General features: G+C 37.3%; 2 protein-coding genes, 1 long non-coding RNA gene and 1 pseudogene across 3 annotated transcripts; 3 read left to right on the top strand and 1 right to left on the bottom strand.

Moving 5' to 3' along the window:
• The first annotated feature begins 5,198 nt into the window (after window positions 1-5,198).
• On the top strand, window positions 5,199-6,305 carry LOC147477828 (uncharacterized). The gene has a single exon (XM_086586095.1). It carries the CDS (start codon window positions 5,199-5,201, stop codon window positions 6,303-6,305), a length of 1,107 nt encoding a protein of 368 aa, XP_086442221.1.
• Window positions 6,306-7,583: 1,278 nt separating this feature from the next.
• On the top strand, window positions 7,584-8,468 carry LOC147477827 (uncharacterized). Its single transcript, XM_086586093.1, has one exon. It carries the CDS (start codon window positions 7,584-7,586, stop codon window positions 8,466-8,468), a length of 885 nt encoding a protein of 294 aa, XP_086442219.1.
• Window positions 8,469-25,189: 16,721 nt separating this feature from the next.
• On the top strand, window positions 25,190-31,154 carry LOC147477826 (5'-adenylylsulfate reductase 3, chloroplastic-like; annotated as a pseudogene).
• Window positions 31,155-40,510: 9,356 nt separating this feature from the next.
• LOC147477825 (uncharacterized) lies at window positions 40,511-41,036 on the bottom strand. Its single transcript, XR_015209550.1, has 2 exons — window positions 40,872-41,036; window positions 40,511-40,779 (listed from the first exon to the last, which is right to left on the bottom strand). It is a non-coding gene; the product is annotated as an uncharacterized LOC147477825 (long non-coding RNA).
• Between the last annotated feature and the right edge of the window lie 31,053 nt (window positions 41,037-72,089).

Raw genomic sequence — 72,089 nt, 5'->3', positions numbered from 1 at the left:
ATTGATATAGCCAGAAATTCAAACCTATGAATTATTTTCCGCTAGTCGCCCCTCTGAGCCTTTCTTTAGCCTTTCATAAACCACAAATCCTTTACCCTGTTACAAAACAAAAAAAAATAAAAAAATCAACCTACCCAATTCTTTGAATAAGTCTGAGAATAGAGATGAAGAATAGAAAAGAGAAGAACCTTTGAAATCAAGAATTCGTTAGTCGCTTTAGAAGAGAAAAGTAAGTTTCCATCCAAATAAAAAAATAAAATAAAATAAAAGGAAATAAAGAGTTAGAACTCCAAAAATAGAATCAAGGAGTCAAAAGCAAAAGAAAAAGAAAAAAAAAAAATGGCTAAGGATGGAAACAAAGTGTAGAAGCAAAAGTAAAGAATAAGGTTTTCTCTAGTTACATAATATAAAGACTCTATTATCTCAGACTTGTTCTTTTTGAATATCCATTTCCTTCCTTCTTAAACTATCTCATAATCCCCGTAACATCTAATAAAGACCTCTAGCTCAATTAGGAATAGGTTAGTGTGATAGTAAGTGGCAGATGTGTTTGATCGACTCCGGCTTCCTTATGTATCATTGAGTTTGTAAGGTAAAGTGTGCCCACTGCACACTGGAGTAGCGAAACTTGAGCGGAAAAATCAGAGTGGTTTTTGTCTTGACATTTATGTGAGGACCTACTTAAGGACGTTATTCCGAGTTTTTAGAAACGGACCTGCTAGTTCATCTCATAGTATTACTCATTGTAAATATGTTTATTCGTAGATAATAGATTATTATGCATATATTAGCTTAGGTTTCGACTTGATTATTCTGTATTCATTTGCTAAGTGAGATGTATAGATAATTGAGACATAGATAAGGAAACAATAGTTTTATTTCTGAGTCGTTGTAGTATAGATGAAGTTTGTGAGTACCTTCACTGGAAAACTTTCACGAGGCTATAACTCGTCCACTAGGGAATTCCTAATGGTTTAAGGCCTTGTTGCATATGGTCAATGCAATCGCACTTGGCGAAAAAAGATTAGTTAGAACTCCATTTTTTGTCACTTATGCTAATTTCTCATATTTGCTTGAGGACAAGCAAAATGCTATTTAGGGGTGGTTTGATAAGAGCCCAAAACTGTAGTTTTAACCCCTTAATAATACTACTTTTAGACCAATTATGCAAGTAATAAATAAGAGTTAATGCTAATTACGTGTTTTTATGTATTTCAGGCATGAAACTCAATTATGTGAAGAAATATGCCACTTTGGCGATATAAAGGAGTAAAGGGTTAGTTGCTAAGAAGTTTTGTGATAAAGGCCAAGATTCAAGGAGACAAGGCCTTTATGAAGCCCGGTCAAAAGCTGAAAAGTCAACACGGGCAAAATAGTGCACAAGTCAGCAGAACTTCCAAAGATCATATCTTTGGACTCAGGCCTCGGATTTGGGCCTACCATAAGTCAAAATGACCGGCTCGGTAAGTGCTTTCCAACGGCCCAAGCCTTGACCCAATCAGAGGAGCAGAAGTGGACAAAAAGTCTGCTGAAGTCAAAGCCAGCTGAAACAGGCTCTGTGGACTGAAGAAAGTGGGCTTTGGGCTCAATTTTCTGGCCCAAAACATGACTCCTCAGCCCATGCACGAAATTATGGATCTGGTCTCCTACTTTACATAAAACAAGATTTAGCTCTTAAGAAAATATAGTTAGATAGCTTAGAATAGAAAGTAGCCATTAAAATAGCTTGTAGATATATTTTTGGAATTTCAATTAGTTAATTAATTAGTTTCATACGTTGTTTTAGATTAGTTATTGGAATGATTGTTCTTCATTGATTAGATAAATAAAATAGTAGTTCTTGATCATTTCGATTTTTGTCATTTAAATTTGTAGATCTAATTTCAATTCTTGTTGTTATTCAATTCTTAGTTATTAATTAGATTTGAAGTATTGTTAGTTAAAATTAGTAAAGTTCAAATCTTTATATTATGTCTAGTTTTAATTCAATGGGAATTGATAGTTTGATGAATCAAGGCTAAACCTCTATTAGAGGGGTTTGATGAAGCCTTGATGAAAACTTGATTGTATAGTATAGAATTGTTGTAAGAATCTATTCTACTCTAGAAGGTCGTTGATTCGCCATGAGAATGGGTGGACGATCTCACATGCTAGTTATGAATTGGTAGAAATGCCATGTATAATTAGGGATTAGAACGACCAATTCTTACCGTAAGAACGTAAGAATTGGTTTACAACAATTCTATGCTAGTTTATTAAGTTGGATTCAAGGTGGAATCAAATTCCCCTAATTCTTTATCTAGATTCAACTCTTAGCATTTTTTCATTTCGTTATTCGTAGCTGGTTATTTGAATTCACATCGTAGTATAAATTCCACCATTACTCTCATTAGACTTTGGATAGACTCGTCAAATGTAGAAAACTTGAATGCTAAAGGACTAGGAGTGGAACGAATCTTCTATTCCAACTCTACGTCAATAGATTCTAGAGTAGAAAACAAATATCTTTGATAAATCTAGTAACAGTATAGTTTATAGTTTTACTTGCGTTTAGAGTTTCATCGCTTTATTTGTGAGTAAGACTATCTTTTTATGGTTATCATAGTTAGAAAAGAATATTGCTTTCGCATTAAAGAATCTGCAAATAACAGCAACTATAGCAGAAAAACGTACAATATTTTGTACATCTCTACCATGAACACCAATGAAGAAGTAAGTATACTTAAAGTTAAAGTGATATTTCAATTTTATAAATTTACAAAATATATATATATGTAATTCTATACAAAATGTATATATATATATTTCAATGAAGAAGTAAGAGTTTATACAAAATGTATAATTAAAAATACATATATATGTAATTCTATACATTAAAAATTCAATTCATAATATCAAATTCTAATAATTTTGTTTCTTAATACCAGGAAGCAAGTACAAAGAGATGTGTTACAGCTATATCAACGCCAAGTGATCTAACAGAAAAGGCATATTTCTTACTTCACAATAATAAATACATTAAAACACATTTTTGTAATACTAAGGTACTGCTACTATTCATCTATACAGGAAGATACATCCAAAATCAAAAAGAATCGCAGCAACACCAATATTTCAAATGAAACTCCAAAAGCCAAAAATGCTTGCAAAAGTTTGCATTCCAAGGTAACTTTTCAATTTCCCATCTTTAAAAAAAACCATTATTGGTGATGTACATTGTTTATAGATGATATTAGATACTAATGTTAATTCCTTTTTCAATACAGGACACTGACTCTGAAGCATGATGCATTGGTTACGAAACTGCTGTGGAAATTACCAAGTTCTTAATAAATGGGAAAACTCTACTGTCGTTTTTAATATTAAAATTTTAAAGTCTACTTTCATTGTTTTCAATAGTTGGTTGGTTAACATTTTATCTATATAATTAAAAATTCAATGGTCTTTCATCTTAGCATAAAAATGAAACCACTAGGTATTAGCAGTTGCGTGTATTGATTTTACATTATATTGTCCACGTCATATATTGTCCAAAAGTGTACCCAGTCAGAGGTTCTTGGTTCATAAACAAGCACCAAGGGACCAATCCTATTTTTTAACACCCAGTTGCTTGGGGTTGTTCTTTAATTTTCACTAAAGTCAATTTAATCAACCAAATAAGAATATCAAGGTCCAAGTCAACCCTGGACACGAAAGGAGTTGAAGCTAAGTTAACTCATTCAACTTTAATCACACATATATTACAGAAAGGAAGATACTAAAACTAATCAGACTAAGTTCTGGAGAAAAACAATTAGCTAACAATTTAAAAATGCCTATTCTGTAAGAACAATTACGGCATTCGTATTGTTATTATGAAAAGATTACATCATAAAAAATGCCTTAACAGCTGTAGTGGCCCATTATATGCCAGAGGACCAAGTCAAAGAGGACGAGGCAAGGTAAGGTAAGGTAAGCGGGTAGGTTGGGGAGCAGCGGAACCGTGCCGCGGAACCCTAAGGGCAGACGTGGCCGAGGTACGACAAAGGGAAGGCCATTAGATGGAGGAATGGATGGATGGTCTAGATCAAGGAGGAAGAGGTATATAAAGAAGTGGAGGTGGATAGAATAGGGAGGCCGAAAGAGAGAGAAAAAAGGAGAGAAAAGGGCGGAAAAATTAGTAGAGAGATCTGAGTCTTGACTGTTGTAATAGTCAATTATTGTTATCTTCTTTGTTGTCTTAGTTTAGGTTCTTACATTTGGCGCCGTCTGTGGGGAAAAGAAGCAAGAAAGAGATGGCACCCAAGAAACAGGTAGGGAGACCGAAGAAGGTGGCTACACAGGAACCGATGCCTGAGGTAGTGGTGGGAGAAGAAGGTGACAGAAGAGAGGAACAGGAAGCGGAAGAGACGCGGCTCATGAGAGAAGAGATAGGGAGGTTAAGAAAGGAGAATGAGGAATTAAGAAGGGAAATGGAAAGGGAAGAAGAAGAGATGGAGGAAGAGGCAGGCGAGGATATGGAAGAGGAAGAAAACAACGAATCGAATCTAGTGGAAAATCCGGTAACCGGTTTGACAGTGGAGCAGGTGCAAGAAATGATAAACATTGACAAGGGAGGCTAACAGGCAGCTGACGAAGGGTTGCGGAGGAGCAGCTAGTCATGTGATAGTGGGGCTGAGTCCCAATCCATTGGCGGATAGTATTTGGTCTTCGGAAGTCCCAAAGCGTTTCAACCAACCTAGATTTGAGAGGTACGATGGAAAAGGCGACCCAGCATACCACATCCTCCATTTCCGACAGCAAATGCCACTTTGGCAAGAATCTAGATATGATGGGTTGCGGTGTATGATGTTCCCGGCTAGCTTGAAAGGGGTGCATCGAACTGGTATTATCGGTTACCAATGGGAAGTATAAGGAGCTTTCAAGAACTAGAACAGGAGTTTATAGATCATTTCATTCATAAGAAAAAGCGGGTTGTGGATATCGCGGCATTATTCAATGTTTGACAAAGATCCACCGAGTCTGTGAGGGAATTCCTGTGTCGGTTCAAAGCTAAGACTTTAAAGGTTGAAAACCTAGATGAAAGGAACGCTGTGATTGCATTTGAAAGGGGACTACGGCCAGGGACAGGAGTACACCAGTCGGTGGCGAAGAACGAGATTGCAATATTGCATGAGCTGTATCCGCGGGTAGAGAAATACATCCGATATGAGGATAGTATGCAGAAGGAATCCAAGAGATCCGGTAAGACAGTGTTATCCTTGGAGAAAGATAGGGGACCTAGGAAAGGGGAAGCAACCGAGAAAGGAAGGGAGGGATACCGCGGATACCCCCCAAGGGCCGAAAGAAATCGTGAAGAGATTAGAAGGGAGAACAGAGAGAGGAAACCATACCGTGAGGTAGAAGTTACGCCGCTGAATAGGTCCTTGAGCGAAATACTACCGTTGATAAAGAACATGCAGGGATATGAGGGGCCGCAGAACACACCCGGGGAGTTGCCTGGTAAACCTTTCTGCGCTTATCATCAGATACACAATCATAAGAACGACGACTGTTACGCATTAAAATGGATGGTTCAGCGTTTGGTAGAAAAGGGAAGGATGAGAGAGTTTATAAGGGGAGGACAAAGCGGGGAGGTGGTACCGCGACAAGATCGAATCCTTGGAACCATTAACGTGATCTTCAGTGGAGAAGTGTTAAGCCTGGCCTACAGGGATAGAGTGCGAAGAACTGCGAGCATTCAGCAGATTAATGAAGGGGCTGATAGATCGCGGGCAATGGCGGGGAACGTGGAGGACAGAGATAGGATCGTCTTTAGCAGTGCAGATTTGCGGGCGGTGGACGCCCCCCATGAAGACGTATTGGTCATCACGGTGGCGATGGGCAATTATATGGTGAAACGGGTATTGGTGGATTGCGGCAGTGTCGTGGACTTGTTGTTCAAAGGGGCGTTGGAAGAGATGGGGATTGATCATAGACAGTTGAGGCCGCCGCGGACTAACTTATATGGATTCAATGGGAGCATGACTAAGCCAATGGGAGAGCTCCTATTACCAGTAACGACGGGCCCCGTGACTGTGTTCGTGCGATTCATGGTGGTGGACTCGTCTTCCGAGTATAATGCTATTCTAGGAAGGCGGTGGATTCATGAGATGAAGGCCGTCCCATCAACTTACTATCAAGTGATACGGTTTCCCACTCCCACGGGTATGTGTGAAGTTCAGGGAGACCAAGTGACGGCCAAGAACAGTCATAGGGGAATAGTTAAACGGTTGATCCGAGGGCCGAACAAGGAGGATTCCAATCTAAGGAAGAGGCAGGCATAGCAATTACAGAATGCCACGGTTGAAGAGAAGGGGGAGGCGGCAACAGGTCCGAAGATTTTGGACGAGATTGAAGTGGTAAATATGGGAGGAGAGGAGGAGAGGTTTACCGCGATAGGGGCCAGCTTGACGGGTGAATGGAAGAGGGAATTGATCCAGTTCTTATCAGAAAATCAAGACGTGTTTGCATGGACCATTGAAGAGGTTACGGGGTTGGACCCTGAGTTCGCCTGTCATCGGTTACACATGAGAGAGGAGGCAAAGCCAATAAGGCAAAAAATGCGGAGCATTAAACTGAAGTATGCAGAGGGTATTCACGAGGAAGTGGCGCGGTTGAAGGGAGCCGGAATAATACGAGGTAAAGTTCACGAACTGGTTATCCAATGTGGTGGCGATACCAAAAAACAATGGCAAGGTACGGATGTGTGTGGATTTCACGGATGTGAATGCCAAGTGCCCGAAGGACAGTTATCCCATGTTGCGGGTGGATGAATTGGTGGATAGGACAGCAGGGTTTAAAATATTCCCGTTTATGGATGCGTCGATGGGGTACAATCAGGTTGCAATGTACGGGCCAGATCAGGAGAAAACATCATTTATGGTAGAAGGCGGCACATATTGCTACACAAGGATGCCGTTTAGGTTGAAAAACGCCGGAGCCACGTTTCAGCAGTTAGGGGAGAAAATGTTCGAAAGCAAGATCAGGAGGGGGATGGAAATATACATCGATGACATGGTAGAGAAGAGCATGTCGGAGAAAGAGCATTTAGACGGATTGAGAGAAACGTTCGGGATACTGTAGAAATACAATCTAAAGCTGAATCCAGAGAAATGCACATTTGGGGTGACCACTGGGAAGTTCTTGGGCTACATCGTTACTCATAGGGGAATAGAAGCTAATCCAGAACAGATAAGAGCATTGGTAGAGATGTCGTCACCACAGAACGTCACAGAGGTTCAACGTCTCGCTGGGAGGATCGCGGCATTGAACAGATTCATTTCCAAATCATCGGACAAGTGTAGACCGTTATACCGGTTTTGAGAAGCACGCTGGACTTCGTATGGACACCGGAATGCGAGGAGGCATTTCAAGAGCTGAAGAGGTATATGGGTAAAGCCCCATTACTTTCGCGGCCAAAGCAAGGGGAGAAATTATACCTGTATCTAGGGGCCACCGAGTATGCGGTAAGTTCTGTTCTGGTCAGACTAGTGGATAGAATGGAGAGACCGGTGTATTTCCAAAGAAAGACATTATTGGACGCAGAGACGCGGTATAGCAGAATGGAGAAATATGCCTTGGCCTTGATCTTTTCCACCATGAAGCTAAAACCATACTTTGAGTCCCATTCGATAGTGGTGGTGACCAACCTGCCACTTAAACAAGCGTTAAGGGCGGAGAAGTCGAGCCGAATGTTGAAATGGGCAGTGATGCTTAGTTCTTACGAGATACATTATCAGATTAGGATAGCAGAGAAAGCACAGGCCGTCGCAGAGTTCTTGGCAGAATTCCTAGCAGAGGACCCAATGTGGGGAGAGGAGATGGTCATGGAGTCAGATAAGGACGGGACGCCCGATCAGCTCGATCCTTGGGATAAGCAGAATAGGTGGAGAGTGTTTGCAGATAGGTCAGCTACCGACGCATACAGCGGTATAGGGGTGGTGTTGGTCACGCCGGACAATAACCGGATAGAGTTGACCATGAAATTGGGGTTCACGGCATCCAGCAATGAAGTAGAGTACGAGGCCATTATAGCAGGATTGAGAATGGCGGAAGACCTGGGAGTGAAAGATTTGATAGTATATTCAGATTCAAACCTGGTGGTGTGCCAGGCAAATGGGGGTTTCGTGGCCCGATGTCCAAGAATGGCCAAATACATGCAGGTGGTGCATCAAAGAGCTAGCAAGTTCACAAAGCTTCAGTTTATACACCTAGGGCAGGGGGAAAATAGACACGCAGACGCTCTGGCTTATGTGGCCGCTGCCATGCCGGGGTCTGAGGAAAGGACTATAAAAGTAGGAAGATTGGGGAGGCCAAGCACAGAGGAAATAATGGAGGCGTGCCAGGTTGTAGAGGAAGAGGGTGGATGGATGGAGCCCATCAAACACTTTCTAGAAGGAGGACTGGTGACGGGAGGTTGGAGCAAGTGTCTCGGAGATATGTGCTAATGGAAGGGGAACTGTATAGGAAGAACTTCAATGGACCGTTGCTGAAGTGTTTGGGGCTGCGATTATCATCAGAGGTATTAGCAGAATTGCACAAAGGGAATTGTGGGAGTCACTCCGCGGGGAGGACCACGGCACATCGGTTGTTGACGTAGGGTTACTTCTGGCCTCATATGAAACGGGATGCGGACGAATTTGCCAAAAAGTGTGACAAGTGTCAGAGATTTGCACAGCGGATATTTGCACCTGCAGAACCCTTGCATAACATCTCCAGCCCTTGGCCCTTTGCCATGTGGGCGTTAGACACCGTGGGGCCACTACCCATGGCTAGCGACAAAAGAAGGTATATATTGGCAGCCACGGACTACTTCACAAAATGGATAGAAGCTGTCCCGTTGTAGCAGATAAAGGAGGTTCAGGTGATTAAGTTTTTATGGGAGAATATTATATGTCGGTTCGGGTTGCCATATGCCATCATTGAAGACAATGGGACATAGTTCACAGGGGCAAAGGTGGCAGTGTTCCTTGAAGCCTACAAGGTGAAGCAATCAGCACCCTACAACACAGAAGGTAACGGGCAGGCTGAATCTTTCAACAAGACGATATTAAACAATCTGAAAAAGAAGTTGGAAGATAGGAAGGGCGCGTGGGCCGACGAGCTGAACCATGTTCTGTGGGCTTATAGAACCACCCCGAGGACCACCACCAAAGAGACCCCGTCCACCTTAGCGTACGACATTGAGGCGGTAATTCCCGCAGAACTAGTGGCGATCACCAGGAAAACAAGGGCGGTGGAAGAAGGAACAAACTGGCGCATTTTAGCCGGAGATTTGAATTTGGCAGAGGAGAGAAGAATGTTGAACAATGGAAGGAAAGCTAATAGCGAGGCCTTGGAACAATGGAAGGAAAGCTAATAGCGAGGCCTTGGAACGTAAGAATGCTGAAAAGGTTTTACGAGTCAATGTACTGAAGTTCAGAGCAATGTAAAGAGGGTCCTGAGCGGAGGACTATAGTTGTTTGTAAATATATAAAACTACAACACTTTTGTGAAAAGAAAATATGTTTATTATTCAAAAATTGCGGAAGGGGAACGTGAACATAACAAACACCTGGGGCAATGAGAGGGACCCCATCTGGTCCCTATAGAGAGGGAAGCAGCGAAAGGGATGAGCCCCTTCACTGACATTACTTGTGGAACGGATCCTGGGCAAGATGAGCTACTCCAGCAGGAGGATGGAGTCGGCGGAGTAGGATGAGCCCTCTGCAGGCAGCGGACTTGAAAAGCACATGGGGCAATGAGAGGGACCCTATCTGGCCCCTATAGAGAGGGAAGCAGCGAAGGGAATGAGCCCTTCACTGACATTAGTTGTGGAACATAACTGGAGCAAGATGAGTGACATGCGCTTTTTTTTGTGTGTGAGATAGTATATGGATGATGTAGATAAATGATGGTCGTTGAACAAAACAAAAGCGTATCATAACCTAATTATCCCTCAATGAGTAAAGGATGAGTAGGGTATTGTTCCACTTTTAAGTGTATGTTTATATGAAGGACAGGACTGGAAATGGGGTTTGAGGGATTAAAAACTATGATTATAGATATTGTAGATTCTAATGCTAAACTAAACTATTGAGAATTTATAAGAGAGGAAATTCAAGAGATTAGAATCAACCAATACTTTTGATTTATGACCTTCTGCTTCATGGTTGTTCTCACAAGTAGACTACAATTAGGCAATCGAGCGAGTGTCGCTGCCCTCTTGGACAAAACATCGTTAACGAATAACTCTACTTAAGGTTGTTCCTATGTTCATGTTACTAGTATCTTCTTTCCTTTTATGTGAGCTTGGGTAGCTATTCAATGAATCACCATCTAAGGCAAACACAAGGAATACTTTCCTTACTCTAAAATATTACACAACTAGAAGAAAAGTAGAGAATAATAGTATAAAATTCAATTACAATAAATAGAACCCTATTCTAGCATTATATTCAATTGCAATAAATAAAACCACTAAAATATTCAATTGTAAATAAAACCCTAAACTAGTATGATATTCGATTGCAATTAATAAAAACCTTAATCTATACTTCCATCCCCTGGTATGGGCAATGGAACTAATAACTAAAAACATAAAGAACTAACCTGATTGAAAAACACCATGAACCAGAAGAATCATTAAACCTTAAGCACCGGCTTTATCTTCTCCCTTGAAGGAGAAGATTAGCCTTTCATAAAGAAGGAAGAACACGAAGAACGAGAAGAAGAAGAGTCGAAGAACATAAGACTAGAAAGACTAATTTATTAAGACTCAACTAGTTAAAACCGATCTCTTATTATTAATCTCTCTCTGCCTCAAGTTCTGGAGACAAGAATATAAGTGAATTGTCCAATTACATGAGGCACTTAGGTCCTCTATTTATAGAGGTTACAATGAGCTCTAGAAGCATTCCAAACCATCATTTGTTTCCTGATACAAATAGACTTCTTTTAGAGTCCAACTTCGTCTCCAAAACTGAGAAGAAATTGGCTACAGTGTCGATCCATGTGTTTGGATGCACTATTCATGTGTCTTAGACGCGATCAATGCGTCTGGACGCTCGATCCATGCGTCCCAGATGTGTAAGGCTATTTTGTTTCTTATGCTCTATCCTTCTATCATCTTTTGCGGGCTTTGGTCCAAGCAGCAAATCTTTTGGCCTTGGGCTTCCAAATAGGCTTTAAAATAGGTCCAAGTCGCATCTTTAATAGCTCCAATTCCTTGGCTTTCTCCATGATTGTCCACGGGCTTTCCATGTGATCCTTAATGCTCCGAATTGCTCCGTTTTACCCCTTTTTCTCTAATATTCTACAAAACTCTCTCTTTCACCTGTAGAATCATAAAACATAACTTACAAACACTATTAGTCCACTAAGATAGCTAAACAAGAGGCATAATCGAGGGTGAAATAGCACTTTTTGAGCACTTATCACAACTCCCAACTAGCCTTTTGCTAGTCTCTTAGCAAATAAGATAAAAAAAAATAGATAAGTGATCAAAATCACATCCTAATAACAAAAATAAAATCTTAACTCATTTTCATAGGCATCGTAATTGCATTTACTATATGCAACAAGGCTTTAAACCTTTAAGTTCCCCAAAAAGGGCGAGTTATAGTCTCGTGAGGGTTTCCAGGTGATATACCCACAAAATCAATTAATAACATGTTCAAGAATGATAGTATTTTTCAGAGAGAGAAATTCCTTACCCACTTAGTGCTTAGTCCAACAGACAGTCTCCATTGCTAACTATATTGCTGCAAAGACTCATAAATTATGATGGGAGATAGTAAAAATTGACAAAATTCTTAATCAAGGCTTATGTGTGTACTTAGTCAATCTCCTATACTCTCCTATCCAAGAAACGGAATCCCTAGTGTACCTTTAGATAGATAATCTCGACTTTCAATCCTCACCGGTCATACTCTTAGAAAAGAATCTCTTAGAAGATGGTCTACTATTTTACCTCATGTATGTGGGGAAAAGAATAATGCATACGAACATCCCACATACTATCTTGAAAAACAGACATCTAGATGACAGTAGTCTCATGGAAAAAATGTTAATCACATATGAAGTGTCGGGTCCTTCACTTTAGCATCCTCTCACCTATTCTAGACTTCGTATCATACTATAGTGATAAGTCATAGGTTGTAACTTGGCTTGGGTATTGGTTTATGAAGGAAAGGTAAAAAGGATTCTAAGGTTGTTTCTGAAAAACACTAAGGGTTGCTTCATTCTTTAGAAAATTTCTTCAAATCCTGTATTGCAGAGAAAATTCTTCTTTAGCTTTTCCATCCATTCTGTTTAACTTTTTTTTTTTTTTTTTAATTTTTTTTTTTTTTTTAGCTCAGTGGTATATCCTTGATTAGTACTGGATATGCTTGTTTTCCACTAGCTTCTTTCACTTAGAACAGAATGATGGTCTTCATTGTATCTCTCTAATATTTCCTTGTAATCTTTCTTTTGTGCTCTTTCTTCTTCCTTGTTCCCCTCGTATTCTCAGAAACATGTGGGTATGGCTAATAAAGATTTTGGCTATACTCCTTGCCTGGAGTTGGGTAAAGGGTAGAGGGTTTTATGAAAGAAAATGGTTTATTGTAAGGCTCATCCTACTAGGTGGGATAAAGGCTGAATGGGTTCACTACTTGACTTATCAGTATGATACTCTGTTTCGAATAGACTACAAGACCTAATGGCTACCTCCCCAGTTGATGTCACTTCGTGATTAACCAAATCAACAAATAATGAGACTATATTACAACGACATAAAGAATTGAAAGATGTTGAGTCACTAAGACTCGGATTTTTCGTAAGAACTCTCCAAAGAATGGGTATAAAGCTCAAGTTTCACGAGCTAAGTCTAAAAATTCTACTTCCAGTTTACTAAGGGTTTAAATCTCTCTTCTAGCAAAAGTACACAAAACTGACCAAGTATTATGGTGGTGCCTTGATAAAGAATTCTATCAACAAGAACTATGTTTGAGCATAATAAATAGTCTAAGTGGTAATGAAATCAACAATATCAACTATCTATCAAACTCAACACTAAGCAGTATAGAATCTATATCCCAGACTCATCATTAAAATTCATTTTTTCTCATGCTGCTGATATAGAAACAAAAATATTTTTGTCTTTGAAAACTAATTTTTGAAATTCATTTCTCAAGTACACCCTCCCCCTACTTATGCATGCATTGACCTCAATTTATAAAGAAGTAAATGAAATGGATGAGAAAAAGGTAGGATATTACCATTGATGCCGAATATCAGAATTAGTTCAAGAAACAAATTTTTAGGTCTTTTTATGTCAGATCCCCAAGACGTAATGTGAGTCTTTTAAAGTCAGATTCTCAAGCCTTTTGAGTCTTTTATAGTCAGATCCTCAAGACTAGTATTCCCACCTCAAAACTAATCTCTCAACAACATGCTTACTTCATGTATACATTTTATACTCGGTTTACTAGAGTTATGAGACTTTGACTCCGGTGCTTGCAACTCCTCTCAGTAAAGGATAAAGTTATGAAAATCTGAGGGCCCAGCTATCGGTGGCACTTATACTAATGAGATCCTAAGGAGTCAAGCTTACGATGCTTGGCTTCCCCATGCAAAAAACTTAAACTAGACAGAGTAACAGGTTCAGCAAGACATAGAATGTAATCTTTAAGGTGTGTAGGTAACTTACCCCAATTTTTCATTTCAACAGTGGTCTGATAAACCGGATCTTTGAGAAAAATGGCCTCCACGTCCCCAGTAGGTAACTCCAGAAAAGACTTCAGTTGATGAGCGTTGACTTTGAAACGAGTCCTTCTCTTTATGTCTTCTACTTCAATAGCTCTAAAAGGTGTGACATGTCTTACTATAAACGATCATGTCCATCTAGATCTCAACTTTCCAGGGAAAATTTCTAGACGAGAGTTGTAGACCAGAACCTTCTATCCAGGTTCAAATTCTCTCTTCAGAATTCTTCTGTCATGTAATGCTTTAGTCTTATCCTTGTAAATCCTTGACTTATCATAAGCTTCACTTCTCAATTCCTCTAATTCACTGATCTGACGCTTCCTCCTTTCTCCTGCTTGATATAGGCTGAAATTCATCTCTTTCACTTCCCAGTAGGCTTTATGTTCTAACTGAATAGGTAGATGACACGCCTTTCCATATACTAAGCGATAGGGCGACATCCCTATGGGTGTTTTGAATGTTGTTTTGTATGCCCATAGTGCATCTTGGAGTCTAAGAGACCAGTCTTTCCTAGAAGGATTAACTATCTTCTCCAGAATACTCTTGATTTCCCTATTCGAAATTTCTGCTTGACCATTAGTCTGAGGATGATATAGTAAAGCTAGCTTGTGAATTACTCCATACTTTGCCATAAGATTCCCAAATACACGGTTACAGAAGTGAGAACCGTTATCACTGATGATGGCTCTCGGTGTTCCAAATCTTGGTAGAATGTTCTTCTTCAGAAAGTCCACGACGACTTTATGATAGGCGGTCTTTGTAGGAACTGCTTCAATCCACTTTGAAACATAGTCCACATCCAGTAGAATGTAGGTGTGATCAAAAGAAGGCGGAAATGGTCCCATAAAATCTATACCCCATACATCAAAGATTTCTGAGATAAGGATCGGTTGTTGAGACCACTCGAACCTTTTCGAGGTCTTACCCAAAAATTGGCATCTCGGACATGCTTTGCAATAAACATTTGCATCTTTAAAAAGAGTAGGCCAATAGAATCTAGCTTGTAATACCTTGTCTGCAGTATGTTCGGGCCAAAGTGTCCTCCACAAGGCTGATTGTGACAGAATGATAAAATGGATTCCTGTTCCGATTATGGGATGCATCTTCGAATAATCTGATCCAAACACACTTCTTGAATAAGTATGGATCATCCCAAAAATAATATCTGGCCTTTGAGTAGAATAAATCTTTTTCCTGCTTGCTCTAATGCGATGGTACCTTGTCGGTCACAAGATAATTTGTGATGTGGCCATACCATGGTACTTCTGATATACTGAACAATTGTTCATCAGGCAAAGTCTCACAAATTTGTAAGCTGTCTTCCGCATTCTCCACTAGCAATCTAGAAAGATGATCAGTAACGACATTCTCTGTTCCTTTCTTATCACGTATCTCCAAATCAAATTCTTGTAAAAGTAGTATCCATCGGATCAACCTAGGCTTGACATCCTGCTTAGCGAGTAAATGACACAAGGCAGCATGGTCAGTATAGACAATCACCTTTGAACCTATCAGATATTGTCGAAATTTGTCAAGAGAATAGACGACGGCTAAGAGTTCCTTCTCAGTGGTAGAATAATTAATTTGAGCTCCACTTAGAATCTTGCTAGCATAATAGATTGCGTACGACACTTTCTTGTCTCTTTGTCCTAGAACGGCTCCTATAGCATAATCAGATGCATCACACATGATCTCAAATGGCTGGCTCTAGTCGGGAGCACGAATGATTGGTGCTGAAGTGAGTGCTTCCTTTAACTTCATAAAAGCTTCGACACATGAGGTATCAAAATCAATGACAATATCTTTCCCTAACAGATGTGACAACGGTCTTGCAATTCTGCTGAAGTCCTTGATAAATCGACGGTAGAATCCCGCGTGACCTAGGAAGGCACGGATATCTTTGACAGTTCTCAGTTTGGGTAAATCCTTTATAATATCAATCTTCGCTCAATCTACTAGAATTCCTTCCTTTGAAACTTGGTGACCCAGCACTATCCCTTCCTTTACCATGAAGTGACATTTTTCCCAGTTCAGAACTAAGTTTGTATCGCAATAACGTTTAAAGACTAAGGAGAGATGGTGTAGGCAATCCTCAAAAGATGATCCAAAAACTGAAAAGTCATCCATAAAAACTTCCATGTATTTCTCCACCATGTCGTCAAAAATACTCATTGTGCATCGCTGAAAAATGGCAGATGCATTGCATAGACCAAAAGGCATACGACGGTAGGCAAATGTTCCAAACGGACATGTGAATATGGTCTTCTCTTGGTTTTCAGGGTGAATATGGATTTGAAAATATCTTGAGTAACCATCAAGAAAGCAGTAGTAAGCTTGTCCAGCTAACCTTTCTAAGATCTGATCGATGAATGGCAATGGAAAATGGTCTTTTCTTGATGTGCTATTCAGCTTCCTGTAATCGATGCAAACTCTCCATCCAGTCTGAATCCTAGTTGGAATCAACTCATTGTTCTCGTTCTCGATCACTGTGGTTCCAGACTTTTTCGGCACAACTTGAACTGGACTAACCCATTGACTATCAGAAATAGGGTAGATAATGCCGGCGTCAAGGAGTTTGATGACCTCTTCTCGAACTACTTCCTTCATCTTTGGATTAAGCCTCCTCTGTGGTTGCTTAGAAGTCTTGGAATCCTCTTCCAAATGAATCCTATGTTGAACTATCATAGGGCTGATCCCCTTGATATCATCAATTGTCCAACCTATAGCTGACTTGTGTTCCTTTAAAAGTGCTACTAACCTGGATTCCTGCTCCTCAGTCAAATCTGATGCAATGACTACTGGGTAGGTTCCCAAATCTCCCAAGAAAACATACTTGAGTGTAGACGACAAAGGCTTCAATTCTAGCTTAGGCGGCTCCTTCTTAAGCTCTTTAGATGGTCCATCAGGCATAAGCGATTTAAATTTTTCTCTGAACTTGTTGTCATCCATGATAGGTGATGAATCCAAAATCACATTGATTGCCTCGACACTAAGTTCCTCACAGTCTGAGTCTGTCAGAGCTTTCAACAACTCCTCAGCAGGATATGAATGAGTTAGATAATCATGTGCTAACGCTTCAATCATGCATGCCTTGTTCACAGCACACATCTCTTGTGGTTGCTGTAACATATGGAAAACATTGGTCTCGACTCTCATATTGCCAAAGGATAACTTCATATTACCGTTTCGACAGTTTATGAGTGCATTTGTAGTGGCCAAGAATGGTCTGCCTAGAATGATTGGTATCTGCCTACCAGATGTAGGTTCTGTGTCGAGTACTATGAAATCAATTGGATAATAGAAATCTTCGATTTTTACTATGACGTCTTCAATGATTCCTCTAGGTACCTTCACTGATCTATCTGCCAACTGTAAAGTAACATCAGTCGGTTTAAGATCCTTCAAGCCTAATTTCTCGTAGACAAAATATGGTAGAAGATTCACACTGGCACCCAAATCTAATAAAGCTTGCTCCTCCAAAGAATCTCAATTCTGCATGTAATGGTTGGACTTCGGGATCTTTCGGTTTCCACAACCGCTAGATTCTCAGAGGGTAATGATGAACATCTTTAAGTGATAAAAGCTTCTTTCGGAATGTTGGTCTTCTTCTTCACTAGATCTTTCACGAACTTGGCATATGAGGAAACTTGCTTAATGGCGGTCAGAAATGGGATATTAATATGCAAATTCTGAAATACATCACAAATCTCCTTGTACTGGTCATCCTTCCTGGTATTCACTAGTTTCGAAGGAAACGGTGCTGGCGGATTCTTCAATATCGGTTCTCTTCTTTCGGCTTCAGTTGGCTTGGTAACAGATAGTGGAGTGACAGGTGGAGTTACTCGCGGATGGCTTCTTCTTACTTACGTCTACAGTAGTTCCTTCAACTTCTTTTGCAATAGTTTCTTCAGCAGGTGGCACAACACTAGATATATTTGGAATGTTAGAACTGGGTGGGATGGTGGGGACATAAGTTACCTTAGGCTCCACAGAATCTTTTCCTGGTTCATAGACAATCTTGTTATCAACTTTCTTGCCTAACCTCAGAGTGGTGACAACATTAACTTATTCATGAGTAATCTCCAGGTTATCCACCTGTAGGACACCTTTCCTTTCGGATTTGGCTCCGACTGGCTTGGTAATGCTCCTTTCGATCTTTCCGTCAAGGCAGCAGCGATTTGTCCTATCTGGCCTTGAATGACACTAAAGTTACTCTCCAACTTCTGGGTTCTTTGATTTGTCTGTTTCAGCTCATTGACAATGGTGGTGATAGCTTCTTCTAGATATGGGATAACTTCTTTGCTTGACTGAGGCGTAGGGGCAATATATCCACTCATAAGATCTGGTACTAACTCTCTATTTGTGTTGGCTTGGTATTGCTGGTTCTGGTATGATTGTTGATTTACGATAGTTCTTTGGCGGTTTTTTGAACCGATCTGAGTTATTCTCGCAATGATTTGACTGATTTTGGAATCCTGGAGGAAAATTTCTCTGATTTGTATTTTGTGGCTTCCAATAATTCTGTCCTTGATTGAATTGGTTATTTCTTCCTAAAGAGTTGATACTACATGCCTCTGCATTAGTATCCAGATAGTATGAACACTCTTCAGTGGTGTGGCCTTCATCAGAACATAGCTCACAAATGGCATAACAAGGCTTGGTTGGCTGAGGTTTAGCTTGGAAATTGTTTGCTTTTGGAGGATTCATAGAGAATTGATCAAACTTCTTGTTCAGAGTTTCAAGTCCTGTTGATAGGCTTGCCATAATTGATAACATTGCTTGATTTGGTTCTTCTTGAATTTGGTTGCCAAATTGCTTCGGCACCCCCTCCACTCTAGCTACGTCCTCGTTGCTAGTACTCCATTGTTGAGTGTCTTCAGCTAAATTCTCGAGAAAGTTATAGGCTTCCTCTCCATCCAATGATGTAAACTTACCTTGATGCATTGACTGTATCATCTACTTGTTCATAGTAGAAAGTTCTCGAAAGAAAAAATGAGCCAGTGTGCTCTTATCATAACCATTATGTGGACATGAGACTAGCATATTATTGAATTTCTCCCAGCTTTGATGATATTCTTCAGTCACCTTCCCTTTGAAATTGTTGATGACTTGCTACATGGCATCTGTCTTCTGGGGTGGGTAGAACTTGTTCATAAACTTTGTTTTCAACTTCTCCCAGTTGTTGATTGAATTGATCGGCTGTGCAGTTAACCATTTGAATGTTTTACCTTCGAGTGAGAGTGGAAAAAGAATTAACTTGATACTCTCATCCCCTCGATATTCTGGTTTTTGAAAGTTCTGAGGATTGATAGAAATTTGTTCATGTGAACGTAAAAGGTTTGAACATTATGCGAACCATTGAACTTTGGAAGCATAGAGATTACTGATGCTCTAAGTTCAAACTGGCTAGCTTCTGTCTCTGGAAAAACAATACTGCTTGGTGGGTCTCCAATGATTGGTGAATAGAAATTACTCAGCTTCTTCCTCTGTTGTGCTTGTATGGGTGGGATAGCTTCAGGATTATTGGTGTCCAAAACACCTCTATCATTCGTCTTGACCATTGTATCAATCTCGTCTAGTATTCTTGTGAGTCGGTTGTTAAACCTTGTCCACTGTTGTGTTCTTACTAGACGATGATATGGACGACGGGGCATACAATAGAAAATGTTATGCGAAAATAACGAAAAACTATCCTACTATGCTTAATAGTATGCAATTATTCTAAGTTATACTAAAATGTAAAATTACTTTCCTTCAACTGGGTTGGGCTTTGCAGCTAGTATCTCGCCCGTTGTCTAAAGCTGTCTCTTCTAGGGTTATGGTGAATCACTTGGATTGCTTAAGTACCACTGCCCACAGACGATAGTCCGTTTGTCAAGATTAAGACAAGAAACACAAGAGTTTGATGTTTCGCTGTATTGGCTTACAACTTCAATTGTTGAAAAGGTCCTAAATGCAATTATACTAAAAAGCAATAAAACTAAACTACGATGCAACTATACTAAGAAAGCAATAAAAAGAATGAAGATTCGACTAACCTGGATAGTAGATCTTGTCTTCGAGATGTCCTTCAAGATTCTTTCTTTCTTAAAAGGATGGATGATGTGGCAAAAATTACCTCAAGATCCAAAATTCTAATATTGAAAGAAAACGTTAAACATAAACAACTTAAAACGGCAGCGGCGCCATTTGACCTTGCCTCTTTTTGTGTATGTAGATGGTATATGGATGATGTAGATAGATGATGGTCGTTGAACAAAATAGAAGCGTATCAAAACCTAATTATCCCTCAATAAGTAAAGGATGAGTAGGGTATCGTTCCACTTTTAAGTGTATGTTTATATGAAGGACAGGATTGGAAAGGGGGTTTGAGGGATTAAAAACTATGATTATAGATATTGTAGATTCTAATGCTAAACTAAACTAAACTAACTAAACTATTGAAAATTTATAAGAGAGGAAATTCAAGAGATTAGAATCCACCAATACTTTTGATCTATGACCTTCTGCTTCATGGTTGTTCTCACAAGTAGACTACAATTAGGCAATCGAGCGAGTGTCGCTGCCCTCTTGGACGAAACATCGTTAACGAATAACTCTACTTAAGATTGTTCCTATGTTCATGTTACTAGTATCTTCTTTTCTTTTATGTGAGCTTGGGTAGCTATTCAATGAATCACCATCTAAGGCAAACACAAGGAATACTTCCCTTACTCTAAAACATTACACAACTAGAAGAAAAGTAGTGAATAATAGTATAATATTCAATTACAATAAATAAAACCCTATTCTAGAATTATATTCAATTGCAATAAATAAAAGCATGTCACTAGCAAATATTCAATTGCAATAAATAAAACCCTAACCTAGCATGATATTCGATTGCAATAAATAAAAACCTTAATCTATACTTCCATCCCGTGGTCTGGGCAATGGAACTAATAACTAAAAACATAAAGAACTAACCTGATTGAAGAACACCATGAACCAGAAGAATCATTAAACCTTAAACACCGGCTTCATCTTCTCCCTTGAAGGAGAAGATTAACCTTCCATAAAGAAGGAAGAACACGAAGAACGAGAAGAAGAAGAGTCGAAGAACATAAGACTAGAAAGACTAATTTATTAAGACTCAACTAGTTAAAACCGATCTTTTATTATTAATCTCTCTCTGCCTCAAGTTCTGGAGACAAGAATATAAGTGAATTGGCCAATTACATGAGGCACTTAGGTCCTTTATTTATAAAGGTTACAATGAGCTCTAGAAGCATTCCAAACCGTCATTTGTTTCCTAATACAAATAGACTTCTTTCAGAGTCCAACTTCGTCTCCAAAACTAAGAAGAAATTGGCTACAGTGTCGATCCATGCGTCTGGATGCACTATTCATGCATCTCAGACGCGATCAATGCGTCTGGACGCTCGATCTATGCGTCCCAGACGCATAAGCCTATTTTGTCTCTTCTGCTCTATCTTTCTATCCTCTTTTGCGGGCTTTGGTCCAAGCAATGAATCCTTTGGCCTTGGGCTTCCAAATAGGCTTTAAAATAGGTCCAAGTCGCATCTTTAATAGCTCTAATTCTTTGTCCTTCTCCATGATTGTCCACGGGCTTCCCATGTGATCCTTAATGCTCCGAATTGCTCCGTTTTACCCTTTTTTCTCTAATATTCTACAAAACTCTCTCTTTCACCTGTAGAATCATAAAACATAACTTACAAACACTATTAGTCCACTAAGATGGCTAAACAAGAGGCATAATCGAGGGTTAAATAGTACTTTTTGAGCACTTATCAATGAGCTGTTCTAGTAGGAGGATGAAGTCGGCAGAGCGGGATGAGCCCTCCACAGACAACAGACTTGAAAGGCAGATGGGGCAATGAGAGGGACCCCATCTGGCCCCTATAGTGAGGGAAGCAGCGAAGGGGATGAGCCCTTCGCTGACATTAGTTATGGAACGGATCCTGAGTAAGATGAGCTGCTCCAGCAGGAGGATTGAGTCGGCGGAGCAAGATGAGCCCTCCACGCAACGGACTTGAAAGGTACATGGGATAGTGAGAGGGACCCTATCTGGCCCCTGTAGAGAGGGAAGCAGCGAAGGGGATGAGCCTTTCGCTGACATTAGTTGGGGAACGGATCCTGAGCAAGATGAGCTGCTCCAGCAGGGGGATGGAGTCGGCGGAGCGGGATGAGCCCTCTGTAGACAGCGAACTTGTGAGGCACATGGGGCAACGAGAGTAACCCCGTCTGGCTTCGGGAGAGAGAGAGCTTTGGAAGGGGACCTGAGCAAGATGAGCTATTCCAGCAGGATGAGCGGTCCAGCGGAGCGGGATGAGCCCTCCGCGGACCTCAGACAAAAAGATACATGGGGCAATGAGAGGGACCCTCTTTGGCCCCTAGAAAGAGAGAGAAAGCAGCGGAGGGGGTGAGCCCTTCGCTGATATTAGTTGTGGAACAGATCATGAGCCAGGGGAGCTGTCCCAGCAGGAGGATCAAGCCTGTAGTGTGGGATGAGTCCGTCGCCGGCATCAGGATGAGAGGTAGACATGGATGAGAGGTACATAATCAAATCTAATAAATGAAAGGAGGGGGCAGGAGGGAAGACGGCAGGAATATAGCTCACAATCACATAACAAAATATATTAAATCAAGGCGAGCCATATCGCAAGTTAATAACAGTGTGGTGAAAAACGGAAAAGGCGAGCCAAATTGTAAAGTTAACAACAGTTTTGTATACATAATAAAAACTAGGGCATTCCCTAGGTGGACGATTCAAGGTTGGCTTCTCCAACAGCATCATCAACAACGACCCTATGGGGATCTTCGAGGACGGCTTCTAGAAGGGGGTCCGCCCATCTCAAGGTGTTCTGAGGTTCCGGAGGATCTCTACTACGGCTCTGAGAGGGTTGGCGGCCCTCGGGAACCGCCACCGGGATAGTAGGCTGAAGGGGTAGAAGGCGGCCCTCTTGGGTAAGCCGGTCTAGTTCCTTCTGAACCTTCCGGGCCACCCGCTTATCAACCAAAGCTTTGAAACGATCACGAAGAATTTTGGCGGTTTCATCTTTGTGGGCCTGGGTGAGGGCGTCCACGGCCTACTGGTGTTGTTGGGTGCGGGCATTCGAGTCAAGCAAATGGTGTTGGAGAAGTTCTTCCTTTTGACAGCGCAAGCCTTCGTTGACGGAGTCCATGTACCACTGATGGGAAGATTCGGCCGCAATCAGCTCATCCTTAGCTTGGACTTTGGCCAAATTGGCGGCGGCCAGGTCTGACTCAAGACCGGCATAAGACGCTCACAAGCCCGAGGGGCCGTTGAGTTCTTGCTCCAGAGCGGTCACCTTATTTCTAGCGCGGAGAAGGCTGCGGATAAAAAAAAGTTGTACCCGTTCCCAGTTGGTATACAAGGAAGTGCGATATGAATCAAATGAACCTCCATCCGTATAAGCAATGTCCTTGGGCAAATGGGCATTGTAGAACAAGGAGGAGGCCAAGGCAGCATTGTCCAGAGCGGAGTCTGCGACATTTACCTTCCGATTTCTCACATTGAATATAGGACAGAAGTCCTCAACTGGAGCAAGAGTGGAGGCGGGCTCCTTGCCAAGTCGGCTAGCACTGGGAGGAGAGGCAGCCGGATGAGAGGGTGGAGAAGAAGGGGTGGGGTCTTCAGGAAAGGGGGCCTGAGGGGTTAGGGGGATAGGTTTAGCAGAGGTGGATGGTCGCGACCTCTTTGCTGGTGGTTGATCGGCGGGCGCATGCATGGCGGTGGGGGGAATTTCCATCACCTCGTCATCAGAGTCACTATCAAACAATTTTTGCTTATGGACGTCCATATCTGTGGCAGGTGAAGGGCGAGAGGTGAACTGGTCGTCCCAATGGGAGATAGAGCGGTAGGAGGGGTGGAGATCTTGAGGTTCACGGGAGGCAGAAGAATGGGAGGAAGATCGAGGGAGGGGTCGAAGGGAGTTATGGGAACGAGACTGCTTCTTGGAAGGGGGAGATGCATGGGGCTTGCGTTCCTTGGGAGAGGACGAAAAAAGGGACCTGTTAAGCCGCGGAAGGTGTTATGGGCGGGGATGGGCAGCAGTGGAGTAGTGGTAGTGGGATGAATACCTAAAAGGGCAGCTTGGGCAGGGCCAAGGTCGCAGATTTGAGCAAAGATAGGACAGGAGATACTATCATAAATTCCGAATTTGGAATCTGGGCCAACCTGCAAAGAAGAACAAAGGTGAGTTAGTAGATCGGAGAGAAAACAATTCGAAAAAGGGGAAAGAGCTATTATACTCACCGCGGAGTCTGAAGGCGAGGTGGTTAAGAGTCAGGGTAGGAGCTATGTCCACGGACAGAAAGTTGCCTGATACATAGAGCGGATAGTGGTGCCACACTTTATCTGAGGTGGTAAGCTTAAGGAGAAAAGATTGTTTCTTAGGACGAACGCAGAAGGACTAATAGCCTATACTGACGTCCTTGGTGCTGGTTTTGAGATAGTAGTGGGAGTAGATGTCGCGGCTGATAATCTTGGTGTCATGGGACTTGTTATAAGAATTCGCGGCATACATTATCCGCCAGAAATTCCCAATACCTTGGCACGGGGAAATGTTGAAGTGGTTGCAAACTTCAACATCCAGCAGAGTGAGGGGAAGCCGCAGACCGGCAACCATTTGACCCACGGTGATGACAAGAGAGCCCGGCCGGCGGGGAACCAAATGGGGGTAGTGGGTGACAGAGGGCACGTGTTCTAGTACGACGTTGGCTGGAACACCGTAGGCCGCTCTAAGGGCATCCAAATTAGGTCTACGAGATCTGGGTGGAGGCGGCAATAAAGTGGTGGGGCGACTGGAGGTGGAGGGCACGGCAGTAGAAGCAGGGAGCGGGGAAGAAGACACGCCCGCTGAATGGGAAAAGGAAGAGTCACCAGATTCACGGTCCGTCATCGGAAGGAAGATGAACGAACTCCAGGAATCGAAATATTTTAAAATGAGAAAGGGAAAATAGTTCACTAAAAAAAGAGAGGGATCAAGATAACGTACCGATCACTGACGAAAAGGAGATAGGGAAGTCGTAAAAGACAGCCGGAGAGAAAGGAAAGCACTAGGGAGACCACCACAGGGAGCTACGCGTGCGCCGGTGAAGGTTGGAGGAGAGGAAAAATGGAGAGTTTGAGTAAAGGAAGAGAAGGTGTTTGGGCAAGAAAAAGGAAAGTGAGGGAAGAAGAAGAAGGGAGAGGGGTTTAAATAGGTGGAGGGCAAAACCATAATTTCAGGCGGTGGGGAAACCGAAGCATCAGCGGAGGCTCCAGCCAAAGGATGACACGTGGACGCACGGGAAACCAGGGGCCGCCAGAAAAACACGCGCGTGATGAGTGCCTATCCCGTCGCACGCGTCCCAAAGTGACAGATATGCAATGCTAAAGAGATAGAACGGTGGAGGTTCTCGACCTCGGGCCAATAATATGACTGCGAAGTCGAGAAGGGGCATTTGTAGTGGCCCATTATATGCCAGAGGACCAAGTCAAAGAGGACGAGGCAAGGCAAGGTAAGCAGGTAGGTTGGGGAGCAGCGGAACCGTGTCGCGGAACCCTAAGGGCAAACGTGGCCGAGGTACGACAAAGGGAAGGCCGTCAGATGGAGGAATGGATGGATGGTCTAGATCAAGGAGGAAGGGGTATATAAAGAAGTGGAGGTGGATAGAATAGGGAGGCTAAAAGAGAGAGAAAAAAGGAGAGAAAAGGGAGGAAAAATTAGTAGAGAGATATGAGTTTTGACTGTTGTAATAGTCAATTATTGTTATCTTCTTTGTTGTCTTAGTTCAGGTTCTTACAATAGCTCCTTATCTAACGCATTTCGAATTTGTCCACCTCTAGCCTTTGAAAGCTATCCTAATCCTCTTACCTTCAGTTCTTGGACAATTAGAAGTCTTATACAATTAAAAGTCTAAAACTAACACAAGACTGAGAGACTTAGAAATCTTAGAACTCTATTACTAATTTACTACTATAACTATCTCAATACCTACGAATCTTTATCCAAAAAAAAAACTATAAATCACAAACAAACACCGTACTCCACTAATCTCCAAACCTTCTCTCCTCCAAACAAAGGTATTATTAGAAAACGCAACTACTATACATATAATAAATTCTACAATTTATCAAAATATTTTGACAGTTTCTGAATTCTTATTTTGTATATTGCAGGCTATTCTATAATTCCAATAAAGCAATCGTACAGGTACAACATTTTCCTCTTATTTACAAAGTTTATAAAGTAATAGATCATATTAAATTAAAAAAAGTAGTTGAAATAATTACCTTATTATGTATCTGTTGTATAATTACTTTATTAACTCTATTCTGCAAAATTATATTTTGTCCAATCTGTAACAAGTTTAACTAAAATAAATCTTGATTTTCACAACGAATACATTAATGTAAATTATCATTAGCTAACATTAAAGTCTGTGTCTTATCGTAAGGGTGTAATCATAATTAGTAAAGTGCATAAATTTAAAGAACCATATATTAAATATCATAAATTTACCCTTGATATATATTTTTTTGACATTTATTATTATTAAATATTGCAGGATATGGATTACGAATATAAATACTCTACGTCACAAAAAAAAAATACTTGATTCACTTCACATAGAAGAAGCAACTTACACCTCAAAATTTGAAGACAATCTACATATATCTCAGGTTACCATATTTGATGACTCCAAAATAGAAATCATATCTGGAATTCCATCAACTACAAAAGAAAAGTCTGAAAACTCAACAGCATGAAGTGCAATCAATTACCTAAAAGACAAAAACCTTTTTGAAATTGAAGACTTCAACTACAAGGAGCTGAATGAAAAACGCCAAGAGATTGAAGAACAACAAAATGAAATCTCAGAACTACGTAAACTAATACTATCATTATGGGCGAAAGAAAAACTACAAGAAGAAGAAATGATAAAGCTTCGTCAAGGGATAAAAGAGTCGAGGAAGAGAAAGCAATATGTTATAGATTTATGCATTGACAAAAATAATTGATAATTCATACAACATTTATGATTAATTTATTATTGCAAGCAAAATTTGTTTCTTATTTATAGATTTATTTTTAATTCGTTTGTACTTATTATTAAATTTTGGTTCTATAAATTTTCCCTCACGGGTAAATTATTTAATGTTACTGGACTCCTTTTTAGGCTGAAAAATAATTGCAAAGAAAATGGATTATCAAAGTGACAATGAAATTGATGGATATTCGTATGTTCACTTTCCAACACAATATGTTTGGAACGACAATAATAAGGTTTGTGATATTTAATTTTACATATTACATGTTTATTTGTAAAAAAAATATTCATTAATATCTTCTCAAACATGTTAATATTTTCAATACCTCTTCAATTGTGACTCAAACAATTATTATATTTTCAAATGTTCAGATATGGAAAAAGAAAAAGATAATTCCATCTGGTAGAAACATATACTATACTGAGGAAATTCAAGGTAATAAAATTTATTTTTTAAATTTAAAATATGGATTCAAATTTATACATTCAATTTTTTATGTACAACATGTCAGTACAACAACACAAGGACTATCAAGTATCTATTTGAATACATTAAACAAGGGACAAACAAAGCAACTCTGAAAATCAATGAGCTATTCGAAAACAAAGAAACAAAAGATAAAGGAACATAGTAAGGAAGAAGGAAGAAAAAAAAGGAGCGACAAAAGAGCAGTACTTCAAAATAATGCCATCATTTTTTTTATTTTTATTTTTTTAATTGTGATCAATCACATTTTCTACATAGAATTTTCATTCTCAAAGCTGTTTTGTTTATTTTTCATATTTTATTTTATTGGTTTACACCTACTCTTCTTATTCATTTTATGTGTGAGAAAATTAAATAAAAAATTATTACAGGTCAACTACATGGATAGTCTAAATGACGATGGAAATTGTAACGGAAGCACATTCATCAAGAGTGAATCTCCACTACAACATTATGCAATCACTTGCACAGAAAAAAAAATTGATATATCTATTAAATTAGAACAGAATCGATTGCACTACTACACAATGAAGAAAAATACAATTCTCAAAGAAGACTACATCGGATTATCAAATGTGCAAGAAGATATATTCTCAAAAGAAGAGATGGAATATCTCAAGGCAATTATGAAGAGGGAATGGGAATTAGTTTAGTTATTTTAATATTGTTAGTGAATATTTATTTGATCTTGCTTAAATATCAACAACTTTATTATATTTCCTGATTATTTTTCACAACAGGAAGTCAAAGCAGAGAATAAATAGCCATAAAAAAAAATTACAAAATAAAAGGGTGGAAATGAGTTGATCAGTACACTTACATTTCAATTCGACCAAATTCATTAGTTAAGGTCCACACCAAACATTCACTTTTCTCCATATCTCCATCCAACCAAAGCAAATTGAATATAAATAGCAATATCTAAACCAATGCACAAGGAAATTATATACCAATACAGAAAAACAAAAAATGGAAACTGAGATTGGTTTGCCAAATAAGCAAATCAATACACTTACATTTCAATAGCAGAGAAATTCCATGGCGAATCTCTTACAGAAGTTATGAGGCCTTCCATAGCAAGAATAAAGTACCATTTCACCAGATTGCCATAATACATGATTCTACACATGTGTCGGTTTACAAAGAACAATTTCTGGGTAGGAAAAACCCCTACAATTGGTGAGTATTTACTATTTACCCTTCTTCCATATAATTAAGAAATGGATTGTCCTTAACTCTCGCCTTCCAAATTTGTTTAAGAATGTAGCTCTTTGTAAACTTCAAGATTATATTGCATTTTCTATCAAATTGCTTTCAAAAGTCCTTCAACATAGAGAAGCATGCTACTACAATCCTACACAACGTTTAGCACATTTAAGTATGAATTAGCTATTCATGTTAAGTAAATTTTAATTATAGCCATGTAAATATTCAGGATTTAATTATAGCCATGTTAAGTAAATTTTAATTATAGCTATTCAGGATTTAATCTATGCTTCTCATGTAAATATTGAAATATAATGGCCAGGTGAGATTCGAGTATGAATTGTTTCGCTTTCATATGCTTGGGGGAAACGTGTAATTGGCGTACTACAAGTCAACTAAAACTTAAGGTGACCATGGTAACGGCCGCATCTTAATCTGTTTTACTAAAGCAACTACTCTAATGACCCGATGGATCACCTTGGAGATTGGAAGTTTCCAGGATATAAAGTGGATAATCATTTAGTCCATTGCAATTGGACTGGAGTTTGGTGCAATTCAAATGGTGTAATCGAAAAGCTTGATCTTTCCTACATGAATCTCACTGGCCGCATTACTGATGACATCAAGCTTTGACGACAAGATGTTTGTTCGTAAAAAGGTAATGCAAATTTTCTTTGTTAAGTAGGAGTTTTTTATATATTCATATTCTGTTATACCGAGTCAAGTGTTTAACTAGCTAGACGAGAAATATTATAGTTTGCAGCTTAAAATATTTAGACGAGTTGAAAATATTTTCAGGTGAAGTTGTCCGTTTTGGGAACCGGTGCAAAGATCCTCAGTGGCACAACTTACATCGTTATTTTGAGAAGTAATATGAATGGATACTATCGTACTTCAACTTTTATTGTTTTTCACCAGTAAATGCATTTTAGGGAAATCACGTTTAGGGAGTTTGGGGGGTTGTTGAAGGAAGAGAGTGAAATGAATGAAGGGGTTTTAGTTAGAGATGTTAGAAGCGTGTCAAGTTCGATAAGAGTTTAGATGGCTATGTTGTGTTGGATTCGGTTATAGTGCCTAGAGAAACTAGGATTATGGTTTGGAAGTTATGTGAGTTGGGTTGGTTGTTTAAGAAAGTGAAAGGGCATGTTTCTGAGAATATTGAAGAGTTGGCTAAACAACTTGAAAATGCTTCACCACTCGAAACCATGGATAAAGCTCTTGAGAAATTTGGAAATGATATTGCCATTACTTTCAGGTATTAGTCCAATTTGATTTATTTGAATTATGTGTATTTGCATTTCAATCATGAGTTGGTATTGATGATATGGTGTTGGTTTTTAATTAATGTAGTGGAGCTGAGGATGTTGTGTTGATCGAATATGCGAAATTAATTGGTAGACCATTTAGGGTGTTTAGTTTGGATACTGGAAGATTAAACCCGAAGATGTATCAGTTTTTCGATACAGTTGAGAAGAGATGGGATTCATATTGAGTACATGTTTCCTGAATCTTGATGCAGTTAAGGTGCAAGGGTTAGTAAGAGCAAAGGGGTTGTTTTTATTTTATGAAGATGGGCAACAAGAATGTTGTAGAGTGAGGAAAGTTATACCATTGAGGAGAGCATTGAAAGGTCTTAAAGCTTGGATCACTAGTCAAAGGAAAGACCAATCTTCGGGAACTAGATCTGAAGTTCATGTTGTTCAAGTTGACCCGGTGTTTGAAGGTGTTGGTAGCTTGATTAAATGGAATCCAGTTGCGAATGTAGATGGTTGTGACATATGGAACTTTTTAAGAGCTATGGATGTACCTGTGAACATGTTGCATTCGCAAGGTTATGTTTCGATTGGATGTAAACCATGCACAAGGCCTATATTGCCTGGGCAACATGAGAGGGAAGGAAGGTGGTGGTGGGAGGATGCAAAGGCTTAAGAGTGTGGACTTCATATGGGGAATATTAAATAGAAGTATGTTAAGCAAGCAAATGGTGCTGCTTTAACTAATGGGAATGTTGTTGAGGTAGATATCTTTGATACTAAAAGCATTGTGACTTTGAATAGGATGGGGATTGAAAATTTGGCCAAGATGGGAAGTAGGAAAGAACCATGGATTGTTGTACTTTATGCTCCATGGTGCCAATTTTGCCAGGTAAACATCTTTTCTGTTGATTTCATCATAAAATGTTCATTATAGGTTTGATGTTTTTATGACTTTATGTTTGGTTTGTGTTGGCAATGGAAGGTTCATTTGTTGAATTTGTAGATAAGCTCAAGGAGTCAGGTGTAAAAGTTGGCAAGTTCGGGGTGACGGTGAGCAGAAAGTTTATGCTCAACAAGAGCTGCAGCTAGGGAGCTTCCTAACTATACTCTTCTTCCCTAAACATTCCTCCCAAGCCATCAAGTACCCATCAGAGAAGAGAGATGTAGATTCCCTTTTGGCTTTTGTGAATGCCCTTAGATGAGGGCATTTGCTAGCATTGTCATATAATGCTGATTAGCGACGCAGCTTGGACAGAAAAATTGCAAAGGAAAATGAAGGGGTGCTGTTATGAATCGACCAGGCAAGAGGAGAATGTATCTTAGTTCGTTTATACATTTTTTGTTTCGGTAGATGAGTCACAAGTGTTAATAGTGAAGTAGAGAGAGTTCCTCTGAAAATCTTCAACTGTTTTTTTTAAAATAGATTCAATATCAATGTATGGGTTTAAACAACACATAAGGGCTTAAAATAGTTATTGAGAAAGTCCAAACAATATGGACCCAAAATAATCAGCGTGGAAAAAATAATGTAAAATACAAAGACTTCTAATTACACTCAAATAACTGGTAAAAAAAGGAGTCTTAACCTCAGTTGCAATAAAATCGTATAAGATTCATATAACTATATATTTTAGGATAGTATCATTATCTGATAGTCGTACTTTCCATATGTAATTAAAAAGGCTTCTAATTACAGTCAAATTACAAAACAAAATGGACTCTTCACCCTATGAAATATATATATACCAAACACATACGTGCTCAACACAATTTATTCCACTCCAATATATGTTTTTTTATTAAACTACTATAATTAAAAAATGCAGGTCATGGAGATTCAAACATACAATAAGAAGATCATGGAGTACGAAACAAAACACAATGTTTCACTGAAGAATTCACTTACAGAAATTCTCAAAAAAGAAAAGATTTATGAAGAACCAGTTTACAGTTCAATATTTGAGAACTATCAGTACACAGCGGATGTCGCAATCAATGTGCCTACACTAAGAGAATACCATAAAGATCCAAATTATCCTATCATATGATAAGCACCCAAAACTGTAATATTAAACCCCGAGAGACATAGCATTTTAGTCGATTATGTGTTTAATAATTATGTAATAATTATATTTTCGTACTTTTGCAGGTTTCCGCATTTAAAATAAATATAATGATAAAACGTGCATCGAAGTACGGGAATACTGGAATATTTAAAGTTTCCCACTCAACCCTAGTGAAGCCCAACAGAGCCTGACTAGAGCCGAAGTTTCCAAAAGAACAGAACCAGTGCAGAAGGGTTCCACATATAAAGAAGCAGTAAACTTCCGAAGCTCAAATCGGATAAATCGGGGTGCCGACGTTGGCTAGTGAACTGTCAGAGCGACCAGGGCGACAAACTCTACGCAAAGACAGAAAGTTGTAAAAACGCCAAAATCGGCGTCACCACTGGACATACTAAGTGGACCCACTCTACGGGCCCAGAAGGCATGACGAGTCAGCTTAAGCAGGTGGCAAGTGATGATTTTAATTTGGTGTCACCTCGCAATATAGAAGACACGTACCAATTCAAACCAGGTGGTTTGAATTGAAATTACCTAAAGGACGAAACCTTAATAAGGTAAAAGACAAAATTAAAACGGATAAAACAAAACTTTGATTCTCAAAGTTTTGAATGTTTCAATTAGCATAAAGCCAAAACTCAATTAAATCATTCACGGGTAGCCTTCATATATCAGCCTATATATATGAGGGGGTGGCCTTCATATATTTTCCTTCAGCATTTTATGCTCTAGCTTCCGCTTAGCAGTAGTTGGTTTTAATTCAGCACTTACATTCCGTCATTTACTTTCCAGCAGCTTAAATACTGTAAGTCATTTTACCCTTAATAACAGTCATTTCTTTTTTAGTGTAATTCCTGTCCTACATTTATTTACTTAATGTATATAACAAGTTTTATTATTCCTTCAATGACCATGAGCTAATCCCCCCGCCTCAGGGGGAGGGTTATGCTGCTCGTGTGAGAATCCGGATTGACTCGTTAATATTCTAGAATCACTACTTAGGAATTAGGCATAGATTAGACATCTTGTCCCAAAATGACCGACACTGTACAAATTTGGAGTGCTGATGCTCTAGAACAATCTCGGGCGCGACCCAAAATGTCTCGCGCGCGACTCTATGGTGTCAGACAGCTCTCCAATTTGTCCAGCTAATGTGGAATCAAGCCAGGAGCTGAAAAGATATTCCAGAGATGAAATATTAGTTCAACTCCTTATGCTAGTGTGATACGGCTCAGAGATGTGGCCATGCGCTAGGGATCAATACTCGACGTCGTCTCCGAACACGAGATGAATTAGAGATGTAGTGATGTGGTAATATAAACTTTTAAAAATGATTCTTGTATGAGTATGATTAACTCTCTCCCTATTTCTCTATTTTGGTTTATCTACATATAATCACCGTAGTAATTTACATTATTTGCATTACCGTTAATTTAATTAAAACCAACTAAAAAACCTAAAATCCTACTCACCAAAAGTTGTAATTCCAGTTGTGAACCTTTTCCGAGCCCTAAGGTTTGGACGATCCCTTACTCGACCTATCCTACCAAACCCACGTGAGTAAGGTAACTTGACTAAAACATACGACTATACAGACGTTGGACTTTGGACTTTGGACTTTGGACTTGGGTCTTTGGACTTCGGACTTTGGACTGTGGACCTCGGACTTAAGAAAATAAGTAACTGAAAACAATAAACGTTGCATAAAGAGCATTTTATCATCATACAAACATCATTTGGAACATATCAAACCAAGAAAGTTGACTCAGAAAATGTTGCTGCAGGAAATGCCATATGCTATTTGCAACAGATATACAAGTTTGAAGTACTAGATGTGAACTACAACGAACTTATGACTAGACGTGAAGAGCTCTACGAAGCAAATATTCAAGTAGAAGAACATCATATGCAGATTAAAGCATTGAAAAAAGAGAATGCTTATTTAAAGGGAATAAATGAATACTTGCTTATAGGCGGACCAAATATGGAAATTGACGACCTAAGAATTCCCGAGTAAATATTCACAACCGATTGGAAGATCCAGTGTTAGGAAAACAATGTGATTCTTAATATCCATGTTCTTAGTTTACGCAGTGAATTTTTTTATTAACATCCTAATAATGTTTATTAATAAATTCCATCTCTTTTGATTACTCCTTTGCTTTGTTTGTAGTTTTACATACACAAGTTACACAACCAGGTATATTAGCTGGAATAGATAAATAGACAAGCGTAAGAAATGAAAAAAACCCAAAAGCCAATATAACATAACAAATTGAAAGTAAGCAGAGAATAGCCCATTTAAAATTGAAAGTAAGCAAAGAAGAAGAATATAGTCAACTTTTATATACTAGAGGGTTACAAGGTCGACTTTTATATATTAGAAGGTTACAAAGAGTCATCACAATGAATTATCAATGTAAAAAAGAAGACCGATCTTATATGTAAATTTAATGAGTTTGCTTTAATCAAAAGCTAAGGATATGAATGGCTACGGTCTGTCAAAACACTTCCTTGGAGCTTTGCTTCCAGTTCGAGGTAAGATTATTAATTGAATTTAAAAGCGGGATGTAATCTAGGAAACAAGTTTGTCTTTTGATTGTTATCATTCATTTTTTCATATTGTTCTCATTAGAAAGTAAAAAGTGGTCTGTTGAATGTTGGTTCTCGCCCCTTGCTATTGCTATGTTGAGATTGTAATATGGTTAATTTATTTTAAAATATGGAGGCGGAATTTGTCTAGCAAACAAGGTTTTCTTAGGTGGCTAATTAGAGCTCGAGGCCTATAAAGCTTATGCCTCGAGTTTATATACCCGAAAAATACCATGAGTTACTTGCAATCTTCCATACCCAAGGCCTTTTCTTTTTCAGCCCTTATATTAACAACCCCTTCAATTACACGATGAAAGTTTGAACCCATTTTACAGGACAATAATACTCTGTCAAAGAGACATTTGTTCTCTTTCTATGAAACCTTAAACTTTATTACTTATTAGTCAGATACTCAGATGGACTAAGTTTAGAGATTATAGTTTCTTTGGTTGTTACATGGCTCTTTTCCATTAATTGCTTTGATTATTTAGGTCATTGCAATATATAATCCTTCTTACTGTAATTATTGTGTATATGTTTACTATAATGTCACAGCTATTGCAAATATTTTCATCTGTATACCCGATTGTGCAAAATCAGAATATTACAAGACGACAAGATTGAACAACCCGAGTGACTATTCCACCGAATGGTTCTAAAGATTTCCGCCTCTTCTTATTTTGCACAATCGTTTCTTCGTATTTAGATGAGGTAGAAATCAGATTGGCAGTGTTAGTTATTTAAGATAGGAGACTCTGAAAGCGGCTCGAATTGGTTAGTTCTTTAAGATAGGAGACTCTGAATGTGTCGTTATTTCGACCAGTTCGGAGACATCCTTGAGGCTGTCGTCATTACCGATAGGATCACTGGAAGATCCAAAGACTATGGTTTTGTTAGTATTCCTTCTTTTTTATTTATTCTTCATTTTGCTAAAAAAAATATTTATTTAGGTGACTTTTGGTGATACCGAAGTTGCCAAGAGAGCCTGTCTTGACCCAAGTCCCGCGAGACGAGCAAATTGGAATTTGGCTTCACTTGGACGACCTCACCCTCCACCGCCTTATGGTAATCTTATTTCCTCATTATTTCATGATTACTAAATGGAAGGCTCAAAAATGTCATTTCTGTGTAAAATGTATACGATAGGTGTTTAAGAGTCATCTCAGAACTAATTCTCTTTTTTCTATCATTTAATTGCTACCCTTACAGTAAGTGTAAAATGTATAGGTACAATAGTTTTTTTGCATTCCGTGTGGCAAGTATAATTTTATGTTTCTGCTATTTCCCCTAGGGCATTTGAGGGCAATGACCCCTTACTTTGCAAGTGGGCAAAACTCGAGCCCTTACATTGGAAGCCCCAGTTATCACCAGCCAATCAATTACAACTACCAACAAGGGTTTGCATACACTTAATATGGGTGAGTAATCTTCTCCAGGATCTCACACTATTCACAATTCATCAATTAAGTAGCAAAGTTCGAATTATTCATTCAATTTACTTTGATGTCAAAACTTGAATAAACACAGAATGTCTATATTGCACATATAAACGCATTACACTATATTGTTATCGGTAACATCTATATGAAAGCATTACACTATATTGTATAGTAATAAAGGTCAAAACAATAATGGGAAAGGTTAAAAAAAGGGTGAGAAAGAAGATATACGGAGATAAGCAATAAGTTACAAGAAAATCTCTTCCTCCAAAAACTCAGGACCAGCACATAACCAATACAATAATAACGTTGAAGCTGTAAAAACACTTCTTTGACATTGTGGTGTCTAATTATGATTGTGGCCAAAATAAAACAGACTTATAACCTTGAAGTTTTACTACGTTGAACTACTGGTCTGAAATTGGAAGACTTATAACCAAGTAAAGAGTGTCGGCCGATGTAATTGGAGAAGCTCTCAAAGCATATGCACTCATGAGAATTCCAGGCTTTAGGAAGGGTGTCATCCAAGATTGTGATGTTGCCAAGTGCCGATCGTTAGTGGAGTCCATTATATGGCTGTTACCCATTGAAAAATTCTAGCCCCAGAAGGTGAGACAATGATGTATGATGTTGATGTAGTACAAAGTATAGTGGAAGAGTTTGTATTGAAGAGATGCAAAATCTAAAGATTGATCCTCTTCCGACTGAGGATTTATGTCAAATTAGGATTTATGTCAAATACTTCCAAGCTTACAGTGGCAAAATTAGTTGACGGATATCTTCTTTGAAATTGCAAGGGACCCAAATCTTCCTCTGTCAAAGTTTATTGACCTTGCTGAGATGGTATCGGGCTTCTCAAGGCCAGCTCATGACGGACTTTATCGTGCTATTGATATGTTTCTCAAGGTATGTTTCTTGATGTTTTGGTTTTGTTTAAAATTGTAACATGATTGATGATCTTCTGAACTGTTATGTACATATAGCTCAGAGATTGTTTAATGAAACCATATTAATTGATGACGTTCAGAACTGTTGTGTATAACAGTTATTTACAATGTGTCAGTCCGTTATGTTATACACAATAGCACGATATATTAGTGATTATGGATAACTCACTGATTGCTCCAACTGTTCATGTTTTTATTCAGGAGTACCCAGGTGTGAGCAAGAGTGAGAGGAAAAGGATCTGCAAACTAATGGACTGCAAAAAGTTAACAGCAGTTGCTTGCATGCATGTTGTGCAAAATGAGCGGCTTCCTCTCCGGGTGGTGGTGTAGGTCCTCTTTTTTAGCAGGTTAGGGCAGCCACTTCTCCTGGGAGTTCTACACCAATTGTGGTTCCCATGGGAGCTCACGGACTACAATGACCAACACAGAGGACTACTGGGATGCAGTTGCAACAGCAGAAGAACTCAAGGCACTCAAGGGAGAACTTGCTTCCCTTAGGTTGGGAAATGGACAAAGTGACAAGAATGGGGGTGATAATAGAAGTACTAATAAAGCTGCAGCAACCAAGGTGAAAGGGCTACTCATTAAACTTGAACAACTGTCCTGCAATTCTGGAATTTTGTCAAGAAAAAGAGTTAAGTTCTTGCCAGGCATCAAAGAGACTGATCAACATCAAAGATTATATTCATTTCGGTGTCGTTTCTCGGTCATGGCAATCTGTTTATATTGAAAATATGCGTCAGTATTGTCCACCACCTCAACTTCCATTTCTAATGCTTACTACTAAACTAGACACCGACGAGGACGAAAATCAAACTCCGAGTTTCTATAGTCTTTCTGAGAGAAGAGTTTGCAATATTCGGGCTACACTACCTCACAATATGGTCTGCCGTGGTTCTAGCCATGGATGGCTGGTTATGACGGACCAAAATTATAGAGATGTTCAATTTTTTAACCCGTTTTTGGTTGTCAATAATGAGATTAAGCTCCCTGAATTTAAACTTGATACGACTTGCCTATACAAAGTTGTTTTGTCTGCCAACCCTGCGTCAAATGCCAATTGTGTAGTTATGGTTGTTTATGGTGGTTGTAGTAGATTGGCCTTCTTTATGCCTAGAGACATGACTTGGACTTGCGACATAAGTTTGGATGGTTACCATTTGTCTGACTATGACTGTGTGTTTGAAAATGTTATATGGTATAAAGATCTACTGTATGTTGTCACTTGGGGAGGGACACTGTTCGCCTTTGATGTGTATCGCCCTCAACCACAGTTATCCCGGGTAGCAGCTCCCCCTAAGGTTAGATTCCCTTCGATGAGGATATATCTTGTGGAGTCATCTGGAGATTTGTTGCAAGTCAGGAGGAGATTGGACAGTAAGGGCTCAACTTACTTCACTATTGAGTTTGAAATCTTCAAACTAGACTCGATGGCCTTTAAGTGGGATAAAGTGAAGAGTCTTTGCGGACGAGCATTGTTTTTGGGAGATAATTCTTCAATATGTCTATCTCCATCAGACTTCCCTGGGGTGCAGAGGCAATTGCATATACTTCACAGATGATTATTTTGAAGTGCATGACGTAGCGGGACCAGATGTATTTTATGATACGGGTGTCTTCAGCTTGGAAGATGGTAGCATTGAGAGACACTGTCCAATTCAAACCAATATGAAATTCCCTCCCCCCCCATTTGGATCGAGCCAACTCTGCAGGGGCACTTTGGTTGAATTGTCTCTTTTGCGTTTTGGTGGTGAGGTTTGGACTACTTTTTTTGTTGTATTTTATTGTTTGTATAATTTAAATTACTATTCAAAGGAATGGGCTTCCTGTCATTGGGTTCAGTTCTCTCTTAAATATTGTAGCTTATAACTCACGGCAATGGGAGATCCTTCGTAGCATATATTTAACTTCAGTTTCTTTTAACCAAATGAATATTATATTCTTGGTTCTTTGGAAACTTGCCTTAATCTGCGAAATCTCAAGAGTTCCTTTTAATAGCAGAAACATATTATGTCCTTCTGACATGACCATGGAAGAGAGGTGATGTTGTTTATGATCTGAACTAACTTCTACCTTTTAGAATCTAACATTATGCAGTCTGCAAGACCTGCATCAATATCCCTGAGCATGACACTCCCTTGGTCATCTATGATCATACCTCAAAACCATATCTATCAGCCATAAAAAAAAAACCATGTGCATTCACTTTTACATCCCCAGGTAGTAATCTTAGGTTTGAAATTTGAATGTACCCAGTATCCCCAAATTATCCAAAAAGACGATACTTTAGTAGCAGCTGTGTCTGGTACTTCCTTTAGCATATTTTGCAAGTAGATCTTCATGTCCTTAATTCTGCTACAGACAATCATGTCAGCTAGTTGTGATTTACTGTAGAATAGTAAAAAATTTATTAATACACAATCATAAGCCTTCATTCTTAAACTCCATACACAGTTTTAAGGAAACACATCATTGTTTAGGAACTGCTCAAAGACTAAGAAAGTACATGCTGTTTCCCAAATAAGGTCATCTTGACAAAACCTTCCTATGATTTGGGCTTAGCATTCACCATTAATGATTGCTAGAGGAGCAAACCCACATTACATCTTGCGTTGCCGTGAGTTAGGAAGTTAGGCGAGGGGGTGGATAAGAAGTTGGGAAATATATAAACCATTGAGATCAATCTTAATCACTCACACACTTTCGTTTAGAAAACCATTTCCAGGTTCAATTAAGATTTTGAATTGAAAAGGAACCCCATAAGCTCTTTGTTGTCTGTGTCAATTGTGTTAGAACCAGCTTCTTTTATCACCCCTCTATAATCCATTAAATTCCTAACTCTCTCCACACCATCCCATTCACCCTTTGAGGCATATATATTTGAAAGCAAAACATAGTCCCCACTATGATTCCGTCTCATTGCTAAAAGCTAATCAATTGCACGTTTCCCTAGAACAACGTTGCCTTGGATCCTACAGGCCCCAAGCAATGTTCTCCAAATGATGGGATTGGGTTCGATTTCCATCTCTTCTACAAATGCTGCTCATGAGACCCACAAAGCACATATCCAGCAATCATCACATTCCACGTAACAACATCTCTCTCAGGTACCTCATTAAAAAGTTTCCTAGCACTCTCCATCTCCCCACGCTTAGCATACCCAGTAATCATGACATTCCAAGAAACCAAATCTTTAACCGGCATCTCATCAAAAAGATGGCGAGCCATCACCAACTCACCTCTCCTTGCATACCCAGCCGTCAAAGCTAACCAAGCTACCACATCCCTTTCCACGGAACTCTCAAAGAGCATCCTCGCAACCTTCAACTCCCAACAATTTTTATGAAAATAAACAAGGGTATTCCTAACAAACGTATTCCACTCAAACCCAAACTTCAAAACCTTCCCATGAATCCCATTACCCATATTAACCCAAGTATGAGCAAAAAGATTGCCGATAGAATAGGATTCATACATTGGCTGTCTTTGGAACTAAACATCTCTATACAAGGACTGACAATAAGCCAATTAAGGCATGGTCACTGCGGGTAATGGGAAGTGATTGAGTGTCAATTCAAACTGTTTCAATACCTATGATTCATAGTTTCCACAGAGCACTGATTTATTACTTTAATCTGTGACAACATTCTCAAACAACACCAAAAGACTTACTAACTGGAGCAATTACAGAATAACATAAAATCAACATAAGCTAGAAAATAATTAATCTGATTGAAACACATAAACTTGCAAAGTATCAAGACATATTACAATTCAAAACGAAAAAAAACAACCATCCAAACACCAAAAAACTAACACCAACTTTCTAAAACTAACAAAACATCAGGTCTTTCTTTAAAATATCCACAGCTAGCCCTTCAGCCTTCAACTTTCCTATCCATTTCTGTGTTCGCAACAGCGACACATTTGTCTTCCCTATACATACTCTGACATTTTACTCCTAACGCAGGTTAACTACCAAACCTATCAAATCAAACATAAAATATTCAATTCAACCAAAATAAAAATTAGGAGAAAAACAAAAGACGACAAGTAGATGATATAAAGGGAACAACCTCTTCATCAGATTCATCCAAATCAATATACTTCGTAAGAACTTCAACCAAATATTCCATACAGTTCAAGAAACTTAATCCTTCAAAGTTTTCCCTATAATACGACATAAATTATCCGCTTCATTATTTACCCATAACATCTTTATAGCATACGAACGAACACCAACACTTCACAAAACAAAACAAAATAATAATAATAATAATAAAAACATCAAATTAATAACATTATAAGTAATTAAATTATAAAAAAAATAAAAAAAAAAAAAAAAAAAAAAAAAAAAAAAACTTACTCATCTAATATATTCCTCATCCTTAGAACCGACTGATGAATTTCACTATTCGCATAAACATTAGATTCACCACGGTGTATACAACACCTCTTCTACTTGATTTTTTTGAGATATTCAAAAAAACCAAAAACAGTCATGCACTCATAATTATATCGAGCATGCGATTTTGCTGACCATTTGTCTTTTGGAGAACAAAAAAAATTACAAAATTTACAAGAACAATCTCTACAAAACATATAAAAATAAATAAGAGAAATTAGTAATCATAACAAAAATAAACATTTAAACATAAAACAAAATTAACTCAACTTACACTTCCATTTTGATAAAATGGCAAGATAACCTGAAAAAAAAAGTAGTACATTCAATTTATCATGAATCAACATAAACCCATACATTTAGTTAGTTATTTGAGAAATAACACAAAACAATAAAAAAATGATCTCTACCAAAAAAATAAAAAATAAAAAAATAAAATCCGAACTCCATTCAAGAACAGTACCTGAAATAGGTAAACCTTGGTCAAGGATATATTGACGAGAAAAGAGAGACTCCCAACAATATTTGCATCAGACGTCAACTAAGAAAATAACTCTATCTAATGGGCTTTAATTGGGTTTTTTAAATAAATAAACAATGAGGCCCAAACAATTTTAAAAAACTTCAACAACTTAATGGACTATAGGCCCAATAAATGAAATATGAATTAGAGTCTGAAGACCAGTTAGATGACGCAATCCATCTGGCAGGATTGTCAAACTCTTACAGGAGGAAATCTTACATGATAAAGCTCCACCTTTGAGATGTCCAAATTTGGACAACCAGAAATAACTAAATCCTCTAGAGTTCCTTTATATCTCAGGACATGTAACAATGTCGTGAGGCTTGAACAATCTCTGATGCTCAATTCTACAAGAGAACTCCTTCCCACTTCTGGCAAACACTACAACTCTATTTTAAGAGAACTTTTTAAATCATAGAATCAAATGTCACCCAGACAAAAATTTGAAAACAAGAGGAGTTTTAGAACTCAAGCGCCGACTTTCCATGCGAGCCGTACAAAGTTCAATCTCCTTCGTCTCCAAGATTCAAAAGTTACTTTATTATTTCTATTTTAGTATATATATATATATATATATTAACTTTTAATAAATTAATAAAAGTAGAATCCAATTAGGAAACTTACTAATAAAACTCTATTTAGTTAATGGCTTTCATAAAATACATACATACTTAAAAAAATTATTCAACCATATATTGGACTATCAAGGTAGCAGGCCCGACCACTGGTCGGGCTTAATGGCTAGTATATTATATATATTATAGCTCTACCCTCTTAAATTGAGGAAGCGTTTCTAGAGTGTCCACGTGTTATGGCTAATTAAGAAAAAGTAGGAAATAAAATAGAAAACAAATATTTATCTTTATCCTTAGATATATATTATAGTTATACCCTTATAGAGATTCCAATTTTTTCTAAACTCTATTACTAAATATAAAAAAAGTAGGATATAAATAAGGAAACAATCTCATCTATAGTTTCACAAACTCTCCAATTTTTCCTAAACACTATAGCTAATTACGAAAAAAACTATCCCATCTAGAATTTCACCGAATCTCTAACTTTTCCTAAACAATATAGTTAATTACGAAAAAAAAAATAGGAGACAAAAAACTAAATTGTTAAAAACAATAACTTCCACCGAAAACGATTTTCCTAAAACCCTTTCGATTTGATGCGCCATCCACTATGTGATTTAGACATTTATTCAGTTAAGGATTCAAAAAATCACAATTACGGCCACAATAATTACGACGTATTCCAATTCCTTAGATCTATATTATAGTTATACCCTCACCAGTCTTTAATTTTTTGGAACACTTGCAAGGACTCCAGTTTTTCTAAACTCTATTACTACTTATAAAAAAGTAGGATATAAATAAGAAAACAATCTCATCTAAAGTTTCAAAGAGTCTCTAACTTTTCCTAAATACTATAACTAATTACATAAAAATAATCTCATATAGAGTTTCACAGAGTCTCCAACTTTTCCTAAACAATATAGCTAATTACGAAAAAAAAATATGAGACAAAAAACTAAATTGCTAAAAATAATAGTTTCCACTGAAAACGATTTTCCTAAAACCATTTCGATTTGATGCGTCATCCACAATGGGTTTTAAACATTTATTCATAGTCAAGGATCCAATTAAATTTATAAATTTATAAATTTTCAACACTATATATATATATATATATATATATATATATATATATATATATATATAAGATTCAGTTAAAGTGGACGTTGGGCTTAAATAAATTATATACCAAACCAAAACAAATTACATGTAGAAAATTAAATTATACAAAAAATAACATCACAAAATATATAATAGAAAATGAAAAAAAAATAACGGCAAAGCAATAATGACAAATATTTTAAAACATATATAATACTGAATGAAACTAACGTCAAAGAACAACTAATGGGGAACCGAAAAATGGATGCAAATGCATCGAACTAACATCAAATAATATTGAACGGGAAATCGGAAACTAGATTCAAATGCAAACATTAAACTAATCTTAAAAAGTAATTGATAGAAAATTGGAATATGGATACAACTGCATTAAACTAACCTCAAAGAATAATTAACGGTAAATCAAAACTTGGATGCAAATACATCAAACTAATATCAAAAAATAATTGTTGAGAAATCGAAAACTGGATGCAAATGCATTGAACTAACCCTCAAAGATTAAATTAATGGGAATCGAAAACTGGATGCAATTGCATTGAACTAACCTCAAAGATAAATTAATTATAAATTGGAAACATGATGAAAATGCGTGTAACTAATCTTAAAGAATAATTAATGGAAAATCGGAAATCGGATGCAACTGCACTGAACTAATCTTAAAAAATAAACTAGATACAAATGTATTGAACTAATCTCAAGAAATAATTAACGGGAAATTAGAAACTGGATGCAAATTCATTGAATTAACCTCAAACAATAATTAACGGGAAATCGGAAACTATATGCAAATGCAACCTTATCAAATAATAAACGAGAAATCGGAAACTGTATGCAAATGCATTAAACTAATCTCACAGAATAATTAACGGGAAATCAGAAACTAGATGCAAATGCATTGAGCTGACCTCAAAGAACAATTAATAGGGAATTGGAAATTGGATGCAAATGTATTGAACTAACTGCAAAGAATAATTAATGAGAAATCGGAAACTAGATGCAACCGCATTGAACTAACCTAAAAAAAATAACGGAATCGAAAACTAGATTCAATTGCATTGAACTAACCTCAAAATATAAATAACGGAAAATCAAAAACTGGATGCAAATGCATTGAACTAACCTCAAAACATAGTTGGATTATATGTTGTGAGAATGTCTCGATAAGTATAGTTTTGCATTTAGAATTGTGTTTATCTTATCTCTTTTCGTATGATTGGTAACTCCTTTCTATTCAAGTAGCGTCAATATATATGATCTTCGCCTTATTAGGCAATCTCACAAAATTTCAATCAAACTTCTATTATTAAACAACAAAATGAAGTTGGAGGGTTTTATCAAATGTGAGTTTTTTTTTTAATGGAGAGTGAGGTTTTCACGTTATAAGAAATTTGGATGAGTGATCAATATAATATTAATATATAATAGTTATGCATATTTGCAAATATTTTTTAGAATAATTAATATAACAATATTAATACCTATTCATAGATAATCTTTGCAGATTCCACATAGTGAGTCATAGATAATTTAAATAATAATTAACGGGAAATTGGGAACTGGATAATCTTTGATGATCCAACATAGTAAATCAAATATAATTATTTTTTATGTCATGTTTGCAAGGACACTACAGATGGATTAGTAGAAGTTGGTATTACACACCACATTGGATAATTAAAAGGAAATCGAAAACTGGATTCAAATACATAACTGAGCTCAAAGAGTAATTAACGGGAAATTGAAAACTTTATGCAAATGCAATAAACTAAACTCAAAAAGTAATTAACTAGAAATCGGAAACTGGATGCAATTGCATTAAACTAACGTCATAGAATAACTAACAGAAAATTAGAAATTGGATGTAAATCCTTGAAAAATATTTAATGGGAAATCGTAAACGGTATGCAAATACATCAAACAAACCTCAAATAATAATTAATGGGAAACCAGAAACTGGATGCAAATGCATTGAACTAAACTCAAAAAATAATTAACAGAAAATCAAAAACCGAATGCAACTGCATTGAACTAACCTCATAGAATAATTAGTGGGAAATTAGAAACTAAATGCAAATATGCATTGAAATATCCTCAAAGAATAGTTAACGAGAAATCAGAAATCGGATGTAATTGCATCGAACTAATCTCAAAGCATAAATAATAAATTGGATGCAAATACATTGAACTAACCTCAAGAAATAATTAACGGGAAATCGGAAACTGGATGCAAATTCATTGAAATAAGCTCAAACAATAATTAATTGGGAATCGGGAACTAGATGCAAATGCAATCTTATCAAATAATAAACGAGAAATCGAAAAATGGATGCAAATGCATTAAACCAATCTCACAGAATAATTAAACCGAAATCAGAAACTGGATGCAAATGCATTGAATTGACCTTAAAGAACAATTAACATGAAATTGAAAATTGGATGCAAATGTATTGAAATAACCGCAAATAATAATTAACGAGAAATCAGAAACTAGATGCAACTACATTGAACTAACCTAAAAAAATAAATAATGGGAATCAGAAATGGGATGCAACTGTATTTAACTAGCCTCAAAATATAAATAACGGAAAATTAGAAACTGGATGCAGATATATTGAACTAATCTCAAAGAGTAATTAACGGGAGATTGGAACCTGGATGCAAATGCATTAAACTAATCTCAAAGACTAATTAACGAAAATCGAAAACTGGATGCAACTATACTGAATTAACCTTAATGAATAACTAACGGGAAATTATAAAGTGGATGCAATTTCACTAAACTAACTTCAAATAATAATTAATGGGAAATCGGAAACTTGATGCAACTGCATTGAACTAACATCAAAGAATAATTAATGAGAAATTGGAAACTGAATGTAATGTACTACATTGAACTAACTTTAAAGAATAATTAATGGAAAATCATAAACTTGATGCATATGCATTAAACTAATAACCCTAAAACATGTTTCTATTATATGTAGGGAGAATAAATGTCTCGACAAATATAGTTTTGCATTTTAAGAAGTGTTTATCATAATTTTTTTTATTATGATTAAGAATGTCATGCTATTCAAGTATCTTCAATATTATCTTCGTCACATTGGGCATTCTCACAAAACTTCAATCAAACTTCTATTATTAAACCTAACAACAAAAAGAAGTCGATGAGTTTTATCAAGGTTTGATGCTTCCTTTTTATAGAGAGTGGTGCAAAAAAATTGAATGACTAATTAATATAATTTTCATATCTCATAGCTATGCATAGTTGCTAATATTTTTTACAATAATTTAATATAACGACACCCGTTCGTAGGACGAGGTCGAAAGCTTATAACCCGAAAGGATTAGAGTTTGCATCCAACATACACTTCGGAAGATGTTGTACCTCCAACTGATGGTAAGTCCATCCAGCTAGTAGGTGTGCATCCCCATTTGAGAGCCTACTTATCCAGTTAAATTTATAGAACTCAAACAAACTAACTTGGTTCATTATAGATTTTTGTAAGGCTGCTAAAACCCACGAGCTATCTGTGCCCTTCAAGGCATTGATTACATTGGCGCAGTCCCCCTCGAACAAAACCTTAGTCCTCCTTAATCTTTTTGCCAGCAGTATAGCCACCTCTGCAACCACCATCTCCGCTTCCTCTAGTTCTTGTGCCTTGAACCTACGAACTGCTATGCCCACCAGTTGCCCTTTGTCATCCCATACCAGACATCCAGCTCCAGCTCATCCTGTGTCCCTATGAAACGAAGCATCAAATCTGATTACTAGATAGTCATTTGGCATAATCGGGAACATAATATCTAAAGGATTTAAATTCAGAGGGTTAGGAGTATTTGTCTATTGAGTTGATTCTTTGAATGCCATAAGGCATTTGTCTGATGCCATGTTGTACCTCCTTAGCAAGCTAGCTTCCCCTGTGGGCTGTCTTGTGCTCACATTTGGTAGCATTTCTGGCCTCCCAGATGCCATGTAGTAGGAGACAGCTAAAGGTTCCAGCTCGCCTTATTAGTTCCTCATCCCTTGTGCACCAGTTCAAGAACTGCTGTACCCAGACCCTAAAGCTATCTCCATGAAGATTGTGGACTCTTAAGCTTAACTCAGAGTCGTACCAAGTTGCTCTTAACCAATTACATTCAAAGAACAAATACTGATCAAACTCTGTGGTCCTTCCACAGAATGGGCAAGCAAAGTCTTCCACCATCTGCCTTTGTTCTAGCAAGGATCCCAAAGGTAAAGCTTTCATATATAGTTTCCATAGAAACAGCTTGACATTTGCAGGAAGTTGGGCTCTCCATATGTGATCCACAGTGCTCTGACTGTAATTGGATGAGCTGCCACTCCAGTTGCCTTTATTAAGGTGTGTGTATACTGACTTGATAGTCAAGTCTCCTTTCTTAGTGTCACACCACTTCATGACATCCTTCTGAGCACCTTGTGGTCTCACCACCACCTCTTGAATCCTTAGGCTGATGAATGGATGGAATAACCCATCAAGTCTGTCAGTATCCCATCCATTGCCATTGACAAGAAATAGGTCAGCCACTTTGAGCCCTTCAAGTACTGGGTCATCAACTCCCATTTCCTTGAGAGTGGCTGGTATATCATTCCTTCTTAGCCAAGGATCATTTAGCACAGTGGGGCACACCACTTCCTATGCTCCATATAAGCCCACTACTTATTTTTAGAAAGTTTTATGTACGCCATTCCAAAAGAAAGAGGCTGACTCAAGGGGTCTAGTAACATCTCCAATCCAAGGTTTTCCATAGATACTATTGAAAGTTTTAGTCCATAGAAGTAGCTGCTTTCCATGGTAGCCTAGATAACATTGCAATGTTCATATCCCTTGCCTTCCTGAACCCTCTAGCCCACTAGAGCTTTTGGGTTTGCATAAGTGTTCCCACCCTATGGTGTGGACACTGTTTGTTGAGGTAGTACCATTCCAGAAAAAGTCTCTGCATGCATTGTCAATCTTATCACAGATGGACACAGGCAGTAGATAGGTAGACATGGCATACAAAGGTGTTGCTTGTGCCACAGATTGAATCAGAGTTGCTCTCCTAGCCTGGGAGAGCACCTTGGCTTACCACCCTTTAATTTTATTGTGAACTCTATCCACAAGGTATTCAAAATCTTCTATTTTTTTTTCTTGAAAGCATGATAGGAACCCCAAGGTATTTCTCTTTTGGGGCAAACAACTTCATCCCCCATAAATTTTTGAACTTAATTTGACCTCTAAACCTCACATTCCTACTAAAAAAAATGTTAGACTTATCAAAATTTATTTTTTGTCAAGAGGCCTCACAATAATCTTTCAAGATAGATTTCAACTAAACACTATCCTCCATGTCAGCTTTGGTAAAAAGGATGAGATCATCAGCATAAAGAAGGTGGGTGATAGAGGGGGGGCCCCTTCTAATCTTTATGCCATGAATCTCACTATTATTTTCTGCCTTGGCAATCCTTCTAGACAAGGCCTCTGTAACCAAAATGAAAGGTAAGGTGAAAGAGGATCACCCTGCCTAAGGCCCCTTTCAGGCTTGAACTTCTATAGGGGAGACCTATTTAGGAGAACTTGGAAATGGCTGGGAGAGGCATTGAAAGATCAACTCTCTCCACCTCTTACTAAATCCAAGGCTTTCAAAAATGCTATCCAGAAAAGCCCACTCAACTCTATCATAAGCCTTAGCCATGTCCATCTTAAGAGCTATCCAACCAGCTGTCTTGGTTTTCATAAATTTCATGTTATGGAAAACCTCACAAGCCATCCTAATATCGTCTCCTATACTCCTCCCTTTGATGAAATCCCCTTGGTAAGGAGAGACAATTTTGCTTATGTAGCATTTCAGCCTATTAACCAACAGCTTAGCAATGATTTTATAACTAAAATTATATAGGCTAATAGATCGAAACTTAGACATATGGTCAGGGTTGGATATCTTAGGTATCAAGGCAATGTGAGTTTCATTGAAAGAAGGGTTAAGATTCCCATTAATAAAGAAATCTTTTACAAAAGCATTGATGCTAGGATCAATGATGTCCCAACACTCCTGATAAAACACCTTTTGGAAACCATCAGGCCTAGGGGCCTTAAGCTTTCCCATTTTCTTAACCACTTGCCAAATGTCCTCATCACTAGGTGTTATAGTAAGCATCTCATTCTCTCTTTCAATGATACAAGGCTGAAAAAGATTCAAAAAGTTTTCATTTGGCTCTGGGCTGTCAGAAGAGAAGAGCTCAGTGAAGTAGCTATTGATAGCTACTCCCACTTCTTCCTTCCCCTCCTTCCAATTCCCATCCTCATTTTTTACTTTCTCAATCTTATTCTTCACTCTTCTGTATATAGTAGAGAGATGGAAATATTTAGTATTCCTACCCCCCTTCTTTAATCCATTGATTGGTAGATTTCTGTTTCCATAAATTTTCCTCCTTAGCATACCAATCAAGAAGAGTGGATTTCAACTCTTTAGCCTTATGATGATTGGCAACATTGAAAGGTTTCATCAACACCTGAGCAAGCTTCTTTTGGGTTATCTTGATATTGTGAAAGATATTCCAAAAGACATGCTTGTTCCAGCCAGTGAGATTTTCTTTAGTGGCATGCATTTTACCTATCACATTGCAATCAGGTACTCACTCACCACAGAGTTCCAGGCCTCATCAATACAAGGCTTACAAGAGTTATCTTTTAGCCACATATCAAAGAAACGAAAAGGTCTGTGGGAATGGGGTTCCTTTTTATTCATAATGATGTGCAAGGATAGGTGGTCAGAAGAAGCATTAACAAAAGTATTCACACAAGAGTGTGGAAAAAGAGTCAGCCACTCAAGAGTAACTAAGGCTTTGTCCAACCTTTCAAGGACATAGGCCCCATGCCTTATGTTATTATTCTAAGTGAACTTAGGGCCCCTAAACCCTAAGTCCACAAGCCCAAGCTCATTGATCAAGTTGTTAAAATCATCCATATACTTTGTTCTCCTACTTCTACCCCCAACCTTCTCATCAAGGGATGATATGGCATTAAAGTCCCCAAAGAGGCACCAATGCCCTGGGACTAAAGGGGCAACATCCCTTATTTCAGACTAGACTCTTTGCCTTTTACTAGGGGTCGGATCCCCATTGATGAAAGAAAAAAACCAAACAACTGAGCAATTATACTGTGTAAATTTACCTGTTACTTGGTTATTCGTAGCCCGAAATATTTCCAGGTGCACTCCCTCTTTCCACATCACTGCTAGGCCTCCACTGAGCCCATCTGCTGGCACCACAAAACATTCTTAAAACTTAATAGCTTTTCTTATTGCTTCTATCTTCCTACTATCAGCTTTAGTCTCTGACAAACACACTACATCTATCTCTAGCCCCCCCCCCCCCAATTTAGTTCTTTAGATGTTGAATCGATGTAGTAGAACCAAGACCCCAGCAATTCCAGGCATAGATCATCATTGGGGTGAAGGTAGTTGTGTTGGGACAGCCACCGTGAACCCTTTTGCTGATCCAATTCCTGAGCTTCTAGTATAACCACTTGAGATAGACATGTCCACTGACTGGTCATTTGAATGGGGATACTTCGATCAAAACACTCTTCTGCGTGTCCTCTTCTTGCATTAGAGCCGATTCCTCATACTCAATCATTAGATCCCTTTGATTCCTCAGGTGTGAAGCATCCACCGCCAACGACGTGGGTTGGGTCACACTCTCATCCGATTCGTATTGTTCCAGTTCTCCTCGCTGCGATAAATGGTTTATTATTCTCTTAGCTTTTTCTGTTGGCTGCTCACTTGATCCACTAGAGAGATTAATTATCTATGCATTTTTGGGAATGAGTTTGTGACATTTGCCTTTCTTGCGCATATCTTCTGCCATCAACCTTGCTTTCTTGAATCGATTTACTGCATTCCGTACTCCTCTTCCTAGCATTCCATCTTCTTTCATTTTGCCATCCATGCTGCTGAACTTCTTTTTTTTGGTTTCTCTATGCTCTGCTATTTGGTTAAGGGGGGTGAGTTCTTGTTGGGATAGAAAATGGTTTTGATCTAATCGAGAGTATTTCCCTTTTCTTGGATTCCTCTCCACCAATTTGTTTGAAAGCCTTCCCATTTCTTCTAACCAACCTAGCTGGCTTGAAAGAGGAGTCTTTGTCTGCATTGAATTCCACTTGGGTTTCCAAAGTATGACTTCTATCATCTACAGGGGATGGGATGGGATGTGCTTGGAGTTCCAAGATAGATCTAGGGTTAGGGGGTGGCTGAGTAGCCGCCTCAGATTCGCGAGCTGTGTTGATGTTTGTGCTCTCCGTACTCAGCAAGGCTTCCCCAGTCTGGACCAGTTGGGCCTCCTTTCTCTGATCCATATATTCAAGGCCCATAATCATGTCTGTTATATTCTTATCAGCTTCTTTGTCTGGGCCTAGCCCAAGGAGATTCTTCCCACTTCTAGTGTTTGTATTCTCATGACCAAGGCCTCCCCATTCTGGATCACTTGGGCCTCGTCCCATTGTTCCCCATCCTCAAGGCCTATATCCATTGCTTCCTCCATCCTAACAGTTTCTTCACTTGGGCCTGGCCCAATAAAAGGGGTGCCAACGGACCCAATGGATGTGGCCACTGACTTAGCCTGGTTGGCCAGCTCTATTCCCCTATCCCTCTCACCCTCTGTACAACTATCTGTTATGATGCCAGAAGAACCTGCCATTCTCTGACCCTCCAGGCCTTCTTTTCCAACGGCTCTATTCGTCTCCTTGTCTCTGTGTGTCCTCTGTAGCCCCCTCTGTGTCAGATGGCTGTCCCACCTATCATCTTGTCCACTTGTTCCCTGAGCTGCCCCACGTCTGTGATAGCTTCCACCACTGGCCGCCGGAGTTTCATCATACCTTAGTTTTTGTGGCGTACCAGAGAAGGTAATGGATTGCGTCCCTCGGCCTGCTATGCCATTGTAGAACTTATTGGCTCTGATCATACTTGTAAAGAACGGCTTAATGTCCTTTGATGATCCCTCACACTTGAGTATATCATATCGATAATGTGCTCAGATTTTGCATACATGATGATCATGTTCGATGACTCCACAAAAGTAGCAGAATATATCTAATTTTTTATACTTAAAAGTAACATGAAACATGGCTCCTGTTTCCAGCTTGATGGTTAAATCCTTTGTGAGTCTTTCCTTGATGTCCATATCTACTCTGACTCTAGCAAATGGTTTCTTGAATTCCAGTGGACATGATAGATCGATCCCCTTTACCTTCCCTATTTCCGCTCCAATCTTTGTCACATTGTCTATATTAATTCAAGCTCTTGGTAGCCCCCAAATTTGCACCCAGAACTGTACTCTGTCAAAGAAGTACTCCTCAATATCCTCTACTTGCTTCCACTTTTTTACCGAAAAAATGTGCCCATGAACTAGCCATGGTCCATTGTTCACTACAAACTTGTATTCACTCTCTTGTTCGAACACCACCTGCACATGCTCTGGGGAAATCAAGTCCATAGATATAGTTCTTCTAGTCTACCATATCCGGTGGAGCTCTTCTCCTAAATCCGTCATATCTCTTGGGTGTCCACCGAACATCTTTCCCATCACTGTAAGCTTACCATTCATGTTTTCCTCCTCATTGCAGCTTACTAATTCGATCTCCTTTTTAGAGGAGAAGAGACTTTGTAGTTTCTGTTGTATGTTCTCCAATTTACTTGCATTACTTGACGAGGACTCACCTGTTAGAAGTGGAGGCCTGTAGTCCATCTTTGAGGGAGATGGTTTCGTATACTAAGGAAACTATGATCTATGAGAAGAATAGAACCAAAGGTGAGAGGTTTGTTTATCTGATTGGTTGTGAGATGGCTTGTTGTGAAAGGGAGAGTTTATGTGCTGGTAGACTTGGTTCTCATCTGATCTGGTAGTGTTGATTGGGAGGATTGTGCTGCTATAGCCCGCAGGAAAGGCTTTTGTTATCATTAACTATTGCTATCATTAACTATTGTCCGACACTTAGGTATTTTGTTTTGGTACCATTTTGTTTTGTCTGACACTCACGTAACATTTTGTTTTGGTACCATACCACTTTTTAGAGCATTCCCATGGCAAGTCATTATTTTTCCCCTCTTTTCACCTCCACGTAGGCCATATTTCCCCTTTTTTCCACCGTTTTGGTGAAAAGCAAGGTGAAGTTGCCCAATGCAAAGGTGAATATTAATCTCGGCCGAGATGTTAGATTCCGTTTGAACATAAAAATCGAAAAAACGCTCCGGATCGAATGAAACATCCCGTCTGAAATTTAAAAAAAAAAAAAAAAACTCATTTTTTTAAAAAAAACACACATGAGACAGAATCCAACATCCCGTCTGAAGTTCACAACTCAGCCACTATCTCGGTTGAAGGTTTCACCTTGTTTTGATGGGAAAACAGTCACCTTAGTATTCACCTTTGCATTGGGCAAAGGTTTTGAACCATTTGGAGGTGAATAAAGTCCACGGCCACTATAATGACTTGCAGTGGGAATGCTCTTAGTACTTGTCGAGTGCCTTGATTAACAAGACAAGAGAATTGGTCCTTGTGTTTGCATATTTGGCGTCTGTTCATCATATCATAACTAGGGCTGGCAATGGGTCGGGTAAGAACCGATACCCAATCCGGTTCGAACCAATAAAAGCGGGTCTAGGGATGTAAAAGTTAGCATATTGGACCCGATTCTAGGTCTTGAAAATCAGAACGGACTCTTATTGGATTGGTTTTGGATTAAGTTGTCTTGAACCGTTATGGGCCCTGATCCGATTAAAATTTTTAGTCTTATTCTTCCTAATTTTCCTCCACCATATATTTCTATTACCTTATACAACATTGCAATATTTAAAGTTTCAAAATAAGATATGCAAAATACATATGTAATATTACGATATTTTTTTACATAATAAAAAGATGGTTTCTATCTAAAGGAAAATCCTCCCTTACAAATTTGGATTTCAAATCATTCATTATGCCTTTTTTATTTGTGTACCTTGTTTTTGTATTTAGAAAAAAAAAATATTGAATATTTATATAACGAAAATTAGGATCCAATTATAAAAAAACTCGGTTCACCGGGTTGAAATTGAGCTTATTGGTTCGGAACGGATCAGATCCGGAATAAAAAAAAAAGTTTTCGGTTCGGTTCTGGTTCTCTAACTCAAATATCCGTTCGGATCGAGTCTGGTTATGGGCATGTATTGTTGAAAAGTGGATCGGTTTTGGATTTGCATATATCTGGACCGATCCAACCCATTGCTAGCCCTAATCATAACATAACTGAGATATATGGTTATACAGTTAAAAATGCAAGGAATTTGGGATAACTAGATTTTTGGACCCGTTCAACGAACGGGGACCGTTTTTATATGATTTTTTCCATTTTATTATTATGTATAAAAAGTGTTACTTCAAAAGTATATTAAAATTGCATACAGTCCAATTTTATCGCTTAGGCCCATAGTGCACTTCTTAGGGCTATAGTGCATCTTAAACATAGCCCATAATAAAGTTTGTTAACCCATTTAATTGTGGCTGAGTTTAATTTTTTTAATGAAAATGTGCCCTTGGCCAGAGTATTATTTATTAAGAACTTTTTATTGATGTATAAACTTGCACTAACTGAATCGTTAAGTTGTGATGGAAGAAGAATCAAATAATTGGAACGATAAAATTCGTATTAACCGAACTATTATTTATCTGCTACTATTTATTAACATATGTGGAATTTATAGTTAAAATATTACAAATAGGTCTGCAACTTTACATAATGTTGTTTGAATATGGTTTAACATTGTTTGAACAAAGTGTTAAAGTGTATTTTGTATTTATGACTAGTGTATCTAGGGAAAAAAATGTACAAACGTCAAAAGCTCAAAGTCTTCTAAATATGTATATATTTTACGAAAGCCCAAACTTTGGCCCATAGTCCATTAATTCGATAGAGTTTTGTGATGGTGTAGGTGTCTAAACATCGAGTTGTCCATAAAATCGTTTTGGCCTCATTGTTTATTTTTTTTAAAAAACCCAATGCATTTTCTTTGAAAGGAGTAGTGTTACACGAACTTACTTTTTAAACATACTATTGCGACTGACTATTTGGATAATGTTGGTTTGCATTACAATACACGCGGACACGTATCTCTATGTAAATCAATGATTAGGACTTTTGACACATCATTAGATATAAATAGTAGTTCAAAATGTTAAATAAGTTGGTTGGTGTAGCATTACTGCTTTGAAAATAAGGCAAATTGTAAACACTTGTCTATAAGCTTTCAAATGGGCTTCGAAATGGGCTATGTTATTTTGGTTTGGTCTCTACTTATTTTCAATTTTGTTTTTTTGGTTTATTTCGTTTCTTTGACTTGTCATTGGAAGACCACATGTACAGGATCTATTATTTATGCACGTATAACAAAAAAAGAGGAAGTTCTAACGTCTGAAGTTTGTTTGGGTGGAAGTGTAGAAGTTCTTCCCTCATCGTTCCTTACACCTCCAGCCACAAACCCATTTCCCCTAAACTCATAGTCCTCGCTCTCTGCTCTTTTGGTTTCATATTCCCTATATTCATACTTATCTACTACCGTAGACGCAATGGATGGGTAAGTTGTTTTAGTCAAATTTTGTGTTAGTCCAATTGCTTAAGATACTTAAGAGACAAAGTAGGATGAGTTGTACATGTGCATGTGTTGGGGACTTGGGTGTTTTGAACTACATAAAGATGAGTCCGGATAGCATATAGTCTTCTATTCATGTGTATATAAATCAATTATCAAGTTTAAGTGTACTTATTAATTTTACTTGTAAATAGTTAAGAGTGTTGTCCCTTATCATTACACCAAATTACATTAAACTAATATTTTGTCTAATTTAATTTGTTTACTTTGTTTTGAAGGATATGTGCTTGCAATTTAATAAGTTTAATTGATTCTAGTTGTCTGGGTTATCGTGAAGATGATTTAGTCATTTTAAGGGAAATTGTCAGTCGTCATATGGCAGCAAAAACAGCAGCTGAATGTGTTAAATATATGGAAAATTGGAAGAATCATTTTATTACCAAGAAGGGAGATATAGCGGGTTGTTCTAGGGAAGTGAAAACCAAAGTTGAGTGTATGACGGCATTATAAAAAATTGGCATTCATTTGTACTCTAGTGGGGTTTCCTTGTAGTTCAATTGAAAATATTTATATATAAATATTCCAACAATGCGGTGTAGTCCTTGGCCTAGTAGGCCTGTTACCATTAATTTATGTATGTAGGACTTCTATTGTGTGTGAGATTCCTAGCGGTTTCTCTACCTGCAGTTTTTTCCATTCCATATTTTCACTCATTTTTCTTGGGTGTTTAGAGCATCTTCCATATTAAGCCAAGTATTGTATTATGTACACGTTTTCAAAAGCATTCCAGTCCAAGTTACTTCTAGCCACAGCATTGGCCAAGTAACGTATTATGTACACATTTTTTAAAGCATTCCTGTCCAAGTTACTTCTAGCCACCGCATCGTCGCACAATAATTTCATATGCATTGTTGATGCATGGTGAATGTGGGTCTAGCTTGTGGCTAATTTCCACATAAGAGAGTCGCCTCCACTACACCAAAACAGGATATTAGTAACGCTCCAGTTTTTTGCTTAGTAACGGTTTTAAAGTGTAACTAGGTTCCTAACGTTTTATAAGTGTTACAATTATATATAAAGTGTTACTTTAATTTTGCCAAATATGAGAATTAATTTGTTACGTTTTAAAATTGTTTGTTTGGACCAAAAAGCGTAAATAAATCATGAATATTAAATATAACATTAAAAATAATAACTAAATTAGAATTTAAAATTTCTAAATTAAAATTTTCGGTGAATAAATCGTGAATATTAAAATTTCTAAATTAAAAATAATAAATTAAATTAGAATCTCTGACTTAATCCAATATCCCCCTCATATAATCCAATTACAAGTGTAGTTCTTCTCGAGTTAAGGCGGGAAGCAATCGAGCTTGGGTCTCAAAGGTTCTAATATGAGAAGAAAAGGGTTTCTTTGAGAATGAAAGGAAGTGTGGTGGTAATGTACCAAATTCCTCCTCTTCCCCCCTTTCTAACTGATCCTCTACTCCGTGTTTAAGACCTGCTCCACCCCAAACACACACACACACACATCGACACCCACCCACAAGTTGGAGCTGTTTACATTTCAATTTCTCTTTTTTAAATTTGAATGGTACCGCAATGATTAGTCCAATGTGGTGGTTAGTTTTTCGTTTGCTATTCCTTGTTGTAATGAGTTTTGTGTTGGATGTGAACAAAGAACATCAAAATTTCACCGCTTGGTTTGAATGGATGTGCCTTCAAAACTTTGGTTTTCGAGGTGAAGCAATAAGTTCTCTTTCGACATCTCCTTGTTAGAGGTCACAACAAAAGCTCGTGGGAGACCTAATGGATATCGCAAGATCATAAAGGCATGCATTCTTCTCCTCTGTAGAGTTGATCTATGATCATTTTCTTGACCACTTTGGTTGGCTGCTCGATGTAAATTTGTGGTGTCATCTCTATCCTACGAGGGTTGTAAGTGTTTATATCTCGAATTGATGACAATAGGCAAGAGATGGGTACCACAGGTAACATCTTATGAATCATCTGTATCACGGATTAATATGTATAGGATAGGAGTGACAGGCACTCTCAAAATTTAAACGCTTGATTTGTTCTTTACTTTACTTTATTTGAAAGTATCCGAAGAGTTTATTTTCCTGAGATAAAGGGATTCATATTGCAGCCCATATTTTTAGATTTGATTGTTTTGTTAATTGAACTGTTATTAATAAGAAATCACCATTAGCGATGAAGAATGTAAACAAGGAATACAATGCTTAATATGATAAAAGAGGGCTTTATCTGCTTATATTAAGGCTAGGATATCTTCATTTTGTGTTAGTCACAAATACTTTGAACCTAGGAACTTGGGCGGTGTGATATTCCTTTAGCATGTGTCGTGGGTATACCCAACTTTTGCCAAACTCACGAGTCAATCCGTGTGGAAACGTATTCACCATTCAGAAAGAGTGTTGATGTTTTGATCTAATTGAAGATGGACAAGAGAGATAGCGCAAGAGAGGAGAGCAAGATATATGGAGAGAGAGAGAGAGAGGGGGAGAGTTACAGTGTAAAATGGTACAAGGGTATAGCCATGTCTCATTTTACACCCACAACAGTAAAATGGTGGAAGGGTAGAGCCATGTCCCAGTTTACACCGTAACAGACGGATAGAGATAGTGAAAATAGAGAGGCATTACTTATATTCTAATCTAGATTTAGGGTTTGAAGGTAGAAGAAAATCAGATCTATCAGGTTTTACTCTTTTGTAGAAAAATTATGATGCAATGCGACTTGAGTGTACATAATTATTATTAGGGCATAATTTATAAATTTCTAATCTGAATTTTAAATATGGCTCCATCATTACGCATAATCTGAATTTTTAGGGTAATAGGCTTTGTTCGATGCATGAGCCTTAAGGTCAAACTAGAACTATCAATATAGTTAAATTACGCATAAATCTTTTATTTTTAACTTTTAGTTGTGACCCTGCTTGCTATAATACATAACATTTGCAAAGAGAAACTTTGATAATGCATGTGATATTCAGTGTATGATTTCTTTGGCAGATTTCTTTGAAGGCAGATGAAAAAGACGTGTATGTTTATCCACTAGAATTCTTAGCAAGAACAGATTGATTTGGTTACATTCCGGCAGAGTTTGGAAATCGAGAAGTGTTATGGAGATGTAAGGAACCTCCAGTTTTCCTATTTTATTACATTAACATACATGTGTAATGTTTCTCGAACCAATCTAACCATGCTATTATATTGTAGAGACACGTCGAAAAATCAACTCTATGGTCAAATTCCTCGGGAACTTCGATTGACCTGAATTTGTTTTCACCGCGTGAGTTATACTTCGATGTTTAATATTAGAGAATGAATCCTAATTCAACGGGGCACTATTTGTGTTTTTGTTCAGATTTTGAATTTTTTCACCGAGAATAGGGTTCACTCGTTTAAAACAAAACAAGAGGCGAATTGGACCCAAACCGAAGTTATCTTTGCTTATTGTTGCTTAATCTGTTAAAATTGGACATGCTTTGAACTAGACGATTAGATTGAATCGATGGAGAATGTTAATTTTCAATTGTGTAAATATATTCTTTAACTGTTTTTGTCCTTCATGTGTCCGTATCCCACTTGTTTGAAAAGTGTCATATTCGGCGCACCCAAAAAGGGGCTTATCCATGTCCCGCTTTTGGTATCACGTTTTCATAGTGTCTCAGACGTCAATTTTATGCGTACATGTTAGGTACTTAAACCAAAGTTCTTATACATGGGCCTTTGATACTTCAACAATCAAAGAGAGTCGAACACGGGAGACAACCAAATTTTATCTCATCTAAGTAATCACCTATATTTTGGGGAACAGAAAAGGCAGAGATGGATCTGATCCTCTTTGATACCATGTCTAGAAAATAGGAGACAGTTTACTGAGATTATCGACATTATACATTTAGTGAGATGACTTAATTGTCTAGAGACTAAGAAATTCACTTCGAAGAGTGTCTACAAGGCACTGTGCCGTTTGCAAAGACAAGGTGATATAGATTAGTTTGGAAAAATTGGTTATCCCTAGATACTCTTTTACATGTTGGCAGGTCTTCTTAAATAGTCTATCATTTCCCAATTTAGATTGTTGCAAAAGAAATACTAGTTCAGTCTCTCTTTCTTTGTCCAAAGAAGAGAGAACTCCAAGACCTTTTTCTTAGCTCACTTGAGAAAGTCTTTTTTATGGAAGGAAGCACTTTATAGTTATAACCACCGACACAAGGAATGCCAATAGGAGATGTCCTCTGCACTAAGGCTTTATAGAAAAACCGAGTGCTTTAAAATCGGCAAGCCCTTCAGATATGTGCAACCGTAGATTTTCTATGTACGGAGAGGATTAGAACCTTCGTGATGTTTTAAGCCACTTATGCCCTGGAAAACAAACCGCCTCGTGTGTTATGGACTTGTGGTGGCCTATACTTAAAAGCCAAATAACTGAAGTCACCGACGTGTATGGTGACTAGAAGATCTATTTAGAAATCGTGGTTGCAATTACAGATCAAGAACAAGGAACCAAACTCACTGCAAGTCCACCTGAATTGGAGCATATTAAACTTAATACTGATGGATACTTGAATCGAGTCTTTGGACATGGTGCAATAATTAGAGATGAATTTGAGAGGGTCCTAGTGGTGGGGCTACGCTGACTTTTCAAATATTTGAAAGTGATTTAGGTAAGACAAGAACAAATGTGTGGACCTACAACTGTTGCACATACTCTGATTTCTCTAAGGGAAGTTCAAGTTTTGAACAAGACCGAGGAGTCCCGGTCATCTTGTTTAAACTGTTTAAGTTCTTCCTTAGTGTTTGTGTTTTTCTTACATGTATCTGGGAGAGACGAATGGAGTGGCTGAATTAAGTGGATCTCACTTTCCAACTAACTAATGTTAGGCAATAAACATAAGCAATTTGCCAATCCAACTAAGGATCGAGAAGTGTTGGATGTAACATCTAAAGGGCGGGCTTCTATCGTCCGTGTATAGACTGGAAAATTGTGTCATTTGTTACCTACAATATGCACAAAACAGTCAATAGGAAGGAGTCATAGTCAATTCCACCAACATGCCTAACTAATAGTTGAGAGTCTGCGGGTGCCAACTAGCAAAGTTGGTAAAACCTTAGTGATGATACAAGAGGTTTGGGATCGAACCCACCCACCGGACATCATTTTACTGGTTTCATTTAAAAACAGGGCTTGCCAATCAAAATAAAAAATAAAATAAAATAGTAGAGTCCTCAACAGTTTCAACCAATAGGTCGGTGTCTTTAATTGATTCAAGATTGAAGTTGGATCTTTTTGGTCCTAAAATGAAGTATCACGACAATATACATTTGAAGATTGAGTTTTAGAGGTTTTTGTCCCGAAATTAAGATTAGCAATTAAGTTTTGGGTTTTCATTCTAAAAATCTAAAAATTAAGACTACATAATCAAGTTATTAGTTTTTCTTTTCCTGAATTTAGGATTATGCAATTGAGTTATGGACTGTTTGGCCTAAAATTAAGTTTATACAAGATACTACAAGTAATGTATTTTAAGTTAAGGATGACACAATTTCTGCCTTCCAATATACTTTCGAGAAAATCTGCAATGTGTTTCTTTCTAGTGTACATAGCACAACTATAACCGTGTACATAGCGATATAGCACAAGTTTTTTTTTGCATGGGGGATAAGCGTGTGCATTGGGATTAATGATTTTGTGGTTTAGAATTTTGCACCCCATATAGCATATGCATTAAGTAGTACTCTTACTTCAGCCCACATTCAACTATCCTCAACCTCTTTAAAAGATACTTACGTCAAGTTGATGAGTCAACCCGGGCTAAAGTTGAAGTTTCCAATCATTAAATAGAAGGTGCAAGCCAAGTCCCAAGAGAGAGTTCTCCATTGCTTTGTAACTTCGGCATTTCTTAGTGGCATCTTGTAGATGACTTTGAACTCAATGTTGACTCTTGACAGGTTGCCCACCAAATGTGTCCATCAAAATGGTACTTCATTTCTTCATCTCCAAGTTTGGAAGTGGATGTTCTTGGCAAAAGAGTTTCCTTTGTGTGATGATGCCTAGTGCAGATCCATAGAAGGCCCGGCGGGTTTGGTGTACCCGCCTAAAATTTTCCACTCTATATAAGCTTTTGATAACTTCCCTTCATAGTTTAACCATCTGAAACCTTGATTATGTCCAAGCCACTTATGTTTTCTTTATCATACCATTTCCACTTCATTAATTTTTGTGAACTGTTATCAACTCTTTTTAATATTTTGAAACAGACTATCTCTTACCTTTTTTAGATTTTAAAGACACGCATCTGGTTTTGTTTTGTTTACATAACATTGTATTATAACAACTTGCACTTTAATTTACTTCCTCAGTTCTTTTTTCGCTTCATTCTTGTGACCTAACCTTGTACTCTATGTTTGAAACGCCTCATGTTAGCCTTTGCACCTTGTTTTGTGCTTGGTTGTTGTAAAAGATTCCTAGCACTTTCGATCTGATAATATCCCTTTTTATCTTAGTTAGGGTAGTTAGAGCGAGGCATTTACTACTAGATTCTTTAGGCTTAATATTTTTCACTCGAGGCATCAATAATATTTTACATAATGCTATCTCCAATTACTTTGTTTAAACTGTTTCAAACATCTTGGTTAGCTACATAGCTTAATAGCTTTAAGCTTTTAGTAGTTTTGCTAAATAAGATTTCTTGAGCAGTTTATGTGTTAGACACACATCACGTCACGTCACCACCACCATTCTCATAGGTTTGTTGGTTAGGATTTTTGCCCATTTCTAGAGTGTTTTCGGGAGCATCAATTTCAACTTTTACACCCCAAAATTGTCCAATCACACACCATGAAGTTTGATGTAGAATAAAATCATAGTTGTTCCATTGTTGCTTTCTAAAATTTTCCACAGATATACATGTTTATTTCTTGTACATTGCCATATTTGGCTTGTAGTGTTTTATGAACAATAGAGTAAAGTAATTTAATTCTCTGAAACTTAGTCTCCTTCTACATCTTCGGTAACAAGTAATATAACAAGATTTTGGGTAGTTTAGGTGTATATAAATTCATCATAATTGTTGTTATTAATATTATTCTAATTGACATTGACATGTATATCTGAGTGTCCGAAATGACAACCCGCAGTGAACTAAGACACAGAAAACTAATGGAAAAAAACCATTGCAATTCTTTGGTTACACAACTAATTCTTGGGCTCAAGACCTTATGAGACACCTCCTTACAAATAAATAACTATGAAAGTGGCATATGTGGAGTTGTAACTATGTTAATAGATTATTGTCTTAGTCTTTTTAGGGTACATAAGAAACCCTAATTTGAAATAGTAAGTACAAAGTGTCCATGTGGCGGACCACGAGTGTGGAGTGTCCATGTGTGCGTGACTCACTAATGCGACATGGATTTTGAATAATAGGGTCCTTGAGACGAGTTAGGCACAAGAAGCCAAGAACAATAGGATTGAATAATAATATTTACTATGGCTATTACTATTATTATTGTTGTTAATGGTATTGTTAATGTTATTATTCCTCTCGGGGGAAGAACCTCGGGTTTTAGACTTTTAGGACATTGGCTCTGTGACAAATGTGTGTTCGATGCACCTTTTGATGAGATCCCTAGCTGATGCAATCCTTGACTTGGTCATCCTTCTCATGATCTTAGTGGCGAGATCACGGAACCGCACAATCCACCTCCATTTTCTGAAGGAGCTCTGGACAAACCAGGTGCGTCCCCACTCCATATCTACTCGAATAGTTGTTGTGGCAGGAATTGTTGTTGTGGCAGGTGCAATATTTGTTGTGGCAATATCCCATAGGAATTGTTGTTGTTGTGGCAGGGAATAGTTGTTGTGGCGGGTGCAATATTTCAAATTTTGAAAGCGTGAAATTCTATCTTAAAGTCTTTTGATGAAAGATTCTTTCTGGGGTAGTAATTATTTGTTTCCTTTTGTCTAACATTTTATTTTTTGGTGGTTTGTTTGTGGAAGCTTTTGGTTGTTAGACCCACAATACTTCAAGTGGATTCTCTAGTTTTCACCAGAATAGCGGCCATACAATTAGAATTCACAAAGACATTTTATTTTATTACTTTTCATTAGGGACTAGGTTATGTAAATTGGAACTTGAAATCTCAAGTATGCTTGTGCATGTTTGATGGGCATTTTAGCCAATTTTGGTAGAACCAACTTCATAGTTTCTCGTAACACTTAAGGATTAAGAACAATTGCAGAATTTTTGTAAATTTGTTAAAACTAAGCATTAGTTCCATTGAAATTGATCAAAAGTGATAGGAATTGTTATATTAGTTCCATAGTGCTATATAGCCTTTGAAAGGTTGCACTATAAAAAACTTGTAATTTTTATACTTGCGATTATCTTGTTGGTAATCATTCTATTTTTCTTATTTTCTAGTTTCCCATTCTTTTATTTACGTGGGATATCTCATCCTACATTTTTTGATATTATAGTTATATATAGATATACACCTATCACGATAAAAAAAAAAAAAGATTGATGATCTGTTATTTTTTTGCTATTGGTTTGTTGATTGGTGTGTCGTGGGTCATCTGTGGGTACCGCCTTTTACTTGATTCGTTTACCATATATAGAAGAAGATATGTTTGCATTACTTGGAAAATAATTGCTTTGGCAGTTCTGATTTTTCGTTCTCTTATAGGGTGTGGGAAAAGGACAGGTTAAAGATATGTTGCTTTCGCCCGGCTTGGGTGCAACGTAGTTGAGTATAGCTTGTTATGATATAATGGGATCCTCGAGAAAAAAGGTTTACGTGGCGCTAGCACATGCTTTCAAAGCAGTGAGAGGTATTTGAAGCAAGTGAGCTTTGTTTATGACCGACATGGCTTGTTTTACGGTTCCTGATGTTGTAACTAATACATGACATTTTTCAGCTACTCTCCAACAATACTTCTTCTCCGCCATTTTGAGGTTTTCGGGAAAGTTTCTTCTCATGAGGGATCATCTGATCAAGTTGGTCTTACTGCTATCGGGGAGTTGGCTCGACTGCTTTTGATGATCAAGTATCTTGCTCGGAGGACCGGACGGTGGTGGCTCTACTTCTCTACTTCCTATAGGCATCTGTTAAAAACTTGTATAACTTTGTTATTGTCCCGGCCCACAAAAATGTCCTATAGTGGTTAAGCATTTACACTTAAGTTACATTGACAAGGATTGTGTCCCTATCCAACACGATACAAAGTGTCGACATGGCGAAAATACCAAAATTGAGGTATATGAGTATATCACATAGAATATGTTTGCATGTCGTGGTTCGACCGGATCGTGCACACGTAAGTTGACCGCGGATTATTTTTAGAATATGGCTTGTCCTTTTGTAACATAGGTTTATAATATCAAGAGAATTGGCGTCCGGCAAGAAATGGCCTTCTTGTATCTTTCATAAATACACAAAGTACTATCTCTTACACTTCTCTTGATGAATATTGTACTTTAACGTGGATCTATTATGGTTCTTGACAAACTTCATAAAAATAAGATTCTTGGGTGATCATGATTATTATTGTCAAAGAATCGATGTTTTAATCTTATCTTGCCAAATCAGCATATGAAGGATGCTTTGAGGATACTTGGACATAGGGTACCGTAGTTGCGATTGTCGACATTCCGGAAGGTCTTCCAGCTCCTATTAGACGCCTTTGCTTCATCATGAGATAAGCATCGTTAGTTAAGTGAACACCGTAGAGGCTGATATGCTTTCCACGATTCGCAGACTGTTGGGAGTCTCAAGTGATGTGAGTGAATTTTGTTGAGTTTTTTATAGTGGTATGGTATGAAAAGCACATTTAATGCAGTCCTTGCTGGATATTGATAATAATCTAGCTAGCTAGCTTGGCTTATTTTTAAGCCATTTTGTAGGTGCAGATGGTAGGTGATATTGATCCGATTTAGTTAGGTTTGATGGGAATTATAAGATTTAGGGCGTCTGTGCTTTATTAAGTTCACATACATTTTATTTCCTTGTACATTGTGCTCTGAGGAGATTGAATGGTTTTATTCATTTCCATGTTAATAAATGGATTTTATAAAATTGAAATGAAAATAAATTCCTGTGTTACTTGGATCCGTCTATAAACTTTTAAAGCGGCGACATCATAGGCTGCCTATGGACCCATTATCTGCAATTACATTAATCACTTTCCTTCTAACACTCAAACAAAAATCTAATTCAATTGTTGGCTTACAGATCATGAGAAAGAAAGAGGAGAGTAATTTGCTTTCATCCTTAGAAATGATATAAATATATTCATCATTTGTTTTTGTGCTCTTTCTGTTTGGTGATTTCATCATTATATATATTCTCAGAAAACTGAATTGTACATGAACTTTTTGACATCCATAGTGTTAGGTGTTTTGTCCTTTTGTCGGTGATTAGTACGAGGTGGAACTCAATATTCTCAAGAGACTTTGCCAATCTTGCTCTTAGTTTAATAATCTGAAATGGCCATTCCTTGTGAAGAATGGGCATTGAAGAGTCAAACTATGCTCTTATTCTTTGAGGTAATTTTGCTTATAGTTTATATATTTTAATCATTCTGGGACTCATTTCTATAGTCACGAGATAGTCGAAAAGGAAGGGGTAAATCTCCGGCAAGAACTCCTACCATCTCAAGTTTCCTTATCTAATCTGGGTCTATTCGAAATACTCTTCATCACATTTATTGTCTTTATTACTCAATATTCGTATTGATGATTCTGATTTCTTTTAAGTGAGCTGGTTTCCATGTTCTTGAGATGGCTTCCCTGAAGACATTACAGTTTCATAATGAAGACCTTGAAGGTTTATTATAGCGGCGTAAATGAGTATAGTTTAACCTTTAAATTATCACCTTTTTAATTGTTCACCTTCTTTTTATATTATATTATTTATTTATTTCTTCTTTTTGAGAATATCCTTATGGACAAGGGTAGAATTCTTGAGTTAAATAACAATCATAACCTTGGCTCCACCAAATATTATTCCTTAATTATCTGCATTAGGGCATTATGAGTGTGAGACCATCGTCCCCATTTGGAGATAAGCTCTAGTGCCCAAGTTGATGAATAAGCTGCTAATGTTCAAGGCACCTTCCGGCTTTGGTAGCCTTATTTTTCAAAGTGTTGTTAAAATTGGATCTCAAACTTGAAGAATCAGTTTTATATGTAAATTAGTTTCACTTTGTTCGTCTAGTCATTTGTGACGTGCAGAAATTCAGTGTCCATTCATCTGTCTTTTCATTTATATCTGACAGAACACTTGCGGAAAAGTTGAATATGACTTATGACGAGGCTGAAAGATGGATAGTGAATCTTGTGCGAAATTCAAAGCTTGACGCAAAGATTGATTCAAGTCGGGGAATTGTTGTCATGGAACCCAATCATGTGAATGTGTAAGTGTTCAACTAGTGTTCAATTTCTCCTGTATGTCTCCATTGACCTTGTTCTTTTACTTTTTTTAAGTAGAATAATTTATATGGAAATTTATGTACGCCTATGCTTGACTTAATTAAATGTTCTGTGATAGCTTTTTTTGGACTCTATGAGCTTCTTTAGTAATAATCAATAGAACTGTTCTCTTACTCTTCCCATGGAATTAATAGAGTCCGTAGGGTTGTATATGAGACGAGAGAACACCTCCTTTTAATCAAATATTTTTCCTCGGAAGGCACAAAACAAATGTCAAAAGTAGGATCTTTGAAGACCTGCTCAAGTGGAACAGGTTTATTGGAGTTTGAATTGCTCATATTGTTAGGAGTATGAGACCTTGTTGCCACATTTTTGTGAGTTTGGTTGTTGGACCGGTGAAAATAAATCTTGAACTTTTCGATGTCTTGGAAGGGACAAAACATATTGCTACTTAAGAATTATGCTATCATACTCTGTTTTGAATTCCATAGTTTGAGTATAAGGAGCTACTACTTAAGAATAGGATATAAGTATATATCTATATATACATATTTGTTTTCTACTGCTTTCGACTCTTTTTTATTTATTTCTATTGGTGTATAGGATGAAAGGGACTTTTTCACGATGATACCATCCCAAAGTCATCCCTCGATGCTTACAACTCCAAAGGTGCTAGTTTTGTACAAATGATGTGAGAGCTTGAGTTTAAGGACAAGTCCCATTGATTTGGAAAACAGTGTGTATTTCATTAAGTGGCAAGTCTTATTTATGAAAGACGTTTTGGTGATGTTATTTTAATAAAAGATTATGTGATTGGATGTACTTGTGAGATTTCTTGTTTATATTATGGGCGATTGTAAAATACCCAATAAGTGGGGGCATCTTTATGTTAGATCTATATTATAGTTATACCCTCACCAAATTTTAATTTTTGGAACACTTGCAAGGACTCCAGGAGTTTTCTAAACTCTATTACTACTTATAAAAAAGTAGGATATAAATAAGAAAACAATCTCATCTAAAGTTTCAAAGAGTCTCTAACTTTTCCTAAATACTATAACTAATTACATAAAAATAATCTCATATAGAGTTTCACAGAGTCTCCAACTTTTCCTAAACAATATAGCTAATTACGAAAAAAAAATATGAGACAAAAAACTAAATTGCTAAAAATAATAGTTTCTACTGAAAACGATTTTCCTAAAACCATTTCGATTTGATGCGTCATCCACAATGGGTTTTAAACATTTATTCATAGTCAAGGATCCAATTAAATTTATAAATTTATAAATTTTCAACACTATATATATATATAAGATTCAGTTAAAGTGGACGTTGGGCTTAAATAAATTATATACCAAACCAAAACAAATTACATGTAGAAAATTAAATTATACAAAAAAATAACATCACAAAATATATAATAGAAAATGAAAAAAAAAAAATAACGCAAAAGCAATAATGACAAATATTTTAAAACATATATAATACTGAATGAAACTAACGTCAAAGAACAACTAATGGGGAACCGAAAAATGGATGCAAATGCATCGAACTAACATCAAATAATATTGAACGGGAAATCGGAAACTAGATTCAAATGCAAACATTAAACTAATCTTAAAAAGTAATTGATAGAAAATTGGAATATGGATACAACTGCATTAAACTAACCTCAAAGAATAATTAACGGTAAATCAAAATTTGGATCTACATCAAACTAATATCAAAAAATAATTGTTGAGAAATCGAAAACTGGATGCAGGCATTGAACTAACCCTCAAAGATTAAATTAATGGGAATCGAAAACTGGATGCAATTGCATTGAACTAACCTCAAAGATAAATTAATTATAAATTGGAAACATGATGAAAATGCGTGTAACTAATCTTAAAGAATAATTAATGGAAAATCGGAAATCGGATGCAACTGCACTGAACTAATCTTAAAAAATAAACTAGATACAAATGTATTGAACTAATCTCAAGAAATAATTAACGGGAAATTAGAAACTGGATGCAAATTCATTGAATTAACCTCAAACAATAATTAACGGGAAATCGGAAACTATATGCAAATGCAACCTTATCAAATAATAAACGAGAAATCGGAAACTGTATGCAAATGCATTAAACTAATCTCACAGAATAATTAACGGGAAATCAGAAACTAGATGCAAATGCATTGAGCTGACCTCAAAGAACAATTAATAGGGAATTGGAAATTGGATGCAAATGTATTGAACTAACTGCAAAGAATAATTAATGAGAAATCGGAAACTAGATGCAACCGCATTGAACTAACCTAAAAAAAATAACGGGAATCGAAAACTAGATTAAATTGCATTGAACTAACCTCAAAATATAAATAACGGAAAATCAAAAACTGGATGCAAATGCATTGAACTAACCTCAAAACATAGTTGGATTATATGTTGTGAGAATGTCTCGATAAGTATAGTTTTGCATTTAGAATTGTGTTTATCTTATCTCTTTTCGTATGATTGGTAACTCCTTTCTATTCAAGTAAGCGTCAATATATATGATCTTCGCCTTTATTAGGCAATCTCACAAAAATTTCAATCAAACTTCTATTATTAAACAACAAAATGAAGTTGGAGGGTTTTATCAAATGTGAGTTTTTTAATGGAGAGTGAGGTTTTCACGCTATAAGAAATTTGGATGAGTGATCAATATAATATTAATATATAATAGTTATGCATATTTGCAAATATTTTTTAGAATAATTAATATAACAATATTAATACCTATTCATAGATAATCTTTGCAGATTCCACATAGTGAGTCATAGATAATTTAAATAATAATTAACGGGAAATTGGGAACTGGATAATCTTTGATGATCCAACATAGTAAATCAAATATAATTATTTTTTATGTCATGTTTGCAAGGACACTACAGATGGATTAGTAGAAGTTGGTATTACACACCACATTGGATAATTAAAAGGAAATCGAAAACTGGATTCAAATACATAACTGAGCTCAAAGAGTAATTAACGGGAAATTGAAAACTTTATGCAAATGCAATAAACTAAACTCAAAAAGTAATTAACTAGAAATCGGAAACTGGATGCAATTGTATTAAACTAACGTCATAGAATAACTAACAGAAAATTAGAAATTGGATGTAAATCCTTGAAAAATATTTAATGGGAAATCGTAAACGGTATGCAAATACATCAAACAAACCTCAAATAATAATTAATGGGAAACCAGAAACTGGATGCAAATGCATTGAACTAAACTCAAAAAATAATTAACAGAAAATCAAAAACCGAATGCAACTGCATTGAACTAACCTCATAGAATAATTAGTGGGAAATTAGAAACTAAATGCAAATATGCATTGAAATATCCTCAAAAAATAGTTAACGGGAAATCAGAAATCGGATGTAATTGCATCGAACTAATCTCAAAGCATAAATAATAAATTGGATGCAAATACATTGAACTAACCTCAAGAAATAATTAACGGGAAATCGGAAACTGGATGCAAATTCATTGAAATAAGCTCAAACAATAATTAATTGGGAATCGGGAACTAGATGCAAATGCAATCTTATCAAATAATAAACGAGAAATCGAAAAATGGATGCAAATGCATTAAACCAATCTCACAGAATAATTAAACCGAAATCAGAAACTGGATGCAAATGCATTGAACCTTACCTTTAAAGAACAATTAACATGAAATTGAAAATTGATGCAAATGTATTGAAATAACCGCAAATAATAATTAACGAGAAATCAGAAACTAGATGCAACTACATTGAACTAACCTAAAAAAATAAATAATGGGAATCAGAAATGGGATGCAACTGTATTTAACTAGCCTCAAAATATAAATAACGGAAAATTAGAAACTGGATGCAGATATATTGAACTAATCTCAAAGAGTAATTAACGGGAGATTGGAACCTGGATGCAAATGCATTAAACTAATCTCAAAGACTAATTAACGAAAATCGAAAACTGGATGCAACTATACTGAATTAACCTTAATGAATAACTAACGGGAAATTATAAAGTGGATGCAATTTCACTAAACTAACTTCAAATAATAATTAATGGGAAATCGGAAACTTGATGCAACTGCATTGAACTAACATCAAAGAATAATTAATGAGAAATTGGAAACTGAATGTAATGTACTACATTGAACTAACTTTAAAGAATAATTAATGGAAAATCATAAACTTGATGCATATGCATTAAACTAATAACCCTAAAACATGTTTCTATTATATGTAGGGAGAATAAATGTCTCGACAAATATAGTTTTGCATTTTAAGAAGTGTTTATCATAATTTTTTGGGTTTTAGACTGCCCCATTTCAAAAGATGAATTAGACTTGCCTTCAAACTCGTGACTCCGCCTAAGTCAATGCAGGTTTGACCGTCATCTCCTTGTGAAATGTCCTAACTACCCTTTGACAGATCTGAGTTTGGGGGCAAGTCTAATTTCCCCGAATTTGGGGGCAAGTCTAATTCATCTTTGAAATGGGGGCAGTCTAAAACCCTAATTTTTTTACTTGATGTCCGCTTTTGCT

The sequence above is a fragment of the Coptis chinensis genome, chromosome 9 (genome assembly GCF_015680905.1).
Source record: "Coptis chinensis isolate HL-2020 chromosome 9, ASM1568090v1, whole genome shotgun sequence".
Lineage (NCBI taxonomy): Eukaryota > Viridiplantae > Streptophyta > Magnoliopsida > Ranunculales > Ranunculaceae > Coptis > Coptis chinensis.
The sequence above is the reverse complement of the archived record's forward strand: the minus strand, read 5'-3'. Positions and strand labels throughout refer to the sequence as shown.

What these genes read in the sequence shown, in the direction of transcription:
- LOC147477827 (XM_086586093.1), top strand. Translation starts at nt 7,584, where the DNA reads ATGGAGAAATATGCCTTGGCCTTGATCTTTTCCACCATGAAGCTAAAA.
- LOC147477828 (XM_086586095.1), top strand. Translation starts at nt 5,199, where the DNA reads ATGCAGAAGGAATCCAAGAGATCCGGTAAGACAGTGTTATCCTTGGAG.